Genomic DNA, 72,089 nt, shown 5'->3' on the forward strand with positions numbered 1-72,089 from the left:
TGGAGCAAAAGCACATTTTTTACCTGTGTATTAAAAAAGGAGGAAATTTTATTTTATTTTATTTTTTTGGTGGAGAAGATTGATACTGTTACTTCCAACTATATTCATGTAACTGGCATAATTAAATGCGTTTATTTTGCTTTAAAGTAGAGATGGGATAAGTTTTATTATAGGTAAGATTTGTTTCCGGCTGAAGCCTGTGATGCATGGGGGCAGAAAGTAGTCACTAGTCATTACAACTCACACCTAAATTCATCACACACAGCTGCTGAATTGAACTGATATTTGTCATTTTTCTCACCTTTGTTTTGCGAATGATTGACTGAGATGTCTATTATGATTGCAAAAATACTTGTGTTGTTTACACTGTGAACTTGTGAAAGGTCTACAACAACAAATATTCCTCTGCTTCTGCTTGTAAGTTGTTTCGTAAAATAGAGTTTTTCTTTTAGACACTGGATACGATGGCTGCCATAGGTACACATGATCAAACCCAATTTCCTTTTTTACTTTGTAGATTATTCCATTCTTTGATGCAGCTTGCATCTTAAAACTAGCTCTTTGTAGTGGGTGTGCTTTAACAAGAGAGTACTCATGTTGTGAGTGCTCACAGTCAAATTGTCTCATATAGTGCCCTTCTAGACAAAATGTATCAATCCTTGCTTCCTGAAATGTCGAAATAAATCACTCAATACAACCCCTCAAATTTGACGAACGCCAATGCTTATAACTTTGGGAAGTTATAAGCATGAGCTCTTAAGATGTCTAAAAAAGATATCATAGAGATGACCGACATAAATTCTTCTCTATGTTGCTGCAGGAGAGGAAGACCATTGCCCCTCTCTCACCCACTGTTTCCTGACCTTGATAACATTCCTGGAACAAACGAAACTCTTAGGCTAACCTGTAGATACCTAACCACACAGCTCTTTTTTCCTTCTTCCATACACCAAAATCAAGACCCTTCCTCTTTTCCGTTAAAACCCTAAATCCACCACGTGACCAAAGGTGATTGAATAAGGATTATACAGGATTAACATAATATTTTATCATACAAATGCAGACCAAATTTAAAGGAAAATATAGAGATAAGAAAGATTTATGGTCTAGCACACAGTATTTTTATCAGGTGCACTCATGCACAAAGGCCTTGTGGAGGCTAGGGCTTCTAGGCACAAAACACAAGCACATGCATGATGAAAATAAAGTGCACATTTTGCATGTGTCATTCTTTGGGTCTACTAGGTGAGCACGCTATTCTGTTTTAAATGGCATGTCCCTTTTGTTCTGGTAAACATTTTTTCATTTTTTGCCACCCAAAAAAAACAAAAAAAAAGGCCAACAAAATTTTAAAAGCCAATGAGCTTCCAAATCCCATAATAATATAATGGACGGTGAGATCATGGGATCAAGTCCCACTAATCTTGTGTAACTTACTAATAAAAAAAATTATAAGCAGCTCCCTTCACCACCCCCCAACCCCAACAACCCCCAAAAAAAAGGTCCCATGAACTTTTGGTGTCTTCTTCTCAACTGAATCCCAGAGTTTTAGATACATAAATGTAAACATAATTGTGTTCGGTATATTAGACAGTAAGAAAAGAATTGGTATAACTAATCAACAGTATATTATAATTAGTTTTAGATCCGGCCATAATTTTCAATTAAATTACATAATTTCTTAATTAAAAAATATATATTAGCTCTAAATGCTAGGCAAAAAAAGGTGTGCATGTTTAGGTGCACTTAATTTCATATTTAAGAGTAAGAAGTGTTTTTTCTTCTAATGCTTTGCATTTTGTATTCACATAGGCGCTTCTAAACTAGCAAGTTAGCACTGACCATAACTGTTACAGAATATGTGAATATAATAGACTTAAAACCAACCATTTTTCTTTATCCTCAAGCATCGGAGCTGGCTCACTGGATATCATGAATAAAACCTATCAACAGAAAACAAATAAGTCAATATATATTTCCTCATCACTGCATAAGACAGAATAGATGCCACAGGTTCACTTATTATCCAACGTGCATCAGCAAGCAAGTTAGAAATAACGTTATTCTTAAACTGTAAATAAGACCAGTTACTGACAGTAGGTTATTAAAGGAGCCGTGTAAGGTGGAAAACACACAGAATCTGGTTTCAGCGATCTAAAGTAACAAACCCTAACATTATTCATGAACCAATTGTACCACCAATTCTATCTTTTCAAGAAATTGCTAAAACTGAGTATTCAAGTACATAATAAAGAAGAGATAGAAACTTATGCAGCCATGTGAAAAAGGATCCAGTTGCTTATTTCCATTTTTGACTATTTGTTTCCTTTCTTTGAGAAGTGAAGATAACTTCACGAAAAGAGGGAAAAAAATATCAAACACACAGAGTGTATCAAACCAAATCTTTAAGAAAGACTCCAGTCTTGACAAGAAGTATGTTTTCTGCTTGGTGACAATGACAATTAGAAGTGTGTAGAGCCAACATTCAACATCTGATGGAGACAAGCCTAACATAATTTTGGAGATCCAGTTACAAGGGCCAACATACATAGTAGTGTGGTGGAACTTATAGCTAGTTGGTCACAGAAGTTTCACAGACCCAAAACTAAGGTGCTTTGGAGTATGATCCCCATTGTCTTATATGAGTCATATGGAGGGAAGGGAATACACATATTTTGAAGGGGATGAAAGGTGGATTCATGAGTTGAAGCTCTTTTTCATTCAGACTTTGTTTGAATGGGCAAATACTTCGGATGTGGTTAATTTCATTTCTTTTCCTGATATGATGGATTTTTGTACTTTCATTCCCTTTTAGTTTTTTTTTTTTTTTTTTTTTTTTTGACTTTTAGTACACTGCCTGTGTGCCTTGTTTTTTATTTTCTCTATTATTAATTTTCAATGAATTTTATTACTTATAAATAAATAAAAAGGGCCAACATACAAAATTTGGTGGAGACAAAGCTTACCTAATTTTGAAAATCCAGTTTCAAGGAGTCAAGCATTAAATCAGTTTTTAACGTGAGTCTTCCGTATGATAGTTATAAGACTTCTTTTGTGCATTAGCAGAACTGTAAGTATCTGCCAAGTCCACGGTTTTCTTATCGGTATATGTCAGCATATCCAACCTTGATTTGGTCTCTCTTTTATTTTAGGCTCTTCTTTTGTGTAGTTCCCATGTACTAGGGGATGCACCCTTTTTGCTCTTTTTTAAAGAAATTACTTATTAAAAAAGTATATTTCACAGTCTCACTCCCTTTAATCTAGGTGTAGGGTTTTGAAGAAGCTCTCAAGAGTCTTATTGGAGTTTCATTGAGTTCATTAGATAGTATCTAAAAAGTATAACACTTAGTCCTATGTAAATCATAGAATAAGAGTGGGTAGATGAAGTATAAAAGTGCATCAGGAATGTTGTGTGGTCATAAAATACCTATTAACTAAATGCAACTAAAATGAGAATGTTAAGATTGATAAGTAGAAATGAACGAAAAGACAGGGTTGAAAACAATGGATAAGTAGAAGACTCTGTTCAAACACAATACATTGACAGTTGTTTTAGAGCAATTGTACAGTGGGGTCAGGTTTGCAGGATTTGGCAGAATTAAGCATTTAACTAGGATTGACTTAAAATCTCAGGAATATATTTTGTCCCTTTAAAAATTACAAAAATAATGGTTTTTTATTCTATTTGAATAGTTCATGATTTTAGTTGTCTTAAATGCAGCTAAATTGGATGATTATGATAAAAGATGGGTTTGAATAAGCTTGGGCAATTGAGAACTTAATACAATGATCACCTGCCTAGACCTTTGTATAGTAGAAAGCCATTTCCCAATATTGATTTCCCTCCAGTTTGTGTGAAATGGACTAGTAGTTTATTTTATCTTGGTTGCACTTGCAGAAATGGACTAGTAGTTGGCTCCACTTGGATATTTAAATAAGCATGCAATAGTGCTTCTATGTAGTGAGAAATCTTATTCGTGGATCAGCTTTTTTGCTAGTTGGACATGTTTTTAGTACATTCCCACTGAAGATGTTTGCCTTATAACTCATGGCTGCACCCTTTCTTTGTTTTCAAACTTGCAGCCTCTGAACTAACAATTTTTTTCCCTCTGTTTTGATGTAAATTATTTTTTCTTATGCCAACCTGCTGCCCAATTTTTTCTATTATAGGAATTTATACAATCTGCTCACTCTTGCCTTTAAATGTAAAAGATCTTTGCCTTGGAAGGTTGAAGACTTGAGTTTATTTACTTATTTATTTATTTATTTTATAAAGCTCTAAGGGACAGGGACAATTTTTTTTGGCTTGGTCCAATCAAAGAAACAAAAAATTAGATGGAGCAAGTAATAATAATGGTTTTGAGAGCAACACTTACAAGTCAGTAGATGTTGAGGTGGTTTTGTGTGAATGGGGAAAAAAAAAATTGAGCATATTAAAGATAAGGACTTGGTTACTTAGGTCATTGCCTTACATAGATGGAGGATAGCAAGCATTTTCAACATTAAAGCTTCTTTATCATACCTTATTTTTTTATTTCTTTATCATACATTTTCAACGTTAAAGCTTCTTGTTGGGCTCATAATATGTCTTACTGTATCCATGCTTTTATTTTATATTAATTGTGGTTTACTTGTCATAGAGTGAATCCTTAATAATTGCTAACAATCTATTTGCTGCCATGGCAGATATATAGGCACTAAATAGAGTGGAGCTTGGACCCGCTGATGGTACCCAGTTGACTCGACAGTCGGATCATTGGTCAACTCCGCTTTGGAGGCGCGCCACCAACGAGGTATGTAGTTGTATTATTAATACATCTCCATTTTATAATTACCTCGTGTGCACTACCTAACACAATGCTCGTCCATGTGCAGGAGGTGCCTGGTATTGTAAAGGTTCGACGCTGTAAATGTTTACTGTCGTAGGGTAGGCTAGACCCACATATCATGCAATACATAAATGCGGTAGATTTGACTGGGTTATTCAAGGTTCCTGATATAGAGGTCGACTATGCCTTAATCACAGCCTTGGTCGAGCGGTGGTATCCGAAGACGCACACATTCCACTTACCCCATGGAGAAATGGGTATCACCTTGCAAGACATAGAGGTGATGTTGGGGATTCCGGTGGATGGGTTACCTGTCACTGGGAAGACAAACCTGCAATGGAACGTGGTGTGCCGAGATTTGTTGGGCCATGAACCTCCGCCCATGATACTGGACTCAAACAAGTCTATCCTTGCTGGGGTGAGGATAAGATACAAGTGGCTTGACGCACGGTTTACTACTCCCCCAGTTGCGGACACCGGTGACAAAGTCGTGCAGCAACATGCCCGCTAACACCTACTTGTTTGGATGGGGGCCCTATTGTTCATGGACAAGTCAGTGGACCAGGTCTCACTCTTGCCTCTGCAGTTTCTCAACCCAATCAACAACGCTAGCCGGTATAGCTAGGGTAGTGCAGCATTGGCTTGGCTTTATAGGCACCTTTGTAGTGCATCAAAGAAGGATGCGATGCAAATTGGAGGTGCATTGTTGTTGGTGCAACTGTGGGCCTATTCAAGGTTCCCACGAATATGCCCAATTGTGAGGCCGCCTTTACTGCCAATGCACTCAAGGCCCCTTGCCATTAGGTACATTCATTGAGTTCTTGTTATTCAAGCCAAGTGTCTGTCAGGAATAATTATTTATGTGTACCGTTATTATATTTTATTTTTGTCTTTGATATAATGAAAAATATGCCAAACTAACAAACAAAAAAAACTTATCAATGCTTAGATACTGAAGTATATGGATGTGAAGTATACTTATATCTTTTGATTCTTTTCCATTAAAGTTAGAATATAGTTCTAAACAAAACCTTGGTTTTTTAATTGTTGTGATTTTTGATTGTATGCTATTATATATTCATAAGTAATATTAATATATTATTAATAATCTTGTACATGGTCCTCGATCAGGTTTCATTTTTATGCGTATGACATGAGCAGGCAAGTGGAGGTGCACCACTATTGTGCACACCAAAATGAAGAGGTGCGGCCAGCAGTGCCTCATATACGATAGTCCTGATGCCAATGCGAGGCTTATTGGGGTGGAGTATATCGTATCAGAGAACCTGTTCTTGACATTGCCGGACGAGGAGAAGTACCTCTAGCATTCTCGTGAGTATGAGGTTAAGAGTGGCGTATTGTTCATGCCGGGACATGGAAAAGGTTGTTAAGGCCTATGGTAAGGTTTTCCACTTCAAGCAGGTTGACAAGGGTGACAATTTGCCTCTTGGCCTGCCCTAACTCATGATGGCTTTCACTTCAAATGGCCAGCTCTATGAACAACTTATTAAAGGTATTTTCGACCGTCATCTCTCCCTGCACAAACAAAATCATTAATATATAACAACACGCTTAAATTTGATTGAGATTGTTGAGTTGTGTTTAATTTTACTTAATATATTGGTGTAATACTTATTTTGCAGTAGTCATATACAATAATTAATGTCACTCATCATCATCATTATCATCAGATGTTGAGAGCCGTTATGGGATATCTGTTAAGAAAGAGAAGGAGAACCAAGGGTACATGTCGGGACCAACACATGGAATACACCCACTGGCAAATGGAGGCAAAAAGGGCCTTAAAACAAAACTGAGGGAGACAGACTGCAAACCCACAGATTCGGTGCCCAAAGTTTTTGTTTGAGACTATAAATACTAATTTGTACTACTCGCTGCTAATCGCTATTAATAACACTCAATGCTGCACGTATTAATTGTATCACATGGTAATGGTAGTACTGCTTTTGGACTTGCTAACAAGCTCATGTATCAAGTTTTCAAGAGGGAGCTTCACACACATATACACATAGATTAGGTTAGAGTAGAATTTCTATCTTGTATATATGAGACTGGTTTTTCCTTAATTGTTTATAAATGTTAATGCTTTATATGCTCTACTTACTACAAAAAAAGAGGGCTATAGTTGCATTTGAAAAACGCAGCTATAGGCTATAGCCATGTTTCCAAATGCAGCCTATCCTGTGCGACTATAGCCCCCTATAGGACCTAGAGCTGCGTTTCTAAAAACGCGACTACAGATCGCCCTATAGCTGCGTTTTCTACACCCTATAGCTACATTTTTACACACCCATAGCTTCGGCACCTATAGCTGCGTTTTGTAGAAAACGTGGCTATAGACCCGATTTGGGCTGCATTTAAAACATGGGTATAGGCTAAGGACCAATAGCTGCATTTTGTAGAAAACGCGGCTATAGGTCCAACTTATAACCGCGTTTTAAACGTAGCCCAAATTGGGCCTATAGCCGTGTTTTTTACAAAACGTAGATATAGATCCCGAAGCTATGGGTGTGGAAAAACGTAGCTATACAACGATCTGTAGCCGCGTTTTGCAAAACGCAGCTATAGGTCTTGGACTATGCCCACATTTTAAATGCAGCCCAAATCGGGCCTATAGCCGCGTTTTGAACAAAACGTAGCTATAGGTCTCGCATCTGTGAGTGTGTAAAAATGCGGCTATAGGGGGTTGAAAACACAGCTATAGAGCTGCGTTTTTAAAAACGTGGCTAGAGAAAGATAGTAGAAGGAAAAGAGAAACAGAGAGGAAGAAACAATAATGAAGATGATAGGGGAATGATCAAATATTTGAAGGATTTATAAGTAAAATAATGTTATGAAAAAGAGGATGTTGATCAATATACAAAATGTGAATTGACCTACTCCTAAAGGACTAAAATCCCAAGCTCAGAAGACCTAAAATGTCACAAAAAGAAGATGAAAGGATGCTGCCTAAAATAGTCAACCACTCATATCAAGACTGGAAAAAAATTACTTAATTACACAAATAGGCCTTTCAACACCATCAAAATTTCTACCATTCGTCTCTCGCGAAACGGTCCACAACACACAAAAGGGAGTAGCATTCCAAACCCAAAAATCCACAATAAGCAAAATCAAAACTAAGAACGAGTAGAAGATATACCCCATCTTTCTCTTCACTTTGGTTTGTTCTGTTCTGGGTTTGTTTGTTTTTTATCAAAACATAAAGGTGTTTCCTTTATTGGGTTTGATTCAGTTTCAGTTCAAAGGGTGGTGTTTTTTTGTTTTTGTTTTTGTTTTGAGTTTGGATTCTTAAAGAGATGGGTTTTTCAAAGAAGCCACAAGTGGAAGGAGGGCTAGTAGGCCTCCAACAGCTAAAGCAACAAGAATACCAGAGATATTGCCTTACCCACCAGCACCAGGGAAGCGTAGAACTACACCAAGATGTCATTTTAATGATGTAAGGGTGTTCTTTACTCTTCCTGATTTGGACACAGTTTTCAGAAGCCATGTTGAGAAAGCTAATTGAGCTTTCAGAAAGAGAAAAATTAGAGTTGAGAGTAGTAGTTGGCCAAAAAATTAGAGTTAAGGTTTAGGGGTTTTGTTGTGCTTTTTCTTTTTTCTTTTTTACTTTTCTCTATTTGGGTTTTTATTTATTTTTAATATTAATCTCTATTCTCTGTTGATGGTTGGTGGAGACTGGAGAGAAGTGGGTATTAGTTTATCGTTTTTCAAGTTTATTGCTTTCTAGTGGATACTTTTGGTTGCTAAAGTTGTTTTTAGTTCTGCTTTGTGCTTGTGTTTGAATGGAATGAGTTTAATTACATTGTTTTTTACTTATATGTCACTGTTCATAAGAGAAATAATACTCAAGCACTTACAAATAGGATGCTAACCTAGGACTGGACCATGCATTTACCTTAGCAAAATCCTTAAAGCAATATAGCAGTGTATTGAGTGAAGCTTGGGAATGTATTTCTTATGCAGATAATATTCTCAACTTGGCTAATAAGGTTTTACTAGTTATTAAGCTTCTTGTAAGTGATGATGATGTAGAGGCTTAGGCAATTTGCAAAGAACTCAAGTGGCTTGCTAGCGACTAACCTAGCTAAACAACTAGAAAGAACATAAAATAAAATAGGATTTGGCTTGTAAGTATGTAACATAAGGATATTTAATAAGATCATTACCATTGATTGAGGAGATGTAACTTTCAATTTCCTTAGAAGAGCTGCAAATTGCACTAGGTTCAGTTTCGTTATAGTCATCACAGTTTCTCCATAAATTGTCAAATTCATCATGGGAACCATCACAACCCTCAAAAGTTATGGATTAATGCTGCATATTGTTTGGGTGAACATTTCCACCTCTTGCTTATATACCAAACTGAGCCCACATTTCCACACATACAAGCCTGGCCTAGTGCTCTCAAATACAACCTCAATCTGATTGAATTCACCACTCCAAGTAGTAGCAAACCAATCATCACAGGGCAAATACAATAGCCAAATGTGCCTCGCAACAAGTTTTGTGCTACAAAAAATTTTACTTTGAGAAGTCTATTGTGGCAGAAGACAATTCCCCAGGGTTTCCTGGGGGCTCATTCTATCTTAAACAAGTTGTGGGTCTTTAGCCCACTAAAATAATATTCAATTTTATTTAGTCATTAAGTATTAGGCTTCCCTTGCTACATCAGCTTGGAACCTGTTATTTTTGCATAATTTCCTTTAAGAGTATGACACCTATTATGGCCTTCCCCTTTTAGTTAATGTCTGAGGGGAACGTGTTCTCTAAATACTATGTTGTCATTCTTCTAAGATTTAAATGTGTCTATGTTTGTGATGTAGTTAAAATAAATAAATAAATCTTGACAATTAAGAGCTGGATATACCAATAAGAATTAAACACAAAAAAAAAAAAAAGAAGAAAAAGCATGATACCCATTTACAAATATATCAACTCTATTAAACCCAAAGCCACCACCAACGCCAAAATTTGACACGCACACACAATCGGGCATCATACCCATCCTCAATGGACAAAATTTCACATGGGTTTCGATCGGGATGAATAAACTTTGGGGGAAAATCGAAGTGTGCCTGAAATGGGTTTTGATTGGAGCCGTTGGAAAGCCCTTTTTCCTTGCGTCGGTGAATTCGACGAATGAACTCACCTCTTTACTGAAAATGGCATGAATAGAAAAACGATTCCTACAAATAGAGAGAGGATCAATGAGAGAGAAAGGATCTATGAGAGAGAAAGAGAGAGAGATAGAGAGAGCTTACCGATTGATGAGGGAGGCTAAAAGGCGTGAGGTTTGTGGGTATTGGGTTGAGAGCACAGTGGCGAAAGGTTGAGAGCACGGCAGTGAGATTAGGGATTGGGAGCTAGGTTGAGAGTGAGCTGAGAGTGTTTTTCAAAGGTTATTTTCAATTGTGTTGAAATTTAGGGTTTTTTTTTTCAATTTATAGCAAACCTAGAGCGTTTAATCAAATGTAGCTCTATAAATGTTTAAACTGCGTTTATTAAAAGTAGCTCCAGACATGTTTAAGCTGCGTTTAATGAAACACAACTCTATATCAGTTTAAGCTGCGTTTATTAAACACAACTTTGGGATATATTGAAGAAAAAAAATCCCCGGATAGGTCTTTAACCGCGTTTTTTAAAATGCGGCTTGAGTCCTATCCAGCTAAACGCAACCTCAACATCATAAAACGCGGCTTTAGAGCTGGTCTATAGCCGCGTTTTATAAACACAGCTATACGTCCAAGGGTGGAGCCGCGTTTTGCATGAACGCGGCTCAAATTACCCCCTGTAGTTGCGTTTTTTATAGTGTTATACGCTATAGCTAGCTCTTCCTTTTGATCAAAAAATTGTATTCAACACAAGGGCGTAGCTATGTGTAATCCCCCCCAAAATTTTGAAATTTTTTTAAATATATATATAATTATTTTAATGTTTTCAAAATTTAGTCTAAAAAATAAGAGTTGGCCCCCCCAAATATTTGATTTAATCCAATGATGCTCTTAAAAAAAAAAAACTGGTCTAACAATTATAGAGACATAACATTATTTTTCACAATTCTATTTTTTATTGTAAAATATGCTCTTATATCTGTTAAATATTTGATAAATTTTGGCACCAAACATATTTGAATTTATATCTTTTTCAACCAGTTATATGGAAATTAACAAGTCATTGACTCATTAAAACTAGAATTGTGAAAAATATACATGAAATGTCTCTTTAGTTACTACATAATGAGTTAGAGCAAGATAATTTCAAATATGTTTGAAGTCTAACTTATTCCTCCAAGTTTTGGATCATTCATGTTTTTGAAAATTTCATTAGTTCAATTGAAAGATTTTTTACTTAATTTAGTATAAAATTTGATAATTTGTATCGAAAATGAAATTTTTTAAGAATTTCACTATTAAAATAGTAAAAATGAATTTTATTTTATGTAAGGTCGCCACCAAACATAATTTTGATTGAAATTACTAAGCTCTTTTTTTTGTTGTTTGATGTGTGTATATATATAACTTATCAAATAAAAAAGCGTATGTATATGTGTATGTGGGGTTGTCTTTATAAATATATTAGAGTTGCAACTTAGCCCCCCTAAACAAAAATTCCTGGCTCCACCACACACGAGTGTTTCAAAGCTTACGTTTTGTTGGAAAATTGTACCTGTGAAGTGCTTATAATCAATTAATCATAGTAACAAAATTCTCTCTTTATCTCTCCAAAAGGGATTTTTGGAATACATTCATATATATATATATATATATATGAGATGATTCTTTTGGATTTTGAAAAAAAAAAATTTTTGTTATTATTTAGAAAAAAAGGAATTTAATTTTTGGATTTTGTGATATTTTAGAAAATGGAATATTTTCTTAGATATTTTGGAAAATATAATTTTGAAAATTTCTTAGAAAGGATATTTTTAGAAAGTGTATTTTTTTTTCATGAGTGTGTGGTGGAAATGATATTTTAAAGAGAAAATAGAAAAATTTAGAGGATTGGAATGCAGTTTAATTTCAAGGAAAATCCATGTCTATTAGAAAGTTATTTTCAATTCTTGGGAAAAACATTTTTCTAGAAAAGTTCCATGAACATAGAATGCATTTTGGTAAAGAAAATATCCCATAGTTTTATTTGGAGAATGATTTTTCAATACATAATCCATAATTTTGATTAGAGATAAGATAAGAAACATCATCTAAGATAAATGATTCCTTAATATGGAATCTATAATTTCAATGAGAGATAAGAAATATCATCTTAAGATAAATTTAATGGGAAATTTCGATTAGAAATGAGAAATATCATCTTCAGATAAATTTAATTTTAATGGGAATTGATCATTCATTTTAGTAAGGATTTACTAAAATTTATATTCAATGCAATTAGATTCTAGAAGAATATAAGAATAATCAAGATATTATAATGGAGACTTAAGGATTTAAAATATAGAGTAATAAAGTGATAGTAATTTTATTAAATGTAATTTAAGTAGTTAAAGAATGCTTAGTAAACAAAAAGTAGTTTTTTTTTTTTTTTTTGATGAAAAAACAAAAAGTAGTTAAAGAATATCATGTGTAAAAAACAATTTACAGTGCAAATATAATAAAATAAAATTAATGGTGACTTTAGGCTTTTTAGAAGATAAAAAGGAGTCAAAGACTTATTGGAGCTAGGCTTTTATTTTTCCCTTTGGTTTAACTTTCAAGTTTTATATATCAATTATGTAGAGCATTTTGCATTAGATAATGCAAAAAAAAAAAAAAAAAAAAAAAAAAAAGGCTCAATTTTATATATTCAAGCTCCAAAATCACCCACACTAGTCAAGCTCAGAGCATTTGCATCAGTTAGTGCAATAATTTTTGTCTAGCATAACAACTATTTTTTCTATTTTACATACTCACTTTTCAAAACACCTCACACCAGATTATTTATTTTATATTACATTTCATTAAAATATCAATTTTTCTTGATTCTTTTAATTTTTTTTCTTCACACACAACTACCATTTACTCTCTTCCTTCATCCTCGAGATACATAAATAAATAATAAACAACTAAATACAAAATTAATAATGTCAGTGTAAATTTACACAGTTAATGTAGCAAACTTGTAAATTTACACAATTATACACAAACTGATGTGGGTTATTTTTAAGCAAAAATGTATAAATTTTACACACTTTTTCTATTATACACGGACTGATGTGAATGCTCTAAAGATGTGTAAATAGTAATAGTGTAAATTTACCCTAGCGCTATTCATTTTGTATTTATTTATTTTTATTCTTTATTTACATATCCTAAAGATGAAGGAAGGAAGTGGATAGTGATTATTGTATATGAAGAAAGAGAAAAAATAATGCTTTTTTATTTTATTTTATTTTATGGAATAGAGACTAAGTTGTTAGTTTCTGGTAGTAAATTTTGAATTCATGAGGGGTCCTTTGAATCCACAAGGTAATAGGTCTAGAGTCCACTAGAGAAAACAATAGACAAAATTCTGAATTTTATTAATAATAATCTCTGAAAAATGTTTACAAACTTGGAGACCTATTAAAGGGTTCTGTAAAACAAGACAGACAAGAAAATATATTAAAAAATAAGTCCTAATTAATACCTAATAGGAACCAAATTTGACCTAAAAAGCATTAAAAATACCTAAAAGCAAGAAAATAAATTAACTAAACCCAAAATAACGAAAATTACGTAAAAATACCAAAATTAATAAATTACAAAAATTTAATAGTAGATTATATCTTACATCAATTTTGCATTTTTTTTTTAATTCTTTCTTTACGTATCCTAATGATGAAGGAAGAAAGTGGATGGTGATTATTGTTTGTGAAGAAAGAGAAACAATTTTTTCCAAAAGAGAAATTGATATTTAAATGAAATGTAGTGTAAAATAGATAATTTGATGTGAGCACTTTTGAAAAATGAGTATGCAATAAAATAGAAAAAATAGGTTTTTATGTTAAAATAGACAAAAAAGTGCAGGGGATAGAAAATGATGATGCACGAAAATCAGTAGGCTAAATGCTCCAGCTTCAATGGCGGTTGGTTGACTAGAAAAGGAAGAAACGAACTATCAAAGGTGATTGGGGTGAACCGGCCAAGGACTCTCCAACGCTTAAGTCAGTTTTCTCTCTACCTCGGGTCTTTTAAGTGTAGAAATAGTGAAAAAACATATATTGGTTGGATGAGGCTTGGCCCTTTTATAGAAATTTTGGAGTGTGTCTACTTGTTAGGAGCCACTGACATTGTGGGAGATGTGTGGACTTAGTGGGGAGAATGGAGCGAATTTCAGAGAATTCACCCCATGTTCTGAAGTGAGGGTTAGTGGTCTAACCATTTGAGATCGTAGAAAACATTCAGAAAGTTTCTAAGTGTTTATTGGTCGTCCATACTCTAGCATGGTATGGACAACCACGTTCTCTATGGATGACCAGACATTAGTTGGACGACTGATTTCCTGCTTGTGAATCTTTATTGTATGTTTGTGGTGCATACTCCTTTTACCTTTTTTAGGGCTATTTTGGATGTTGTTGATATTGGACAACCACTATGGATGAAGAATACTTGTTGTTGACCATCATCAGATGCCCCCTTGTGCATAAGTCATCCATGCCTTCATCATATTTGTTTCCTTTTGCTCTTTTTTTTTTTTTTTTTTTTTTTGAATTATACACACGGCGTCAATGATTTGGAGAAATCAACTAGTTTAGCTGCTGCCACGTGGCTTGATCACAGCGATCAGAAGGTCGCGTCGCTTCATTCCTTGAAAAAATGGCCATATGGCGTTTTCTGGTTGGCTCATGTCATTTTAGTGACCCACTTGGTCCCCTATAAATAGTTCAATCCCTCTCTTACCCTCTCACTTTCTCATATTTTCTTCTCTAACATCAGTCGTCCTTCGTGCCTCGTATAGAAGTTCTCTTCTGTCCTTAGTCCTCTCTGTCTAGAATCAGGTATCATCTTCTCTTTGTTTGTAGGCTTTCTTCTATAGAATTCTTTACAAATGGCTGAGATTGTAGTGTCCTCATCTAGTGATAGGCATGAGAGAGAGATAGATGAGTACTATGACGAAAGTAACAGTAGTGGTAGTAGCAGTGAAAGTAGTAGTGGTGAGAGTAATTCCATGGACGAGCAATACTCGTCTTGAGTCCCTCTAGAGGTCCCCTAAGAGGAGATAAGGAGGAGGGCAACTTCTGGGTCGTCTGCTGGCCCGTCCATTCCTTCTCCTAGTGTAGAGGTGGACATCATATATAGTTATGTTGTGAACATTCCATCTAGAGTAGATGAAAAGAGACTTTACATGCTTAGTAGTAGTAGTTAGAGTAATTCCATGGACGAGCAATACTCGTCTTGAGTCCCTCTAGAGGTCCCTTAAGAGGAGATAAGGAGGAGGGCAACTTATGGGTCGTCTGCTGGCCCGTCCACAAGTGTTCAACCGTCCATTCCTTCTCCTAGTGCAGAGGTGGACATCATATATAGTTATGCTGTGAACATTCCATCTAGAGTAGATGAAAAGAGACTTTACATGCTTAGAGATAAATACCAAATTCTTGACGAGGTCAATCCTCGTCTTGCTGCCTCTAGTGAATGGTGTTGTACCCCAAATTTTCCTGGGGTTGGTATATATGAGGCTTAGCTATTAGGGGGCCTTAGGTTGCCTTTGAATGTCTTTACTAGAGAACTCCTTCATAGGTTAGGTATAGAACCAAACCAACTTAACCCCAATGGGTGGAGGACCATAATGGCTATGCAAGTACTATAGAGAGAGGCTTTCGATGGGAATCATCCTCTTACTGTGGACGAGTTCCTGTATTGTTATAAGCCCCTTGAGATAAGCCAATCCCTTGGTTTCTACCAATTCTCAACTTGGGGTTCTAACTATAGGTTAATTAGGTCCCTTCTCATGTCTGATAAGAGGTGGAAGACGGAGTTCTTCTTCGTCTTTGGGTATTGGGCTAGAAACCCTGTTAAGGTAGGCAGGGAGTGAGATGGGTCATCTATATGCTTAGGGTATGCTGCTTACTTTTGTCTCATCTTGAATATTTTGTTATCTTCATCTAACTCTTATTACTTTCTCTTTTTAGTGGTAGCTCATCCCTCATTGAGTAAATTTTATTTGAACCGCGTCCAATAAGCACCCTCTTTTATTGACAAAACCTTCCATTCTTTAGTGACATTCCACCGTCTATCAACTTAGGGTCTTGGACCTCTTCCTACAGAGGTAGCATTAGCTCACGAACTCACTACTCGTCGACATAAGTTATTTATGTTTTTTGCACTTTTGCTTGTTCATTCTTATTTAATTTGTCTAGACTCTAGCAATCTTCTCTCTCCTTTTCTTGTATAGGAATGGCAACAACGAAGGAGAACAGGGGAAAGGCCTTGCAAGTGATGAAGCCGTCCAGATAGAGGGGGACGTCCTTACTCAGTCTCATCCAACAACTTTGGAGAAAAGGAAGACTATATCCAAGACGCTTGATACTGGAAGTATTCCCAGCCGTCAGGGCAATAAGAAGCCTAAACTTGGTTCTTTCACCCTATCCAAATCTCTTGTCATTGACGTTGACCCCTCTATTCCTCCTCCTGCTTCCACTCAGCTGTCTACGACTTCTCAGGTTACTACTACTCCTGACGCAAATCTGTCCTTAAACCCATTATGGACACAACAGGTTTTGGAGGCACCCAAAACCGCCCAACCCTAAGGTTAGCTTCCTATCATTGTGTCTTATGTTTTAACCCTATTAAAGGCATACTTAATAGTTGTATCTGACACACACACACACACACACACACACACACAAACATGCATCTAAACACACAACATGGCATCAATCATCTCTAACCATACATCTATCATGGCATACCCTAGCATTTATCTAGCATACATGTCATGACATCAAGGCATTTCATCACACCACAAACCCTAATCATACATCTAATCATGCCTCATCACATCGCAAACCCTAATCATACATCTAATCATGGGATCACATCATATTACATCATCTAAGGCAACAACATGGGTATTAAGATATTCAAACAAGCATGTGATAAAGCACAACCCATCAAATAAGCATATTCACATCTATCATTAAACAAAACCCTACTCAAAGATGCATGTTCATGTGAATGCATGTCTTACCTTTTCTTACCTTGCAGCAACTCAGCACTTTTGGTAATATGGATGAATATGTGAATGCGTGTTCATAGTATTGAGATAAAGACTACATAAAACAAACCCTAATCTAAGCATGTGAAGTCAAACATCTAATTTATCATGTGAACTAGAAGCTTAAAAAGCACAAAAGCATGGAAATGAGTCTAAATAGAAGTATACATACGAAAGCAGAAGCAAAAACAGAAGAAAACAAAACTAGGGTTTCTGGATGGATTCATGCGTACGCATGAACAACCCTACGTGCGCATAATCAAGCATATGTATGTAGCCTTGATCATGCGCACGTGGGTTTCAAAACACAAATTCTAACAACCTAACATGCTTAAAATATAAATAAAACATAAACCTAGTCTAAGCAAACATGTTATAAGCATAAACAAGGCAAAGAAATGAATTAAAACATAAACTAAAAGCATAAATGAAAAAAGTTTAAAAAGAGAATACCTCAAAGCAAAAGCTCCTAGGCTTGATTTTTGACCGTTCCCCTTAGTCAAATCTATCACAAACCAATAAGAAAGTGATTAGTAATCTTAAAATTCAAAGATCAAGGCCAAAAAATGCCCCAATAAAATAAAATTGACTTTAAGATGTTTTGTGAAAACCTCCCTCTTTGATTCACTATTTCTAGTGAATCTTAGTGTTTTCCTGTGGGATTTCTGTGTTTTTTTGAAAGGTACCATGTATGGCTATTTATATTGTAAAAATGAGGGTTTGGAACGGCTCCCAAACGATGTGGGATTCGTTCCAAACCTCAATCTTTAATGCAAAAAACTTGCCTTTTTAGTGCTTCTAAAACCCTACCTACGTGCGTAGACTTTTACCTGTGTATGTAGGCTTTTATGCTGCGTGCACAAGTTCATGCTTGCGTACACAGGTTTAGGGTTTTTTTTTTTGCCTTTATTTTCAAAAAATAGATTTTTATCTCATTAAAAAGTTATATTTTCCATTTAACATCTCTCAAGTCAATTTGTAATCTGATTGGGCCCTAAACCAACCTTGGATCTTAGAATTTCAAGATCGTTCCCTTTAGCCATTTTTGCTACAACGGGATTCTATACTCATCGTGGCATTTCGACAAACAATTCATATGCATATCATAATCGGTTACATGCCAACATGAAAATTGCAAATTAAACTCACATAATTCAAATACAAAGATAGGCAGGAAGAGAAACATACAAAATTACACGAAAGAGAGAGAAACCCACAGCTTAATTTCATAGAAAACACAAAAACCACACACAAAAGTTGAACACAATTGATCCTTAAATGTAGAACACAACTTACAAATAAATGCAAAACACCAACACATTAGAAAGTATGGGAAGTTAGACACAACTTATAGATAAATGCAGCGTCTCTCGCCCATAGTGACAGTAACAACGTCCCAAGCGGAGAGAAGGTGGGCTCAAGCGAAGGAAGAATAGAGGGGATCGGGTTTTGTTGTTCCGCTTAATGGTATTACCATGTTTCCTTTGTTTTGATGGTTTATTAGTTGGTGGGTAGGTGCAATTCATTGAAGAGGAAGACGATGAAGCATTAAAGCACATTGAAGACATCTCTGGCACAGCAGTTGAGAGAAAGAAGAACACCATTCTGAGAAATTAGCCATTGGCGTAGATGAGAATCCAACGCACCATTTTGTGAGAAATCTCCTCTGTATTTGTTGTTTCGTGGGTCATGAACAGTGCACGTGGAATATCCCAGGTTTTAAAAACAAAATGCACCGTTCAGAACCATTGTAGCAATGTCTTTTCAAAAAGAGTTGTGGGTCATGAACAGTACATGCATGCCCAATTTTATTAGAACGGTGCGTTCAGCCAATTTTTTCTGCGTTTTTTCTGAAGTTGGCTGCATTTATCTTGGAGAGCACTGTAACTGTGGGTCCCACTATGTAAAACGCCAAACGCAGACATGGGCAGGAAATGTGTTTTCCAAACGCACACTTATTATATTTTCCCCCTTATATTGAGGGGTTTTACAATGGAGTCACCATTTATTTTAATTCAAGGAAAAATAAGAAACCATATGAAAAATACAACATTTTTATTAATATATTTGAATGTACATCATTTCAAAAATAACTAAAGCAATACATGGTGTTGATTCTAGATAAAATCTAAGAATACATTGTTTTGATTGTAGTTACAATCTAGAAATTGAAAGTACAAGGAAATATTTTAATCTTTGAATTTTTTATCTAAGTTCGGAAGCTGTGTTACAAGATGGAAAAGTGTTAGGCACCTATCTTGTCTAGTAAAATCAATCTTCTATACTTTGATGGTCAATGGTTATATTATATCATCCAAATAGCAAGTCATATCATCCAAAAACACATTATCCAAGATTGAAACAAGCATTCAAATAAGCATGGTGAAAAACCATAATTAAAACATACAATCACATTTAAATAATTTGGAAACATGGTGATTATGTGTGTTGTAGGTGAAAACCCTAATTGAAACATGTAATTCAATTATTTTAAATCAAAAGGCATGGAAACATGTTTATAGTTAGGTGTAAAAACTTAATTCTAAACATGTGATCACATTATTTGAATTAAAAGCCTAGAAACATGTTTAATATCAAAACTAACAAAGTTCTAAAATCTAGCACGCTTGCATACAAGAACATATGAAGAACATTATGAGTCCGTTTGGATAAGCGTTTTCAAGGACAAAACGCATGGCTAAATCTCAGTTTGGAATTTTAGAATCATTTAGCATTGCGTTTTTAACTAGATTGCATTTATAAAATTGCAAAAATTTGCGTTTTAAAAAAGCGACTTGACGTGCTTTTCTCAAATTGCGCAATTTTAACCAAAAGCCATGACCGCCCAACACTTTAGACATTGACAATACCTAAACTGCCCTTTAGCTATTGCTTAATTCTCAAACAATTAAGCAAATAGAACTTCAAACATCTTCCCCAGAATGTTTGCTTCAGCAAACTTCTTGGTTAAGGACCACCAAAATATAAAACACTTCCCTCCACACTTAAATACCACGAGTTGAGAGCTTAAGTCCCATTGAAGGAATGAAAACTAGCAATTGTAATCGTGCAAGTTTCAATGGTTGGTGTCATTTGCAAGAAATGTTGTTGTATCCTAGTCCTCACACATGTCTCTTAGTAGTTAGTTCTATTCTAATATTCACACATGTATTCCACTTTGTGTCTTGTACACAAAATGGACTATGATATACTGTTAATTATGTTCTCTTTTGCACAAGCTAATAAAAATTTCTATAATCACCGTAAAAAGAAATATAGTTAAGTCCTTTTTGGTAATTTGCACCTAATACAATAACTTTAGAACAGTTTTTCACAAGTTTTACCAAACACTTGTTAGTGGTTTTAAAAGCTATGTTCTTAAAATGCATGTTTTTAAAACGCAGTTTTTTAAAAACGTACGTTTTAAAACAGCTTATCCAAACTGACTTTATGAAAACATCCAAGAACATAAATATAAGCATTAAACAATATTCAAAATAAAAGCATGTTTTTATAGAAACAAATAAAAAGAGTTTTAGATATCATATCTACATGCATTAGCACTCCAAGGGAAGCAATGAGTTCCTCTTACAGGTACTTAAGGAGTGAGACAACATATGTGAAGGTTTGAAAACTCAAAATCGAGAGGATTTGATGTTTATCCCAAAAGGGCACCTTACTTTGTTACTTCCTCTAGAGTGCATAATTAAGGTGTCAATGTCAAGTCTTAATTTTGTGTCTAATTTACCGTTTTTGCGTTGATAGGCCAAAAACGAATTTACCCCTTGTAATAAATTAACCAATTAATTTAGCCAAGTGAATCAATTAAGTTAATTAACATGCAAACGCGTGGTAGCACAAACAAATCACTAATAAACTAAGTATGCAGCAGAAAATAAATTTGACACAGTAATTTGTTTACGAATGGGGAAAACCAACACGGCAAAAACCTCACCGGGTGATTTTAAGGTCACCACTCCCGAAATTCCACTATTATCACAGCAAGCGGTTACAAGTAAAGGAATCCCAGTATTTTATACCAATCTACAGTTAAACCTTTACTCCAATACCCAATTGGACTTGTTCTGTAGTGACAATTTCTCCTTTTTATGCACGGCTCCCAGTGAGTGACTAACCAATTACGCAGATCCCAGTACGCAACTTCAATCACCAACTAGAGAAAGTTGTTGGCTGCAAAGTTCTTCAGTTCAACGATGAAGATCAAGAAGATGCTTGGTCACAAAACCCTACGGTGCACAAACACAGCAACTTCTTCACAAGAATGATGAACTAGGGCAAATTCTGTCTCCGGTCACAATTTTCTTGAACAAACTTCGTTCAACACTTGTGTAACTTGTGAACACTTTGACGGCTCTTAAAATAATCATTTTATATGTCTAGGGTTGTGAGAAAAGAAAGCCCAAACACATAAATACGGATTGGAGTTAAAACAGAACTGAAATTTTGTTTTTCATAAATCTCAACAGATACCCTCTCTGTCGAGCTGCTGTCGAGCCACCGGTTTCAACAACTCTATAGGTCTCGATAGATAGCTAGCTGTCGAGCTTTAATGAACAGCATTTCTTCAGCTTGTTTCTTGGACAAACTTGCATGACTTTAACACTTGATTTTGAAACATAGTTTCTTGAAGTATTAAACACATCCTAGATCTACCCAATTACAAGTAAAGTGTGTTTTGTGAAAGGATTAGTCAATTACATAAAATAGTGACATATGTTCCTAACAAGTGAATCACATATGTCCTAACATGTGTAATAGGAGTAAAATATTTTTTTCCTAATTTTTAAGCCTATTATTTGGATCTTGATACACTCAATGTGCATTGTATTTTTATTTATTTATTTATATTTGATATACAATTCTCATCATTGATAAATATGTTAGCCACTCTAATTAAATAATATAATGGATGGAAGCAATTAACGATTAAAATATATATGAAGAAATTAAAAAAAAAAAAACTTAATTATTTATCATCAATAGTTTTTATTCCAAATTTTTGTTGTTCTTGTTATTGTGGGCGCAAGCGCCCGCGATGTGGTGTCATCCCCCCATCATGTTTTAGGGAGTACGCCTTGGCCTAGGGTGGACCATGGCAGAGGGTGGACCATGGTAGAGGGCGTAAAATGATGTTGCCACCTAGTTTAGGTCCAAGAACCATAAAGATAGCACCCTTTGTGGAATGACTGATTTTTACCAGAGCACATGTCTAAAGTTTAGGTATAGGGATAAGAATGCATTAGGCACCCAACCCAATCTCACACGACTCATGGGTTGGCTTCCACTCATTGTGTTCCAAATCTTAATTTCATTAAAGGCATATTTGACATGTTATTATAACTCACACACACACTAGCATTCATATAAAGCAATCAACATGGCATAATCATCCCCAAACCTAACATTCATCTATCATGACATGTAAGCATATTTCTCTAAAAGCAGAAACATCACAAGCAAGTCAAGACAAGCATGTTAAAACATCAAGAGCATGAAATTCAATCAAGCATAGCATGTTTATCATCCCTATCATATTCATCAAACAAATGCATGTTCATGTGATAATGCATGACTTCCCTTATTGCATTACAGCACCCACGCATTAATGCATGATGCATGATCATGTTCAAATGCATGTTCATGGTATCCAAGCAATCTAAAACCCTAATAGGCATCAAAGAGATAAAACAACAACGAAATGAAATAAAACAAAGAGACAAAGACTTAAGGACAAATAAAACAGGTTCAATAGAAGGTAAAACATGTGAATAAGACAAAAGAAAAACAAACATAAACAAAATCAGGATTTCTGGGTAGGAGTATGCATGCGCATACATAGGGTATGTGTACACAGACTAACTGTATGCGTAAGCATACTACGTGGATGAGTTCACATGTAGATAGCATGCGTGCGCATCCACACCCAAGAACACTCACTAGAAACTATAGAACAAAAACATTGAAAATAGAAATCTATTAACCTAATATGCTTTAAACACAAACACAAGGTAAACCTAGGCTAAACAAACATGTTATAAACATATAAACACATATAGAAACATAAAGAAACCTAGGAAAACAAAGAAAAGTGAAGAGTCAAAGTTAGAAACTTTACCTCAACACTAGGACTATTTAGAGCTTGATTTTGACTGTTCCCTTTAGTCAATCTAGTCACAACCAAATCAAAATAAGTTAGTAAACTTTAGAACTCAAAGATCAAGACCAGAAAATGTCTCAATCAAGCAAAATTTGACTCGAGGATGTTTTGTGAAAAACTCCCTCTTTGATTCACTATTTTCTAGCAAAACTTATATGTTTTTCCCATTGGAATTTCTCCTCTTGAAAAAGTACCATTTTATGGCTTTATATAGTCGAAAAATAGGGGTTTGGGGCGACTCCCAGACAACGTGGGATTCATTCCAAACCTAGTTTAAATGCAAAAAATTTGTTTTACATAGTTTCTAGAACCCTAGCATGTGCACACATGCAAGTGTATGCACATGCATGCATGAAGCATGCATACGCAAAGCTTAAGCATGTGTGCATATACACGCACGCATGTTCTAGGGTTTCCATGGTCTTTCTTTTCCAAAAATAGTTTATTTGGTCCAAAAATAAGTTATATTTTTCATAAACACTTTCCTCAAGTCAATTTCCATTTGATTGGGCCCTGAACTAACCTTGAGCTTTAGAATTTAGAGAACGGGGGCCTGAGTCATAAGGAGTATAAAATGCGGTGTCTACAGTTATGTTATGCACTTAACCCTCCAAATTTCATCACTATTGACTCCTCTTCCAGACCCAACACTACTAAACTATTCTCTTCCTAACACAAACCCACTAGGATTGCTACTCCAAGCCCATCACCACCAAACTCTACTTGTCCATGTCCAAAGCCCATTGAAGAATATTGTTCCAAGCTTGTCATTATCAAACATTATACCTCCAAAACCATCACCACCACCAATGAGTGCTCTAACTCCAAAGTTGCCAAAACCATTTACTCAAGTGCCAACAAGTTCTAAGACTCCATTTCAACATCTTAAATAATAATAACATAAAGAATGACACAAATAACAAGATAATAAATGATTTGAAAATGCATTGAGCCATACGCGAGAGAGAGAGAGAGAGAGAGAGAGAGAGAGAGAGAGAGAGAGAGAGAGAGAGAGAGAGAGAGAGAGAGAGAGAGGCCTTTGGTTGACAATATGATATAAAGAAGAAGAGAGACAATTGATGAGAGAGAAGAATCGGTTTCAGCCCTGTTTTTCAGCAGCAATTAATCTCTAGCACCGTTGCTCACTAAAGCATCATTGTTGTTTTTTGGATGTAAATTTAGTATTGGCTTGGTCTATATTTATTGGTCAAGAACCAAAATTTTCACCTATATGGTTGAAATGACTTGATATGGGGCTAGTATTTGGAGCGATACAAAACAACTGCATTTATATACCAATCTAGGTATTGATAAGGAAAATACGGTGCGAAAATTGTCTCACTTGGTAGACAACCCATGTTGCAATCTACATTTAACCTCAACTAGGGGGAAAATGGTTATTTAACATTCAAAGGGTAAAATAATAATTTTGACAATAAGATATGCAATTACTTCACATAAAATTTTTTTTAAGTCTTAAGGATCGAAACGATATGCCATGGGCTTTAATCGGACCGTGTAATTAAAATATATTACAAAATCAAATTTCAATGGCTGATATGCATTCACATGATTTGGGCTTAATCACATAGGAATATGAATAATTGATTTTAATTGGTTCATTAAAATAACAAATTTAAAATTAATGATATGTCACAATCTTATTGAATGAGGTTTACAAGAATTATGTGAGTGTCTGTTTAGATAAATTAGAATATTTGATATTAATAAATTAAGATAATTGTTAGAATTATCTTGTGTAAATGGGTAATTAAATCAATAACTTGGATTTAGTAATATCAAAATAACAATTTTATAACTAGAAATTAGCCACATCATGCATTTCACAACGGCTAGTTTCAAGCTCAAAGTAGCTGTTGGAAGCTCAAAATTCAAAAAATATCGAAAAATGTACCAGTACAAGGTACAAGTCAGCACTTGGACCATACCTCCATTTTTCGATCAGCACTTGGATCAATCCTCCATATTAAAATTCTAACGCTAAGCACAATTTTGTCAAAAAAAAAAAAGATAAAAAGAAATTCATGTTTTAGAATGCATTTTACGAGTTAAATTTAAAATGGATTGAATAAAAGATTTTATAATGCGCCCACCGTGGGGCTCGAACCCACGACCACAAGGTTAAGAGCCTTGCGCTCTACCAACTGAGCTAGACGGGCCCGTTTGGTTGTCCAATCTATACAGTTTTTATAAAACAAAATAAGGGCAAACTTTCGCCTCTTCTATTATGTTGTTACATTTTTCTCCTTCTTCATTTTGTTTTTAGATGCGTTAAAACTGAAAAACCCTGAGAAGTTAAGAACCCCAACGTCCCTCATCTCAGACTTGTGGATTTCATAAGGAGGAAACGGCTGCCTCCTCTCCCTACTCGTCTAAGGTATTGTATCAGTATGATAAATCACCATTTACATTTGTTGCTTGGACGCTTAGAAAATGCGATATCTTTTAAGGTAAAAAAGATATGTTGAGTGAGAAACTCCACTCGACTTTCGTGAACGACTGCATTTTGCAATTAAAATGAATTGGGTTGGATAAACGAGTTGCTCGCAAGGTGTTTGATGAAATGCCATGCCAGAGTTTTTTTTTTTTTTTTTATTAGATAATCCAAAAATGACTATTGTAGTACTCTCTCTGTTTAACATTTTCTCAACATGTAGTCATGTACTCACCCAATTGTTGTTGTTTGTCTCCTTCTCCTCCTCCTCCTCCTCCTCCTTCAAGTTTTGAGAGTTCAACTGGAACCATGAAACCTCAACAACTTTTTCTTTCCTCAACTTTGAAACTGTTCAAACGAAGGCCAAACAATTCTCGCCAAGGACTGCACTGGAGCACTAGTAAGTCAAAAATAATTGTATTCTTTCTCAACTCCCTTTTTTTCATAAATTTTGAATTACATTCTGATTTAATTTTTTTAAAATTTGGCAGAGTCACCAAGTGTTAGTCAATTAATTTACGTGATCCTTTTTTTTCTCTCTCTCTTCTTGTGCAAAGATTTTTGATACGTTTCTTTAATCCAAGTCCCAAGAAGTAGAGGGAAAGTTGAGTCTAGCGTTGCTGGCCTGCTTTAATTCTAACAGAGTATAATATTTATTAATAGGCCTTTCTCAAACCTCGGATAGATTGATTGATTTTGAGAGATAGTTCATCATGTCCCAGCTCTCAGCTACTTACTTGTTGCGTTGCTATATCTCATTGCCTGCTCTTTGTTCTAGGAGCTTTGTGCTTCTGATGATCATATCATAAAACTTGACTGCTCTTTTCCTTCCTGTCTTGCTTGATCATTGTAATCTGGTTTCTTGATGTTGTTGCCCCTATAGTACATTTCCTATGTACTTGGGCTGTGTTATTTTTTAATAAAATTTTTATGTTACTTATAAAAAAAAAAAAGTATTTTGCTCTCCTCTGAACTCATTCACTACGACCACAAGCACAACTGGGTGATTCGCAGACCGGCAATGTAATTTGTTATGTTTCTATTTCTGTGACCTCCATCCTCCTTCATATGTTTTTGGAGAAAATGTTGTTTAATGGACGGCAGAGGTGGACTGATTTGTTTGGGATTTTTGTCAAGGGTAATGTTGTAATTTTACCGTGTAAGGGTAAAATGAGAAATTTACTTTTCTTTTAAGGTGACTTGCATGTGACCGTTAGTTTTAAACTCAATCTGACTTCAGGGTGCAATTTCAAGCTTTTTTAAAATTGGGACGGTGATTGTAAGTTTTAAAAGTTTGGGGTGTAAGTGCAAAGACCCCTATAATTTAGGTTGCATTTGGTCTCATGCGTAGGGATTTACTTTTGCAAAATCCATTCCACTGTTTTTAGATTCACTTTCTTCTTGTACATAAGTTTTTTTGTTTTCCTTTGTTGCTTGTACATATTTCCTTTGTTTACTTCATCTCTTTGATGGAGTAATTTCTTTTTAATACAAAATTTTCTTACCTATCAAAAAAAAAGTTGCATTTTTGCAATTTAACCTCAATTTGTTCTCCCTCTTCTTTCATTTGTTTTTTCTTTTTAGCCTGTGATTATTCTTGTTATCCCATTTCATTAGGTTTTCAAACTTGATTTGGTAGAAGGTCTAAGCCTTCTATTGTGTGAAAATTTAGAAGACATCAGTGTTATATACATTCTAACATGTGTCAGTCATGAGTAAGAACCAGGTGTTGTTTCTGTAGAAACAATTTTGCATTTGGTTCTTTTGGTTATAGCTCTTCAATCTGTTTATATAGAAGTGAAAGATGTCAATCTAAGATTTATAGCAATTTTCCTTTTGCTAGGTGGTTATCATCAACAATCTAGAAACGCTATTAACTTTTCGGCGTTGTTTGCAATCCCTCTACCTCATTTTTCGAAAAGAATCAACAGAAAGATAATAGAGAGTGATTGTCAAGCCAAGCGGTAATTAAATCTTGATTTCTTTACAGTATTCTGTATCTTTTGTTTTACTTTATATACAATTTCACTATCTGTCATGGACATCTTCAATAATTTTGTGGATCATTTTTATATTTGTGAATTATTAGTGTTTTATATTTATTTTTGGTGTGTCTGTGGAAGTGTAGCTTTAATGACTTTCCTAACTTATGATTTACAGTCTTCTTTCAGGTTCTCAAATGATAACAGAAGTATCACATGAGTGTCCCCCTGAAAGTGATCTTTTTTCCTTCATTAACTTCACGTTAAATGAGCTTGAAGGTATTGAATTTATCTCCTTCTTCCGAATTTGCTTGGGTAATGTGCTGATTGCTGTTTCTTGTAAAGACTAAATAGTATATCTTCTCAAGAGTTACTAATTTTTCCACTTATCAAAAAATATATTTGAGGTAAAAGGACATTTTTTTTAAAAAAAATTTCTATGGGAAAAGAGATACACCAATGGATTGTTAATTTTATAAATTCTCTCCCTTTCTTCATATCTGGTATGGTAGAGCTATTCTTGTGCATATCAACAGATCAGCGTTAAATCTTTTGATCAGCTTTGGCTTAGCTTAATTTTGACTGCTATTTAGTGAATTTAATCACTCTTTCATGTGGTTAGATTTCTAGTACTTTTTATATGTAATTTACCTTTTTGCTTTCTCATTGGTCTTTCTTGCTCATTACCATTAAAATCTACTACTAAAGATATGCAATTCTATAAGCATGTTAATTAACTGTCAAACAATGATAGCTTATAACAAATGTTGTCAATTCTTGTGCTTGGATTCCATTTTTCAACTATCACAATTTGTAAAGAATTTTTTATTTTTATTTTTTGGATAAGTAATAGAAAGATATATATATAAAAAAAAAAAGGAGTCACCTAAGTATATAGGAAATATACTGGGGTGAAACAATCAGTTACAAAAATTGCATACATCTAATAAATCAACAATAGAAAAGAATAACTTTAGATCAGGCATAGAATGCTTTGTATCCTCAAAACTTCTGCCATTCCTTTCCCTCCAAATGCACCACATCAAACAATGTGGGCAATCTTCCAAATGTGACAATTTCAATGACGACAAAGTGACCTTGCTAGCAAGCTAGAAGATCAACTATAGATTTTGGCATCACCCAGAAAACTCACAAACCAAAAAAAATGGGGCAATGTATTAAAAGGTGGTCAATAGATTCACTATTATATTTGCACATATAACAACAAGTTATGATCTTTACCTTTCTCTTCCTTAAGTTGTCAATGGTCAAAATATTACCCAAATCTGTAGTCCATACAAAGAAAGTTACTCTCAAAGGGACTTTGGATCTCCAAATGATTTTCCATGGGAAAAGATGAATAGTAGTAGCAGTATCAATATCAGAGTCCAAAAGTCGGTAATAAACACCTACCTTGAAGCCCTTTTTCTTATTCGGCTTCCCGCACGTCTTATTCTCTCCAATCTGCCTAATTTCCGAACCATAAATGGTAGTTATGAAAGTCATCAAGGACTCCAATTCCCAATCTTGTATTGCCTGCATAGATTGGAGACCTCAATGAAGAACCCCATTGGTGAAATGCATAAAATCTACCACACTGGCATCCTCATTGCGGCCAAGTCTAAATAACTCGGGGTAACAAACAACAAGAGAAGTCTGCCCACAAGTTATTTCCAAGTAATTTTCATCTGCAAGTTATTCCTTTTATTGAATAATATATAAATATATATAATTAATATACATATCCGTGCCATACTCATGTCCTACTTTTTCAAAAATTGCCGTGTTGCCGTACCACACTTGTGCAAGTGCTTCCTAGAGATAAACAAAAGAAAAATCCATTGCCTCCACTTCTCTGAAAAACCACAACGCTCTCACAAAAGAATGAGAAAACTCCAGTTCACATTAAATGGCTTCTCTACCTCCAATATACAAAGTACTCCTCGTTGGCCAAATTTTAATCTACTATCCAGACATTTTTTTGGCAATCAAGACAGAATCAAGAATTTGCCTCTCCAACACGAAAGCGTTCTGAGATGATGAAATGATATCTCCCAAAACTACACTCAACCGAATAGCCAGAACTTTAGCAATGATATTGTATACCCCAATTAAACTAATAGAGCGAAAATCCCTCTCTTCCACCGCATCAATATTTTTTGGGGAGAGTGTGATGAAGGTAGCATTTAGACTTTTCTCAAATTGGCTCTTGTCATAAAAATACTGAAACACAGCCAGAAGATCAGATTCGAGGATATCCCAGCAAGATAGGAAAAAAACCACTGGGAAACAGTCAGGTCCAGGAGATTTATCTCCATTGAAGCCCCTTATAACCTCATGCATTTCTGCTTCTTCAAAAGGCTTTTCCAACCATAATGCTTGTTCCCTGGAAAGTCTAGGGAATTCCAACACATCTGAGAAAGTCTAGTGACTTGCAGTTCCGAGTATAAACTTCTATAAAACTGAGTGATACTGTCAATAATTCAATCCTGATTAGATGCCAAAGCCCCATGAACCAGAAGACTTGAACTACTGTTATATCTTCGATTAGAGTTGGCCATGCAATGGAAAAACTTTGTATTACAGTCACCTTCCTTCAAATGCAATACCCTAGACTTCTGTCTCTTACTAATTTCTTCTAACAGTGTAATCTTTTTAATATCTGTGCAGAGTCTTTCCATCTCTAATTTCTCCTCACCCAATTAAGGAAATCTTTCTGCTTTAGCATCCAAGTCAGTCAACTTCCTCCATAAATTCTGTTTCCCTGTTGTGAAATTGCCAAACTTCGTTTCATTCCATTGCTTTAAATCCAATATCAGTGCTTTTAACTTCATGGCCAAAATATATCTAGGAGTCCCCTGAAAACAATAAGCTTACCGCCAAGACTTCACCTTGTCCACAAAGCCCTCTGCCTTTAACTACATGTTTTCGAAACGAAAAGGTCTATACACCCATTTTGTTGATTCCCTCCCTCTTAACTGAATAGGAAAGTGATCCTATAAAACTCTAGGTAAGCTTCTTTGAGAGATACAAGTACTCATCCCAATGGTGGGAGAAAAGAAAACGATCAATTCTAGAACCTGAGGAAGAATTAGACCAAGTGAAAAGACGTTATGTGTAGTTCTAGTTGAAGTCGTATTTAAAATGTGCAAGTGACAAAAGTGCAGCTATAATTTTATAGCTTGATATTTGATCATTGTCCTATTATGTTGGATTATGGGGTTTTGAAGAAAGGGAGTCCTTCAACTTTGAGAATATGTGGTGCATGCAGGTGGCTTTGCTGAACAGGTGAAAGTTTGGTCAAGTAGCTATAATTTCATGGCTTATCTGGTTTTTGTACTGCTAAGAATTTTAAAGCTTTCAAATATTATTTTCAGGAAATGCCGAAATGGATTAAGGAACTGTTTGGAAATGGAAGGGCTTAGAAGGGGGGGACTATTAACCATCTTCTCCTACATTGTGTTTGGTCGATAGTTTAAGCTTTATTTGGTGTCTCATGATGGAAAATGTAAGGGGTTAGAAAGGCAAGACTATTAACCGTCTTCTCCTACATTGTGTTTGGCCATAGTTTAAGCTTTATTTGGTGTCTCTTGGGTCATGCCTTACTTGGAGAAAGATCTTCTAGCTTGTTGGAGTAGTGGTTTAATTGCCATCAAAGCAGACTTATTGTACACTGTTACTTTATGTCTGTGGTGCATTTGGGAGAAGCCTAATTCTAGGTCTTTGAAGGTATTGAATCCATGTTGAAGTTCTTTTTCTTAGACCTCACATTTTGATTGGTTAAAAAATATTGGGGATCTTAGTTGTTCTTCTTTTTTGGAGTTCCTCAATCTTAGTAATTATAGGCTTTAATTTTGTTGTGTAGTTCTTGTATACTTCCTGTGTACTTGGACTTTTGCCCTTTTCTCTTTCAATAAAATTTTATTAATTATAAAATAAAATAATCCTTTTTGGTTTCTTGAAGGCACACCACATCACATCTCCATTCTTTTATCATGTTCTTCACCACCACTCTTTTATTGGGGTCATGCAAGCCGCTCACATTCCAGGACATTAAAAATAGCTTCTTGGGAATATATCAACAGTGCTTGTGATGTTGGGAAGTTTTGGAGGTTGATGTGTTACAGAAAGTTTGAGGTGGCCTCTTTACTGCTTTGAGAGTAAATAGTGATGTCATTTTCTTTGGAGGAGAGAGCATAAGGCAATGTAGGGGTAGGTTGTGGCTGGTGGGTTAAGAGAATTTTGGAATTAAGGTTTAAAACTTAGCAAGAAAGGAAACGTTCAAAAATGGCTAGGGTTTTGGTAGAGAAAAGGGAAGTTTTTATTTAGGATTGCAAAAAAGGGGAGAAAAGGTGAGAAAAACTAAGATTGAATTTGTCTATTGAGTTGCAGAAATTATAGTTAGATTATATCTTACTTCACTGTCCTATTGCCACGGATTTGCGGTCTGTGGTGTTGGGTTTATTTGGAGTTTGTTGGGTGATGCTGGGTGACTTGTTAGCTTGTTGGCTGGTTGTTTTCAGCATCTTCAACATGTTCAATTGTGGATGGCTGCCCTGCATATGCTTGATCTCAAATTATTTATCTTTAGGACTTTATTGGATTGGATGTCAGTTTTGCATAGTTAGTATTTATGATGTGTTATTGTTTTGATTGATTCATGTAATTTGTGTGATTGATTGTATGGTCCCTAGTTGCATACTATGTGTATACTCTATTTTTTGATAGCAATAAAAATTTCATTACTCATTAATTTTTATTTTTTATTTTTTTGTTGCAGAAATTGTAGTTCTATTCTATCCCCTGATTAGAAAACTAAAATTAATTTATACAATAAGAACTTCAATGAAATATTTTTTATAAATACTTGTAATTAGAGCTTGTTAGAATGAGCATTTTGGGCAAAAGGGTATTAATATTTGGAATGAAATACACTGTCTTATGGGGAATATTTGGAGAATGACTCATTAATGGCCTTTTGCATTCTACTGTGTTAAGCTTTCTTTTTGAGAGCATGTATATCTACTGTAGGTATTTCTCCTCTTTTTTTTCCCTGATTTTATTGATAGTATATATTTTAGAGTGTAATTGTTGAAAGATACTCATGTAAATTTCTTGTGTACCTTATTTATCTTATTTTGCTGAAGTGACAAATAGATATGATAGATATCAATAAATTGTTTTTCTCGTCTAGAATGATTGGGTTTGTAAATTTAATTGGACTCTGGTATACTCCTTTTCCTGCTTCCCTATATTTGATTTCTTGACATACAAGTGCACAGGTCCCTATCATTGTTGGTTGAATTTTGGTGAAAGCAAGGATTCCTTCAAGAGAGTTGGAACCTTCTTGGTTGTTGCTGGACAGTTTCTTGACAATTCAATAATTGACTCAAACTCTCTCTCTATGCTTTTAAAAGTAAAGTCACTCCAGCAAAGGTAGAATAAGTTCACATAGTTATTTCTTTCCAGTTAAGTTGGGTGAATTTATTATCCTAAAGTTTTTTCTGACTCCTTCTCCCTCTTTCCCTGTTCTAGGTTCCCTCAGCTTCATATTATGGGTCTTCAGTGTGGCAGTTCAGTTTGCTCTCCTATTGATCAAAGTCACCTAGTCCAACTGATAATGAAGGAATACATCACATTTCCAATTTTATTGTCTAACAAGACATTTCCTGAGGTGAGGTATAAATTCTTTGTTCAGATTTTCAGTCTATATTAAGACCTTCTGAGTGCAAAAAGTGTCGCATTCATCATGTTGTATTAGGCTGGCTAACTTGTTCTGGTTGAACTTTATTTACTGGCCTAGTTGTTGGGTAAAATGGCATTAGTAAAGACCTCCAATCATGCATGCAATGTTCGTTTTATAAGTTGGAGAGTATAAGGAACCAGAGAAGAGAGATGTTCAAGATTTTAAGGTACATAGTAGTGGTTGGAGTCTTGGGATGAGTTGTAGACCTAGATATTCTAGGTTCGATCCCCATGAGGAGTTCCCCTGGATAACTTGATAGTTGATACATGATTATGGCGGGTGGGGTCATGTATCCATGGTGAGGTTCCATATCATATAAAAAAAAAAATTTTAAATCTAAGTAGATGATAATTATTTAAAATATAGATATATAGAGTACCAAATATACAAGAAGATCACCTTAGTTTTTTTTTGTTGATAAGTAAAGAAAATTTTATTCAAAGTCATAAAAAGGAGCCACCCAAGTATAGAGGAAATATATAGCAGGGAACCAAAAAAATCAAATACACAAATTACAAGCATCCTTCAAATCCATCAAATCATGAACCAAAAAAATAGAAAGACTTCCTATGATAGACATCCAATCCGATAGTGTTTTAAAAAGAAAAGTTTCAAGTCGGCTGTTGAACCCTTTCAGAATGTTCCCGTTTCTCTCCCACCAAATGCACCACATCAAACAATGAGGGACAACCATCTAGATAACATTATTACGATGATGACCAAATTTTTTTTGATATAATGAGGCCGTTTGGATTCAGCGTTTTCCGCTGAATCCAAGCTGCGTTTTCTTAAATTTTTTTTTTTTTTTTTTATACTTTAGCCGCATATTTTGACTAAATCAACTGTGAACAGTGCATTTATGCACTGTTCATGGACCCATAAATTCCACTTTTCAGCAATTTTTTCATTAAAAATGGGTCCCACGATACTATTCACATATTTAAAAATTATTTTGCTACAGTGTTTTCAGTTTCAGTTTTCAGTTTCAGCAAAAATAAGCTCAATCCAAACGGACCCAATAAGTTTTATTAATATAAAAAAGGAACAATCAAGTACAAAAATTACAAGAATCAAGAAAATCACGGAAAGAGGCAAAATATTGGTTTCGCAAAGCAACCAACCAATCAAATAAAGTTCTACAAAAAAATAACTTGAGCCCTAGTATGGATCTCTCATTATCTTCAAAACACCTACTATTTCTTTCCCTCCAAAGACACCACATTAAACAATGGGGGACAATTAACCATATATGGCCATTTCAATGACGACCAAGCCTACCTTGCCAGCAAGCTAGGAGCCCTACAACAGACTGCGGCATAACCTAGCTTACTCCAAATAAACCAAAAACCATAGACCACAAATCCATAGTAGCCGAACAATGAAGAAAGAGATGGTCAATTGATTCACCATTACTCTTGCACATATAACACAAATCTAATATCCAGATCTTTCATTTTCATAAATTGTCAATTGTCAAGCATTTCCCTAAACAAAGAAAGCCACTTGAGAAGGGATCTTCTGCTTTCAAATACTTTTCCATGGAAAACAACTATCATTAGAGCCCACTAGAAAACTATAATAATCATTAACCATGAATCCCTTATTTCTATCTAGTTTCCAACACATCTTATCCTCACCAAAACCCCTTACTGAAGAGCCATAAATGGTATCCATGAAGCTCGACACAACCTCCAATTCCCAAGCATGAACACCCCTAAAGAAACTTACATCCCAAAAAATTACCCCATTAGCGGACTTTATAAGCTTAGCCACACTTGCCTCCTTATCTTGGAAAAATCGAAACAATTTAGGATAGCTGGCTGCAAGAGATGTCTCCCCACACTAACGATCATGCCAAAACTTCACCCTTGATCCATCAATAATATCATACAGAATGTAATGTGAAAAAGAAGGCCATACCTGACTAATATTTTCCCACAAACCAACACCATAAGGACCCAAAACAGATCTGGTACACCAGCCACCCCATACACATCCATATTTCATCTCTATCACTTGCCTCCAAAGTAGACCAGCCACTACTAATAGTCTTCCATAAACTCACCCCCTAGGAGCCTGGAACATAATTAGAGCACCAACCTCCCTCCTCACTTCCATATTTAACCCTTATAACCCTTCTCCATAATGCTTCTCTCTCATACCCAAATCTCCACAACAATTTTCCCAATAGCGCTTCATTAAAATATCTTAAATTTCAAATTGCTAGACCCCTAGACTGGATAGGAGAGCATACCTTAAACCAATTCACCAAGTGACGTTTTGAATCATCTCCCAAACCACTCCAAAGAAAATTTCGTTGAAGTTGTTCTATACGATTCACTATATCCGCCGGAATCAGGAAAAAAGGGAAAGGAGATAAATAGGTAAATTGGATAAAGTACTTTTTATGAGAGCAAGTCTACCCCATTTGGAGAGATACAACCTTCTCCATTTGCTAACCTCCTTTCCACCTCTTATTTATCCTAGTAATATCATATTTTATTGAATTAGAATGAAGTCACAATTTCATTTCAAATCATCCTATGACCCCATTTTACCCAAATGATCCAAATCGCACGAGGATCTGGGCAGTATTAGTTGGATTGTGTAGGATCCTGTTCCCTGTTATCCAAGCCTTTGTGGGCTTATTTAGATTTATTTTTATTTTTACTTTAGGCCAAATAAATCTTGGATTGGGTTGATTAAGTCTTAAATATTTAAGTGGTTTACAAAAAATAGCTTATCAGACATTGCTTTAACTAAAAAAAGCCCTATAGTAAATCATCTTTAGCCACCAATTGAGTTATATAGTTGGTATCGACCAAAAACCAAAAATTTAGACATTGCTTAAACACAAAAGAGCCCTATAGTAAAATCATCTTTCACCGCCAATGAGTTATATACTCAACTAGCGCTTTCTTCAGGCATAATAAATAGTTGGATGGTGGGGTTGTGGGGTTCAAGGCAGAGGATGGTTGTTTGCGAATGGGGAGAGGAATTCGCAAACTAGAGGCATATTAACTGAAAAGTAGTAGCTTCCTATCAATGATTATACATTGAAGATGGAGATCAACGTCCCTTGCTGGGTGGTTTGCCTTTCTCTTCCATTGAGGAAGAGGAGGCCAATTGGCTGGATAGAGGCTTCACAAATGAGGAAGTTTTTGATGCAGTAAAAAACATGAGTGGTGACAAAGCTCTAGTAACAAATGATTTCTCAATGGTGTTCTTCTAGTCTTGTTGGAGCATTAGCAGGGCATCATGAAGGTTTTTCACTATTATTTTCATGAACATGCTGTGTTTGAGAAAAGCATCAATGCCACTTTCATTGCTCTTATTCCCAAAAAAAAAAAAAAAAAAAAATCAGGGGCTTTAGAGATTAAGGATTTTTGGCCTTAATCATTGGGGTCTACAAAATCATGGCCAAAGTATTATCTAATAGGTTGAAGATGGTGTTGGAGAAAGTGGTGTCTAACTCATTTTTGTTAGAGGGAAACAGATCTTGGATTCAGTTTTTATTGCCAATGCATGTTTAAATAGTAGGTTGAAATCTGGTGTGCCATGGCTGTTGTGTATGTTAGACTTGGAGAAATCCTACGATCATGTGCATTGGAATTTTTGTATTTATCTCCAAAAAAAAATTGGGGGTAAGGCTATCTATTAGGACCTCTCCTAGACCCCACAAAAGTGGGAGATTTGTGCACTAGGTACAATCTTTTTATATATTGCGAAGATTTGGGTTTAGTCCTCGGTGGAGGAGGTGGACTTATGTATGGATCTCCATAGTTCGGTTTTAAATTTTGGTAAATGAGAGTTTGAGTGGTTTTTTTTTTTTTTTTTTCCCAAAGTTCTTGGGGGTTGAGACAAGGGGATCCGTTATCTCCATTATAGAGGCTTTGAGTTGGTTGTTGGAGAGGGCAGTGGGAGGGCATTACTTGTTGGGATTCACTGTGGGATGCCTATCTTATAATGTGATCACGATTTCCTATCTTCTTTTTGCTGATAATATGTCTATTTTTTGAGGTTAACTATGAACAAATGTGGGATTTGAACAGTGTGTGTGTGTGTTTACAAGCAGTCTCTGGTCTAAAGATAAAATTGGGGAAATTCAAGCTGGATTCAGTAGGTGATGGGTCGAATGTTGAAGCATTAGTTGGTATTTTAGGTTGCAAGGCTTCTAAGTTATTGATGAGAAATTTGGGTCTTCCTCTAGGATTTGCCTTAAAAGAAAAGGCTGTGTGGAATTCCAATGCTTCATAAGATGGAATGATGATTGGCTGGTTGGAAAAGAATATGTCTCTCTAGGGGAGGCCTAGTGACGCTAATAAAGAGCACCTTATCCAACCTCTCAACCTATTACTTAACTATTCCCTATTTCTATAGGGTTGCTCGTTGGGTAGAGAAGCTCTAAAGAGATTTCTTGTGGGGTGGATTTGGTAAGGAGTTCAAGTATCATCCGGTTAGTTGGAGATGTGTGTGTGAGCCCCTTCAAAGTAGTGTTTTGGCTATCAGGAATTTAGTTTTGTTCAATCCGGCATTGTTAAGGAAGTGGCTATGGAGGTACACAACTGAGAGAGGCTTTGTGGAGGATAGTGGTGGAGCACAAATATGAAAGCATGTGGGGAAGACGGTGCTCAAACAAAACTCAAGGTCCATACAGGTAGTCTTTGCAAATTCATAAGGAAGGGTTGGGGAAGGCTTTTACCAGTCTACTAGTTTCAAGGTAGGCAATGACTTTTTTTTTTAAGTTTTGGCATATCTCCTAGTATGACGGACAACCATTACAAGAGAGGTTCTCAAATCTATTAAGTATTGCAAGAGACAAGGATGTTGCAGTGGCAGTCTTTTAAGGTATGATTGGGACTCTTACCCACTGGGATATTACTTTGTTAGATATGTTCATGATTGGGAACTGTAGTCAGTGGCCTCTTTTATGGATTTCCTTTATTCAGGGAAGATAAGGCAGGGTGGGGTGGATACTCTGCGTTGGAATCCTTCTTCACAGAATCTCTTTGAGGTTAAGATGTTATGAGATATTACTTTTTACACCCCATTCGCCTTTTCCTTGAAGGAGTCTATGGAAGCCTAAAGTTCCTCCTAAGGTCAATTTTTCATTTGGACAACAGCTTTGGGGAGAATTCTAACTATTGACAACCTCAAGAAGTGTCAAATAATTGTTATTGATTGGTGCTGTATGTATAAGGGGGATGTGGAGACTACCGATAATATACTCCATTGCCCTGTTGCTCACAAACTTTAGTGTGACGATTTGGAGAGCGATCTCACATTGTCTCATGTGGGGCATTTGGCAAGAGCAGAATGCTGCAAGAAAATTGCTTTGTTGCTTTCTTTCTATGTTTTATTCTTTTGGGTAAATTGCAAAGTACACCCCTGAAGTTTGAGGTTGCTTGGATTTTACACCCTAAAGTTTGGTTTCTTAGCAAAACTTCACCCTTTGTTAGTTTAGACTGTTAAGTGACACGTTGGTGTGTTGATGTGTTTATAGCCAAATCAGCCCTAAAACGACATTGCTTCTCTTAAAACAAAAAGAAGAGATGGCACAGAGACATTTCACCCAAACTAGAGGAAAAAAAAAAAAAAAAACTGGTGCCAGTATGACACTGTTTCAGAGTAGACCCACGAAGCCAAATTAAAACCCATCTAGTGTTGTCGTAAAGCTCAAAGAAATTTGCAAAAGAGGACAGTTAGGTGAAAATTTTCCTCCGTTTTCTATTTTCCTTTTAACTTGAAGAATGGAAAAAGACCCCAACCAAAAGAAAGAAAAGAGACAGAGAAGAGAATTGAAGCAAATTGCAATTGACAAAGCTCCACTTAGCTTAGCATAAGCATAGCCACGTTGACATTACCCTCAATTCAATCATTCGCAGGGTAATGTGCACCCCGTTGATCAATCTCTATTCACACATCACCTGTCCTTTCTCTTCCAATCCGATCATCAAAGCCCTAGCTAGCAAAAACACACATGCAAAACCCATCAAATTCCAATTCTTTTAGAGAAATAAATTTTAATAAATGTTCATCATCATCAACTTATAGTATAGTTAAATTGAGAGAGAGAGAGAGAGAGAGATCAAAGGACTTAGAGATTATTAAATTAGTTGGATGGGTTATGATATGGTTTTTGGGGTTTATGGGGTTTGGATTTGGGAATAGGTTGAGTTACTAAAACGATGTCATACTGGCACTAGAGTTTTGTGTTTTTAGTTTGGGTGAAACGACTTTGTGCCAACTCTTCTTCTTCTTTTTAAGTGAAACAGTGGCAAAAAAATAAACATATCAACACACCAATGTGTCACTTAACAATCTAATCTAACAAAGGGTGGAGTTTTGCCAACGGAACCAAACTTCAGGGTGTAAAATCCAATTTCTTAAACTTTAGGGTGTAAAATCCAAGAAACTCTAAACTTTAGGGGTGTACTTTGCAATTTGCCTTATTCTTTTTTAAACTGTAGATGATTTAGTGCTGTTGATTGTTGATTACATTTACATCATTATTTTTGGTTAATGTATGTAGGTGGCAAATGCTGCATGTTATATTCTATTTAAAGATTCTAGGAGTAAAGTCATTTACCATGAGAAGGGCCTAGATCTTGGAATTCTTAACAAAGGTATGCATGTTTGCTGTTATCTTCCACGCCGTAGCACTTTGTACTTCTTGTATTAAAAAATTTAAGCAGAAACATCCTCCAATTAATGTGAAATTATAAAGTATATTATAAATTGGTTTGTTACGTAATACCTCCTTTGAATTTGATGTACTTCTTCTCTGGTGGAGTTGCCCTTGCTTACGTTCTCTATACCTGGTTGCACCCCCTTGGGCTGCTTCCAATGAGTTTTCATGTTTCAACAAACTAAAAGAATTCAAAAACCAGGGTCATTAATGCATTACCCTTTCTTTTTTGTCTTTTGTTTTTCTTGGTTAATTGTTATATATACTATTATTGTTTACTTGATATGACAACTTTATGTTTTTGAAATGCATGGGAGATCTACATGAACGCATTTTCAATATGTGTGCTTGTTTGCAGCTGTTGAGGAGTTTGGTGTGCAACCTGATGAGTCTAGGTTTGTCCACAACTTGAAAAGCACTTGGTTTAAGAAAGCTGAGATCACTAAGGAACCGTATTTATGTTCTTTGCGGAATTTGCTTCTGTACTTCCCAGGTAAAATGTTCCAAATCATGATTTGTTGTTTGAATTTCCATTTGGTTTCATTTGCCTTTTGGCATATTATGAATATGGTTGAATATCTTCATGATATTCATCATATGTACTAGGGTTCTTCTGCTTTCTTTTTAATTATTTTTTTTGGTATTATTATCCTAGTACATGTGGAGTATACAAATGAATAGCGAAAAGAGATTTCTGAATTAAGCATACCAGGGCATTATTTCCCTTATAAAAATTAAAGGGAAGCCTGGCTCCTAAGATGCTGCTTGCAAAAGATATCATTCTTGATCACTGCTTTAATTTCCACTTACATCTGAATTTGGATATTCTTATAGACTACCTTTTTGATGGAGATCCCTGAGTATTTATTGGTTATTCACATTGATAAAAACTAAGACCAACCAATTCATAGGATATTTTTATTTTGTCCTACCTTTAATGACCATCTCATCCTCTTATTGTGGCATGATTGGAAGATTGTTATTGTTATATCGTATGTAGAAGACTTGGTCTTTTATATACATATTTACATACATTCAAGAGTTGTATGTATTTATGTACCATGACCTAGCGCATAAGTGCCACTAGGAGGCTTGAAGGAATTTTGACAATTATGTTGATAACCAGACATGGTAGCTATCATAGTACTTTGGGCTTTCTGTTTTAGGAAACGGAAGTTGTGGTTCTGTAACTTTGCGTGTTCAAGATACCTTTTATACTAATTGCCTTTTCTTTTTGTTTGAAAAAGTGGCATGCACAATATGTTATTGAACTAGGTGTATATTTTTGTGTGGGGAGGCTTGAAAGAATTTTGACAATTTTGTGTGTGTGTGTGTGTTTGTACTCACATGTGTGACTTGCTTTTGTGTTCATAAAAAAGGCAGAATTTTGTCCTATTCTAATGGTAACCATCAAACGCCATTTTGTATGCATTTGACATCAGCTTATTTAGTTTTTTGCTAAAAGTGTGCTAAAGTATTCTTGTACTTCAAAAAAGTAAGGTTTTAAAAAGTTGTATATAAAAGCTAAAAGCTAAAGTTGTATATAAAAGCTAAAAGCTGATAAAAAAAGCTGTTGCCATGCCAAACACACTTTATCTTAGTGATGATTTTCCTGTTGACTTTTTAAATTTATTGTCTTCTTGTCCACCAAGAAATAGAAAAATTGAAATCACTTAAATCTAGGATTATTAGTCAGGGCTTGGATTAACTAATAAGAACAAGGTGATATCATTTATTTCAAGCTGCTGTTCAACATATTTCAGGATCAACTTGATACCTGTTATTTGAACAGTTTGACATGACTTTTCACCGTCATTGAGATTTTAATGAACCTAAATTAGGTTTTGAATCAAGATCACGTCAAGGCAAAATCTTGAGATAATATGTAAATAATGAAAATTGGTCCAGTTGATTTAATTTTTCTTGTTTAGATCAGAAGTTGTGATGTAATCTTTACTAGTTCTTCATGCTGCAATAAAATACTTATCTAATTTTCTCAAAATCTGCCATTGTTTATTACAGACTGCATCTCTGCAGATGAAAGCAGCAATCGTCTCTTCCTTTCAGACAGCAATCATCATCGAATAATCATAATAAATGGCAACGGAAAGATTTTGGATTGTGTATGTATGAAAACCTTTAAATGGGTTCATGTCAAAATGCAATTCAGTTTTAAGTCTTTCATTTACTGGTGGCTTTATTGTTTGGTTTTTTGTAACAAAATAAAATGGATATCCCAAATAACAGACATATGCCCATGCACGCATACAGACAGACTTGCACTCTCACAGGACAGGACCCTCACATGCATGCATGCACAAACAGATTTTACACGCGTAACTTAATGATAAAAACAAGGGTTTGTTGCAAATATGAAATTAAAATGAGAATTATTAATTCTCGAAAATGGAGTTGTTCATTTGATTTGACAATGTTATGAAGAATTACAATTGCTGTGATCATCTCAATTACCATAAAATTAGGGAATACTCACACTTTTTTGTAGGAATGTTAATTCTCACGTATCTTGTATGGAAATTACTAATCTGATATGTAATTCAACTTTTCTCTAAAAAAGTAACCATATTGAATTAGTTTAGAAAAATAAAATTCTTATTTTCAACCAAAAATATTTTTATCAATGTTTAAGGGTTTTTTTTTTTTTTTTTTTTTTGGAGGGTGGGGGGGGTGGTAGAAAATTATCCATAAGGGTTAAATTGTTGATTTTATAGCTACTAAATGTATAAGATTATTTTAAACAATAAAAGTCTTCTATAAAATAAAAATAAAAATAATAAATAATAGAAGTCACACTTGTAAATATAATGTTGTCTAAAAATACAATATAATTCAAATTCTTTTTCATAGGCAAAATAATTCAACTTCTAAGCATATTCAAACAAATAAGTGCTTCTAAATTTCTTGGAATGTTTCCATATGTAATGTATGATTGTTCTTCTGGTTAAATTCTGTATGATATTCTTTCATGAGAACTACAATGAAAAAGGACGTGTGGGAGTCTTTAAAGAAGAGCTGCCTATCTCAAGTTTTTGTTATAATATACACAATTTAACTCTTTCTTTTAATTTCAAGACAAATACATAACGAGTTTGGTTTTTACAAAGCCACCTTTACTTTTATTCAACTATAGGCATTCAGCAACTAACCATTTGTGCAAAATTGACTGTCAAAAGACAGTAGTATAGGTTTGAAGACTGTTGTCTACTGAACTTTTGATACTGATTATTTGAGTTCTTTCAAAAACTTTGAGCCAGGAAGTTCATTTGGAGGACAAAAATACCTCCCCATGGTCACTACTCTAATTAGACCTTTTTTTTTTTTTAATTTAATTTTATATTTGATTTTAAATGGATGGCCAATACTTCAAAATGACGATAGGCAGAGTGACCAATGCAGTCCTAGCCTTCAGCTATTTTGTATGATCAACACAAATCAAGGGCCAACTATCTTGTGATTGGTGTTGTGATGCTGAATGGTGTTGATTTTCTTTGAAGCTATTATGGGCTTGAAAGTCAACGTTGGTAAGAGTGAGATTGACATAGGACAAGGGGGAACAACAAACTCTGATTTAGAACACCAAGGCAGATCTGGTATAGCTTTGGGTTTTGAAGGATTATGGTTAGGTTTTGGTGGGGAATAGGCTATAAAAACAATAGGGATTATAGGGTTTTCAAAGGGGACAAGGATTAATAGGGTTTGGGAATGAAAACAAAGGTGAAAATCAAGATTTGGGTTGATGTGAACAGCGATGTGAACAGTAATCGTGGATAGTAAAATTAAAGAAAATAGATAAATTCTAGGAATCACATCTAGACTTCCTAAGCATCACACTTAGGGGAATCTGTGGACCATCTTTTACTCCATTGTAAGTTTACTCATGCTTTATGGAGTGAAGTTTTTCAAGTGTTTGGGATCCAATGGGTGATGTCGAAGACGGTTAGTTCTCTTCTTTTTGCATGAAGGAATTGATCTGGGAAGCACCTATCAACTACCTGGGATATGGTTCCAGCATGTTTAATGTGGTTAATTTGGTAGGAACGTAATACCCGTACCTTTGAAGATAAGGAGAGACCCTTAGATCTCTTAAAATCTCTTTTATTTGGTACTATGTTTTAGTGGGCTCAGATTTGGGGTTTACGCAATGTCTTTCCGTTCCTTATTTTTTGCATTTTGTTAGCTTTAGCTCTTGAGTTCTATGTATTTGTTTCATGTTCAAAGTGGTCATCATCGTGAACACATTCATTTCATTTAACAAGTCTTATTACCTATCAAAAAAAACTATCTTGTGATTTGTTGGCCCAAAAATCCTGTATTTACTATAAATAGACTGGGGCTTTGGTAACTAAAGGACATATCTGATCATTCTCCTCTAATATGACACACTCTTTTCAAGTTATATGGTTAATGGGATTAGTTGACTAGAGGCGGATCTATTATTCTTTTAGAAGGAGAAGAATCAGAAAGATATGTGGACAACTTGAGAGCAAGCAAGACCAGTTCTTGACATGAAGGATTCTATAAAGAGAATTAGTGTGCTGGAGATTAATAAACTAAGAAAGAGACGACCAAAAGGATCACTTGAGGAACTACTTCTTAGACTATCTTAGAATAAGAGAAGCAAACTTTTGAAATTATTTGAAGCCTGAAGCTGTTCCTGCAAGGCAGGGAAGCTTCTCTGTAAAGTGGCTTGCTCCTCCCACAGAACATTGCTCCTCAGAAATGCCCTTCTCTGAGCTGGGGCAAGACACCAGTGGGTTGTTTTCTGCTGGAATCCACTCCTCTAAGACTTGACCCCCTTTGTTAGGCAGTTCTACCATTTACTGAGTCAAACTCATTTGATTTTGTATACCAAGCAATCCAAGTTCCTAGTATGTAAATTTTTGTAATTTTTATGCAGTCCTCTATTTTGTTTTAAATTTCATGATGCATTCAGATTACCCTTTTATTTTTCCTTCCCTTGGGTTCTGGTCATCCCAAATTTCATCCCTTCAAAAAAAAATATATATTAAATCTATATTCTGATATTCGATATTTATGTGTCAGATTGGTTCTTCCCCTGGGTTTGAGGATGGAGCATTTGAGTCTGCCAAGTTGGTCCGTCCAGCAGCTTCATTTTATCATGCTGTAGATGATTGCCTATATTTTGTGGATTCAGAGGTATACTTTTGGAACGTATTGAATAGCTAATTATGATATGACAGATTTTGTATCAAGACCCTTGAGTTCGATATATTCTAGGCAGATAAAACTGTGCTGATTGACAATTTCTTTAAGAACCCCGCCTTTTGAAACTTTTGTACGACTCTGCTGCACCATCTGATTATTGATGGATTCTGCTAGACTTTTGGAGGAAAAAGTAACAGATATCATCTAATCCTTCTCTACTTATTGTAAATGGACCACAATTTTTTGGTTTTTCATCTTAGATGTAAGGTAATAAAGACTACTGGTTGATCAACCAATTGCCACATGAATGAGTAAATGAGTAATGATATCAATAAGGTCATATAATCTGATATTTTTGCCTTAATTTATTAGTTCACGAGTCCTCTGATTGTGAATAATTTCTGATTGGCAACAGGTTTCTTGTGCCTTGTATTAGATGCTTTTTTCATGGCAAATTTACTCTTATTAATATTTCACTGAAATTTGTTATTGCCAGTGATAAATTCTGTATTTTTCCTCGTTAAGTACTAGAAAATGTATACTTGCATTATCTGTAGATTACAAACTATAGATTACATAGCAAACCAAGAGTAATAATTGAGGCATAGTAATTTTAAATTCTTCTCAACTAGAATTCACAAATTCTTTTAGGTTTGCTCAGCAAATTGCTTTTCACTATTAGTTCTCTATATGACTGCCCTTTTTGTTAAATGAGAGATGCTGTCTTTTCTCACTAGACATTTTATTTAGGTTTTTTTTACTAATAATTTTATTTGCATTTGTCTGTCTACTAAGAACCATGCCATCAGGAGAGCTGATATGGGAAAGAGAATTTTAGAGACTCTCTATCCAACAAGCAACATTGATAAAAAGAGTAATGGTTTATGGACCTGGATCATGAACAAGCTGGGACTAGAAAGAAGTGACGATACAAAATCTGAAGATTTGGATTCTGAATCTTTGATGTTCCCTTGGCATCTGATGAAATCAAAGGATGATACTTTATTAATCATAAACCGCAGGTAAAGGACACTATTTTGTAACTATAACTTCTACAGTAAATTGTAGTTACTTGTTTCTTTTCTCCAAATGCTGCAACCTTGGAAGACTAATTTGTTGCTACTTCAAAATTTTGTCAATTCAAGAATTATTTTATTTAGATCAATATGTAAGTCCAATTGAAGAAAAAGTCGTAAGGTTTTAAAAGTCTAGTTATAAGTATTCTTAGGTTGGCACAGTTTTTTAATTCGAGTTTTTATTTTATTAGTGTGGTGAAGGGCAAGGATTTAGTTCTTTTATTTTCTGAATTTAGCAGCTGTTTATGTATTCATTTTTGGAGACTAGAATCTGAAGTATTGTCTGTACTGTACTGCTGCAGTCCCAGGGGCCTCTACATCTAGGCTCAAAAGTGAAAAAAGATTTTCAACATAGGTGAATTGGGGGGTGGGGGGGGGGGGTTTGTGAGGGGCCTATGAAGAGAGATTATTTTCTGCTTTATTCTCAGAATTAGTAGTAGTGATGAGGAAAATAGTATTTGTACTAATTTGTTTTTGAGGTCAGACTTTATGGCAAGTGCCTTTTGTTTAAATAATGTCTTGTGGGTTTGTGTCCAGGAATTAGTCTCTCTAAAATTGGAGATAAGGCTGCCTAACTAACTACCTTTTACAAAGCCGCATAAAATTGGGAGCTATGTATATGAGTATAGCCTTTCTTTTTTGGATCTACTAGTTGCAGCAGTAGAAAACATGTTAGAAATTTCTTACTGACACTGTTATGACGTATACACAAATATTCATAACCTTTTAGATATCTCAACAATTGTATCAAGGGAAAGGATAAAAGCATAGATATTCATTTTCATGAGTGAAAACATATCAATAATTCAATTAGCCAATGTTGGTCCAGCTAAGGCAGTGCAAAGATACTGCCCAAAAAAGTATGTTGTCCTGTGTGAAGTTTGCAAATAGAACATAATTTTGAGCATGCTGATTATGCTCAGTGTCCATGTGTCTCCACTAAAATAAGATATAAATGTCTTAAATATATTCAGTTACTGGCCTACATATTTGTTGTCGACCATACATTTATGTAATTCTAAAAGGGTGGGTATCATAAATTGGTTTTATTTGCAGCTTTGAAACTCTTTGGATCATGGATATGACTTCAGGAGATATAGAAGTTGTAAAAGGTTTGGAATTAGTTTCTTGCCTCCTGGTTTCTTGTTTAATTGTGTCAACTTATAGGTCTAATATTAGTTCATGAAAATTCTTACGAAGGATTTCCAAAGATTTTGGAAACCTGTGGACAGTGGATCATGGAGAAAGTATCCCTCTTGAAACAGATTCCATGTGATTGGTTGCAACCACAGTTTGAAGCTTCCTGTTCACAAGAGAAGCTTTCATATGCTCGTCTCATGTCTTCATTAACAACCTTGCAGAATCACACATTCATTTGTGACACAGGTATCAGTTTTTACTGGATTATGACTATCTACCTTTCTTATGAACTTATTCGATGGGTTGTGTACTGTTCTTATTTCATCTCATGTGTTTCTCTAGTTGGACAGAGGATTCTGAAAGTTGATGGAGATTCAGGTGTCTTTTCAAACCTCCAATTTTCAAATTTTGGGATCCTTGGTTTACCTTATTGGTTGTCTTCCCCTTTAGAGAGAGTTTATGCTGTGTAAGTATATGTTTACTTATGTTGAAAATGTTGAGGCTTTTTCATTATAAATATTTGGCCATGTTTGTTTTACAAATGCAAATATAAAGCAGATATGGTTCCCACTAAACTCACTATTTTTTCAATCCAATATCTGTCTAATGTGATGGCAGTGTGCTGAGTTTCTTTATTCTGAACCCCACTTATATTCCCCCCCCCCCCCCAACTTTCTGGCTGCTTTGACAGTAATTATGGACTCTGTGGAGCACAGATTGATCAGCTTCAATGTTTCAGATTGCTGCCAGGTATTATGTTTGAATTATAGTTGTCAAAACACTTAGCAAAGGCTAGGTGATGGGCCTACCAATTGCCTAGGCAGTTGCCAAGTGACATAACATTTAAGGATTTTGCCTTTGGACTTTGATTTGAACAACTAACACCCTGGTATGTGGTGTGCACGTAGTAATAATGGCATTTCAAAATTATTGATGATGTGCTAGAAACAACGTGCAGATAACATGATTAAATCACCTTTGATGAAAAAAATAAATACTAGCAAAGAGTTTGATATGTTACAAACCTAATGTCCAAGGGGTTGATTGTTCAAATCAAAAGTCTCAGCACCAAATTGACACTCACGTCAAATTCCCAGGGTTGTATTTGTAAAAGGCTCTAATAGTCATATATACTAACAAAAGGGTGCACACATTGATATTGATCCTACCATCTCCACGGTTATTCATCATACAAAATAACTGCTAAGTTTCCATTCTATCCATCAGGAAATAGTTTCGAAGATTGAGGGGTAAAAGGGAATTACAGTAATTGTTGGATTGAGAGAGAGAGTGGAAGAATTTCTGAAGTGGGGTGTGAGTTATTCAATGGATGTGATGTTATGTTAGCTAGTTTCTTAATTAAAGTTTTTAATTTAAATGTAGAAAATTGCTACATAGCAAATAGAGAGGACTATTCTAAATTTCTGTCACAGATCTGGTGGTTCCATCCCACCTCAGGGTTCACTCTAGTAATACTAGAGTTTGTATGGCATGCATTATTATATTAGTGTACTACAAGTTTCCACCTATTAAAAAAAAAAAAAAAAAGTGTAATACAAGTTACCAATTATGTGATTCTAGGCAACTTGATAGATAAGAAAAATATAGTACAGAAAATATTTGTTGGAAGTGTTCTGTCTTTACTGGGTAAAACCATAAATTGGAGAAAATATTAGTCTTTGTTTTGAATTATGCATAAGGTCTTTGAACATGTGTGTGTGTGCGTGCACGCGCATGCATGTGAAGGGTTGAGTTCAAGTTAAAGGGCATTGGGTTTATTGAAAACCCAATTAGGTACTACTGAGGTTCGTGGGAGATATATATATATAAAGGAAGCACAAAAACAGTAAAGAAAAATAAACTAAAAGCAGTTAGATAAAACTCAAAAGTCCATAAATTCTGAGATCCCCTTGATAGAAAAGGACAGTGAAGTCGAACTCCACTCTGCTCCTGTCTCTCAAAGCACTGCATATTCTGTTATCTCCAAAGACACCACACGAGACTGTTTGGCTGCAGGGGGAAGGGGGGTGGGGGTGTGGTTAGATGGGTTGGATCACACTTTCTATGGAAAAATATTTGGAAAACTGAAAACTCCTGTCCCATGAAGGGAAAACTATGGCATGTAGCTCTAAAGAGGATTTTGACAAAGGATAATCTATGGCAGAGGGGTATAATCATTTTGGAATGGTGCTTTATGTGTAAAAGATTGGGGGGGGGTTGGTGTTTCTTGAGATGGCCCAAAATATGGCACTCTTTTAAAAGTTAATGAACACAATATTGATAACTTTCCTAATTTACCCTTTCCTTTATTTAAAAAATCAATTCTTCCAATAGAGTTTCAATTAAGGAGAGAGTAGTTTGGAAACTTGTGCCTTTTTATTTGAAAGACACTGAATTAAATGATGTTCTTTCTAAGTTGGATTTTCTAATCAAGATCAACAATATGGGACAAAGGGAGTATTGACTTTGCATGAAAACATCCTTGAAATTTTGGAAGTTCAACCTTGATGTTGTTTTCCCACTTGTGCTCATACCTCAATGAATCTTTTCCTTAGAGGAAGTCCAAAGGGACTCTCTCAATGGGTTCATCGCTCCTTACACTGGGAGGATGCAAGTGTTGCACCATCTTGGTCAAGACAATATATTCCTTCTCAACTGCTCAATCTCATTTTCTTGAGGCTGATGTTGTTGATCCTCATTTTGTTCCACGTGAGGAGTAAAAAGTACCACAGTTGGGGTCTTCTCCATTCCTTCATCCCCTACTCTGTCAAGCTCTTACTCCCCATTATTAATTAATAAGTAGTGCTTAGTTTCTCAAGTAAGGATTTCTAGAACAACTGAAATCAGAGTGAAAATCAAATCGGAAGATCTTGTATTCAGCCAAGACAAAATAAATCTGATCGGAATTCTCAAGTAGATTCAGATATGCTTGGCCAAACAGAGTTCTTCAAGGAGGTAACTTGATCAAAACAAAAGGAAATCAAATCAGAATCCCCAGCTAGCTGAATTCTGAAGGCTCTTATCAGATTTTGCAACATTCAAGGAAGGAAAATCAAAGCCTAAGTTCTAATACCAGAAATAATGCAACAAAATTTGAGGCTTCAAAGAAAGAGAGAGAGTGATGAAAAATGATAGAGAAACTCTTATCTCAATGTTGATTTCAAAGTAAAATTCTCATGCAATGACTAAAGTTGCTATTTATACACTAAGGAGTTGGTTATGCTAAGACATCATCCTTAATAACCACCTCTTAACAAACTATATAGCTAGCACATGTAAAAACAATTAATCTCACATGCTAAAATCATAACAAACGATAATTAATCACATGTTTAAAATATAACAGACTTTAACCATAAAATAATTAGTCACATATTTTTAAAAGAAGGTTCATTGCCTTCTAGATTATTCAGCAATGTCCTCATCACATGAGGAATAGTCGGCAACCTCATGATGCCCATGTAGATTATCTGGTTATGATCCATGCCATATGGGAACAGTCAGCCCTCTACAGCAAGGTTGAATCTCAAAACAAAAATACAAAGTGAGTGTCCATAATTTTTGAGGTGCTTTAATTGGAGGCCAAAACATGAAAAAAAAAATGTATATATATACACACACACATGTTCAAAAATAAGAATTATACTAAATTTCAAAACTAAATTTCTTTGTGAAAATAGAACTAACACCTATTCATTTTTTTCAAAAAATAAACAAAAGAAAAGATATAAAAAGATTGTTTCTTGATACATTTCTATTCAATCATTTGAATCTATCATAAGGCAACTTGTCTTCTAAAAAAAAAAAATTACAAAAATCATCAATGATTGCTTTCGTACTAAAAATCATGGTAATTCCCCCTTCGATGTACAAAGAAGTCTGGATTTCTAAGTTGGTTACTATTGCATCAGACGATGGTAGTAGGAGTTGGAATATTCAATTCCACTGTGCTCCTGATGATTTCCTGTGGAGAGAGTGTATGTTTTTTACGAGCATATTTATTCCAAAATGCCAAGGGGTGAGGGGGTTGATAGATTAGTTGGAAGTTAACCTCGAATGGTGTTTTTGATGTGCGCTCTTTCTATAATTCCTTATCCAACCCTCCTACCTTTCCTTTCCCTTGGAAGTGTATTTGGAGTGTTAAGGTACCTAGAAGAGTGTCTTTCTTTTTATGGACAGCAGGTCAAGATATTATTCTCACTATTGATAACCTTGTAAAAAGGAACCTGCCTTTGGTTAAATGGTGTTGCTTGTGCCGTTGTGATTGAGAAACAGTGGATCATCTCTTGCTTCATTGTAAATTTGCTCATGCCTTATGGAGTGAAATCTTTCTTATGTTTGGAATGCAGTAGGTGATGCCAAGGACAATTGTTTCTCTTCTTTTTGCATGGGAGAATTATTTAGGGATACACTTTTCTTTGGTCTGGGATATGGTGTCAACCTGTTTAATGTGGCTAATTTGGAGGGAATGAAATACCCACACTTTTGAGGATTTTGAGAGATCTGTTGAAGTCTTTGCTAGTTGGGACTTTGTTTGTATGGTCTTGTACTTGGGGTTTTACGCAATGTATTTCCGTATTTGATTTCATTCAATCTGCTTCCGTTTCTCTTTGATTTGTTTGTATTTGTTTCAAGTACAGTTTGTTCATCATCATCGCGAACAAGATGTACTTTTTTTAATGAAATTATCTATTACCTATCCAAAAAAAAAAAAAATCGTTAAAAGATCATCATAATTGAAAATGCTTGTTATCCGAATGGATCTTGTTGAGTGAATTGTTTCATTGTTGTATGTCCTACTTTAGTTAATTTTTTCTTACTTGGACCCGCAGTACTTCTTTTGACTACTCCTAAGATATAATGGAAACATTTTGTTATGGTGGAGGGAGTGAACACCAATGCAGCAGAGAACTAACACACGAATTGGATCTACTTATATAATTGCAATAAAAACTAAAAGAGGAAATAGAAGTACAACCATTCTATGATTGAAACAGCAAGAATCACGAAAGTTAAAAGTCATATTTCTTATCATTATATGTCTAATATTCTTACTAAAAAAAGCATATTAATGTAATACACCAAAAAAAAAAAAAAAACTCCAAACACACAAAAAAAGAACTCAAACAATCCTTAAGCTAAAACCATGAAGCATGGCATCGCTAAAAACCCAAGTCTCAAACTTTTAACTTTGGATCTCAAACACTGAACAAGCAAACTATATTGCCAATTACATATGCATCAAGTGACCATTTTATTTTCTAGATTCTTTGGGTCAACTTTCAATTTAGAAGCGCTAGTTATTAATTTGGGTTGTGGGGATGGCCCCCTAAAGAAATTTGTTGTTTCTTTCTTCTTCTTCCTCTGGGAGTTCAGCCAATCAAGTCAAAGTGCTTACCTTGGCTGAGCAGTATTTTTGAAATAAGCACTTGTTTTGTTCACATAAGGAGATCATGCTACTGGCTTGTCACATAAGTAATAAGCACTTGCATGTCAATGGTAAATTTACCTGTCAGAATTTTTGTGATTCTCATCTAGAATATTCTCATTGTTCGAATTATGCAGTATATTTTAATCTGATTGGTGATCATTGAATTCACCTATATGTGGCAGGTAGGATTGATATTCAGTTAAATGTGGATATCCCTGTGGATACTGAGCTTGTAGAACCATTACAAGACGGATGTATATGGCACCAGGCAAGAGGAGCTGCTACTGAAGTCTCAGCAGTAGAGGATGTTGCTGGATCATCTGAGAAGGTTCTCTCTCTCTTTACTTTGCGGTACTTTATTTTCTGAAATATTTTTTTTGGTCCTTCATAAACTTGTTAGTCATACTCTTATTATGCCTGTTGCTTAAGAGTTCAGCTTTTGAATGAATGTAGGTTGGTGTTGCCCAACAGTGGTATGACGAGTTGGATAGTCTTGCCTTCTCTACACCTGAAACAGAACTGACTGTTGAAGATGATAATATAACTAAGGATAATAAATTTCAAGATGAAAGGGTTCACATTAACTGTGCTGTTAATACAAGTCCAGGAACAAGTGAGGTATGCTTGTTCAATTGTTTGTATTTATATCTGTTTGTTTAATTGTTTGAAAGCAACAGAATCAAAGAGCAATGAGAAATTTTCTTTGTTTTCCTGCCAACTGTGCTCGACGCTGGAATTTGGAGCAAAAGAACCATCTATCCCATAAATTGTGAATCCGGAAATAACCATATTTAACATAGAAACAACCTAATCAGCTGAGTTGGTTGACAAGTAAAACCAGTTTGTTGTCTGCTTCAAATTTGATTGTAAAATGAATTACTGACTAGTGAATGTTTCAATTCAATTAAACGATGTTGGATGCAGTGAACTGTCAAATGAATTAGTTGTTACTTCTATATTGGCTCAATTATTACTTGTGAATAAAACAGAGCTCAAATGATTATATCGTTTTTCCCCTTTGTTGGGTCTATCTGATGAATAATAAAAATGGTGAAAAGAATATGGTGTGAGAAAAATTATTTGTACTCCAAAACCTATTTTGTTTTTTAGATTATGACTTCCCTGGTCTTCCTCTCTTGGACGATCTTCTCAAAAAGGTCAAAAATAGAACAGAGGTTCAATTAACATCTTGTAATACAATTATATAATACTATAAATATGGCTTGTAAAACGTTTGTCTACCATTACAATGTAAAATTTGGATGTAACATTTTTGGGTTCATACTTTGTATTTGTTCTTTTCTGAGACTCCATTTTTGTTCACTTAGTACTGACCATCTTCTTTCCTAAAAATGCCACAGGTTATTATTTGTGCAGTGTTGTATCTAAAACTAAGAAAAAACCCAGATTTAGAAGAGGACAATCAGGAGAAATACGCAGCACGGATAGTGGATATATTGAAACCAGAGAGAACTGTAAGAACAGGAGGAGAGTCGTGCATTCACTTGTTAAAATCAAACAAGGATTTGAGAGACCTCATTTTCATGAAACCCCTGCATGTGAGGATAAAATTTGATAGTCCTGATCACCCAAAAGCTGATAATTCAAAAGATATAATATTAACGGACTCCTCCGTTGAGGTCAATGTGTCACTTTACTCATAATGCTTAGGTTGATGAGTACAAATTTTTTCAGTCATTTAGTTCAATTTTATTGTAATGTTCTGTAATCTATCATTAGGATTAACGGTTTTGCTGTTCTTAAGGAAAATGACTACTCTGATACAGGGAGTGAGTAAAGTCATGTGTTTTGGAATTTCAATGTGTTCGGATGATCGTAGACTTGGATTATTGAAGGGTAAGAATGATGAACTGTATTCTCAATGTTCCAGAAATATCCTTGAATTTATGATGTTAGAGAGAGAGAGAAAGAGAGAGAGAGAGAGAGACAGAGACAGAGAGCAATGTTTACTAGCTTCATTTTATATAAAAATATGAGGTTGTTACCCTTTAATATATTTTTGTGGCAACTGCTAATTTTTTCATTTTTGATAGGTAGATGGCAGGGGAAGAGGAAGCGAAGTTCAAATTACAGACATGGGCACCACAAATGATGTTATTATCATTAATGGATTATCTTTTGAATCCCATTGTAATGATTGATAAACGTTCATCTAGCAAAGAATTTTGCCAAATTATCAGCATTTAGAAAGTTAGAAAAATGGAATAACTAAACTTGGTAGGAAGAACTAAACTTTTTGTCAATGATGCAACATAGACAGCGCACGGGAAAAATTATTGTTTAGTTTTAATTTTTGAACTATATAGCCAAATAGTCCTCTTTTTAAACTATGTAATAAGATACTCTTATTTTGGATTTTTTTTTTTTGAGAAACAAACACACACACAAACACAAGGGAGAGGGAAAGGGGTTCTAACACAAAAGCACACCACAACTCCACTCAAAAGTCATGGTAGATGTCAAGTTTTGACTGAAACTTAACATCAGTAATGTGCATATTTTTAGTAGAACTCGATATTTCTAATGTCAAGATTTGCTCAAAATTTCAAAAAAAAAAAAAGTGGTAAATACCAATGTTTTAAAAACCAGTACTGTGAAAAAATTGAAAAAGAACTAATTACCGGTTTTTTGGTCAGATCGGGGTCCGAACCGATGGTCGAATTGATGACGTCATAAATAATTTAATTATTATTTATTTAAATTATATAAATAATTAATAATTTTTTAATATACTAAAACTAACAAACCAATAGTAATAAATATGTTTCCTTAAAAAAAATACAATATATAACATCTTTTTAAAGAATTTAATATAATAACATTACAAAACAATCATCCTCAACATAATAAACTTAAATATTATGTTTTTAGGTTAGTTTTTAGGTTATTGTCCAAAACGACGTAGTTTTAGGTTGGGAAAAAGTCAAAAAACGGTGTAGTTTTAAGTTTTCAACCCAACCGGTCATAACTGGTTCGACCACACCAGTTCTCGATTTTTCGGTTGAACCGGCTGGTTTTTGAATTTTATCAGTTTTTAAGTCATTTCCAGTTTTTGCCCAGTACTTGTTGTAGGGTTTGGCTTACCTCCATTATTTTTTTTAAAAGAATATTTTTTTGTTTTAATGAGAGACTGTCATATCACTAACTAACTAAATAAAATGTGAAGATTAAAACACACTATTATTTATCATTGTATATGATAAACTCTTCTATACACAAAGGGTAAGGGATGAATATAGGTAAGTAAAATAAAAAATCACCAAAACACAACTCACATCAAACAACTAACATCAAAGAATTGACAATTGCAAGGCATAAGGTACGTAGGGTTTAGAATTTGGAAATGTACTAGCCAATAACTAGGTGTTGATTTAGATCCCCCCATCTTAATTACCAATTAATTTTAGGCTAAACCCAATTAAATTTATGTAATTAGCCAATTAATTAGCTGAACTACCAATCTGATGAACATAATTGAACAAAGCAATTAAGTAAAGGGCAATAAGTAAAAGATTGCAAACCAAAGATAACAGTGGATGTGTTATCGAAGATGAGAACTCGATGTAAAAATCTCTCTATGGCCTGACAATCTGAATTGACACTCTAAGAGAATAAGTTGAGTACATTGACACTCGACGATCTATGGCCATAATCTCTCTATGGCCGCTCGTCGGACGATCGCACCGACCTCACCTCTGCTCGATGTCGCCTTCACCGCGCGATCTCACCTTCTCCTCCGCCACGCGATCTCAATTTGACCGGATTTTATGAATTTTTTTGCTGGGTTTTGTTTCTTTTGTGAATGAGTGTGGAATTGATTAATTTTCTTTTGCTGGGTTTTGTTTCTTTTGCCGGATTTGATGCATTTTCTATAAAAATGTTTGAATGAACCAAACACCGAAATTAATTTTCCGTAAAACGAATTTTGTGACAGCCAAACACATGAAAACGTTTTCCTTTCCGGAAAATAGCATTTCTGGAAAATAGAATATTTTCAGGAAATGCTTTTACGCGAACCAAACACAGCCTAAGTAGTAATTTGTTGGCTCAAATTCACTAACTCTCCAATGGTATTTCTAGGGTTTTTTTTTTTTTTTTTTTTTTCTTCAGAAACTCTCCTTACAATTTAGTGAGAAATGAGGGTATGTATAGTGTTGAAAAAAAGGAGGAAGGTTGCATCAAAGAAATGGGCTATTTGTGCAACGAATGGGTAACTCATAGGTAGGCCCACTCATGAGTCACATGGGAGTCATCATAGCTGTAACTAAGTTTTGAAATTCTTCACGTGCTCCTCACATGTCCACTATCAGGAGCTTCAGTCCCAAGCTACTTATGAGTCATCCCAAGTTCCATTGAATGTACAATTCTTCACCAACTCTAGACCTAACCCCATATACATTAAAACCCACAAAAATACAAGGAAATAAAATAATGGAATTACAATAAAATTGGTATGGAATAAAGCCAACAAAACACTAAGAAAAAAATCACAACTTAACACATTTTCCAAAAAAAATATTGATTCTTTATTAGATATATACAAACTTTAAATTCAATATAACTATTTAAATTTTTTTTAATAACCTACATGTAATTCCTTTGCTTTTTTACTAGCGGAAGTAACATTGTCCTTTTTCAAATGTATCGACCTGAAACATTCGATTGAACTTGATTCACTACCAGTCTTCTCCTCGTATTACCATTTTAAAGGAAAATCATAAGAGAAATCAATTCAAGATTCAAACTAATGTTATAGATATTTAACAAGCCAATTTTATCACACCAATTATTTTCTAAGCTTAACCATTGGTACAGATCCTGTAGTCACAATGATGGTTGCGTGTCCTTTTTTCTTTTCCAATCACTTTTAACTTGGTTATACGTGAAGCAAATTGAAAAGTACATATTTTTATTTATGAATTGAAATTGTACATCTCTTGAAAATAATTGGAAAATTACATGGTTTTGGTTCTAGATATAATCTAAGAAAAGTACATGGTTTTGATTCTTAATCACAATCTAGAAATTGAAAATTACAAGAAAAATAATAATCTACTAACCCTTAATGATGAGAATCAACAAGCACCATTAAAGGATCCATTGCATGTTCCAGTTGGGCCTATTACTAGAGCAAAATCCAAGAAGATCAAATAAGCACTTAATGAGCTGATTCAAGAGATTTGGGCTGATACTAAAACGGGGCATTCCAAGCTTGGCCCAAAGGAAGATGAAGACGTAATAAATTTAATCCAAGCTATTGATAGAGTTGATCTTGCTTAATTGGGCGTAATTTCCGTAGCAATGGTGTAGATTAAGGGCTGACTGACTTTCCAATTCCATACCAATTAATTGGCTGATTGACTTTCCTTCCTTAGGCGTGATTTCCTTGGCCATTTTAGTCTATTTTTAACATGGAGGAGCTGATTGACTTTCTAGTTCCCTAACAATCAATTGGCTGATTGACTTGCCTTCCATAGGCGTGATTTCCTTGCCCATTTCAGTCTATTTTTAGCATGGAAGAGGTACTAATTTCAAACCAAATCAACCTTAATTGGGCTTCTATTATTTAGTCCTTTTTTATCTACTTTCCTATTTTTAGCCATGTTTTATAAATAGCATGCACTTATTGTAATCAAGGAATTAAATTTTGAATGAAAATCAAGACAAACGTGAGGTTTGGTTCTTCTATTTATTCTTCAAAGAACTTGTGAACTTATCAAGGATTCTTCCTTGTGACGTTCAAATTTATGCGTTCAGTTTGTGATTCAATTATAATCATTTGGTCGAGGTTTGTTACTTTAACCTTTGGTTCATGTTTCATTTATAGATGTTGGGTCGGGGTTTTCTATCAAAAATATGAATTTTAGCTTCCTTGGGCAAGTATTCCAATATTGTTTGTTGGGTCTCAAAGTGTGTCGATTGAGGTTCGCATCATTTGGTTTTAGAGTCCAGGTTCTAAAATTAGGTTTACTATCCTTTTATCTTTTGTTTCTTGTTATCATCCTATCTAGTTCCGTTTGTGTTCATTATTCCTTATTCTTGTTTTGTGTTGTGCACTAAGTTAAAACCGTACACCAAGTTTTTTTTTTTTTTTTTTTTTTAAAAAGACGTCAAAAAAGAAAAAATTGTTTGTAGTTTCAATTCTCTCAAACCAAAATATTGTTTTTTTTTTTTTTTGTCCTCTTCCTTTGATTCGTTGTTTTTATAATATTTTCTTGCCGTCGGTATTGGTTTAAATACTACAAGTTGAATTTCTTGATCAAGTTTATTAGTTTAATAAAAAACTGAAAAGGGGAAGCTACGAGTGGAAAAAGGCAAGAGCGTGTTAGATTAATATTGGGAAAAAGCCAATTTAACAGTGAAATATGAGTGTAAATGACATAATTTGAGTGCAAACACATGAGGGAGTGTTGTGAGGAATTATTTCTAACATTTCTCTATAGTTTCAAAAATATGTCTTCCAGGGGCAACACATCAAACAAGGAAGGAGGGGAGGAGTCATCCTTCATGTTGCAGGCTATGCAACAACAATTTGAACGCATGAACGTAGTGTTTAATGAGATTCGGGATCAGATGGATAGGCAAGACTCTGTTATTGCTACTTTGCGTGAGGAGCGTCCCCAAAGAGTCCTTAATGCTAGAAGGCAAGAAAGGCGTTGCGCATGTGGATGATTCCGATGACGACCATGAGGATGAGTTTAAAGATGAAGATGATCAAGCTTCATTCAATAGTGAGGGCAGGTTTGTGCCAAGGGGAGAAAGGCTTGGGAGAGGTTTCTGAAGAGATCCGAGATGGCAAGATGGGACTGACAGAAATCTAGGAAAAATCAAATTGAAAATATCGTCGTTCCAAGGGAAAAACGATCCTGAAGCGTACTTGGAATGGGAGAAGAAGGTGGAATTAATTTTTGAGTGCCATAGCTACTCCGAGGAGAAAAAAGTAAAACTCGCTGTCATTGAGTTTACTGACTATGCTATTATAAGATAGGATCAACTTGTGATGAAGAGGAGGAGAAACCATGCGAGGCCTATTGAGACATGGGAGGAAATGAAGGCCAACATGAGGAGACGGTTTGTCCTTAGTCACTATTACAGGGACTTATATTAGAAATTACAAAGTCTTACTCAAGGCTATAAGAGCGTAGATGACTACTACAAGGAGATGGAGATTGTCATGATTCGGGCTAATGTAGAGGAGAATAGATAAGCTACCATGGCGAGGTTTTTGAATGGACTGAATCGGGACATTGCCAACGTGGTGAAGTTGCAACACTACGTGGAGCTGGAGGACATGGTGCACATGGCAATAAAGGTGGAATGGTAGCTTAAAAGAAAAGGAACTTGGTCATTTCAAAATCTGGGCTCCTCTACTTCATGGAGGTCGAATGGGAGGAAAGACGAAGGGGCTTTTTTTAAGTCCAAAACCAAACAACCAAAAAGGAGAGATGAAATTCCCGGTGTCAACAAAGGTAAAGCCGAATCCCAAACTCATAATTGTGATATTAAGTGTTTTCGTTGTTTGAGAGTAGGTCACATAGCTTCACAATGCCCAAATAAGAGGACCATGATCACACGTGTTGATGGAGAGGTGGAAATCGAAAGCGAGGGCGATGATGACCAAATGCCATCATTTGAGGACGCTTATGACGATGATGTGGAGTGTCTGGTGGAGGGTGAGTTGGCTAGGCGTACTTCAAGTGCCCAAGTCAAAGAGGATGACATGGAAGCGACGACGGCGACACTCTTCTTCAGATCCCAACGAGTCCACCTCCACCATCGAAGCGGCGGCGCTCTTCTTCAGATCGGTCATTCTATTTGGGTTTTGCTGGGGTTTGTCTTGTGGGTCATGTTGTTTGGGTATTGAGACCGAGAGAGTTATTCTTGTTGGGAATGAATGGGAGAACTCGGGTTCATCAATGAAAGAGTGAGAGATGATAATTTGTTTTTTTCTTTTCTTTGGTGTTCTTGTGATGGGTTTGAGTTCTTGGATGCTAGGCTTGATTTGGGAAGAACAAGTTGTTAAATGAAGAACAAGTTGAAGAACATGAAGAAATTTTTTGATCTCTGTTTCTTTTTTCTATTTTTTTTTTTTCATTTGTGTTGTTGTGATCTGGGTCTGTGTTTGTGTTTGATCTCTGTTTTTTTTTTCTTTTTTCGTTTGTGTTGTTGTAATCTGGGTTTGAGTTATTGGTTGTTGGGTTTGTGTTCTTGTAATCTGGGTTTGAGTTCTTATTACTGGGTTTGTGTTCTTGTAATCTGAGTTTGAGTTCTTGTTGCTGGGTTTGATTGGGAAGAACAAGAAGAACAAGTTGTAATAATCTTATGAAAATTAATAATGATAAGTAATATTTTTTAAAAAAATTAAATTAGATTTAAGGTTTTTTTTTTAAAAATTTTAATAATATTTTAATTGCCACATTAGCGCCACGTCAGCTAATAGGGTGTTCCATTAGCCACGTCAGCTTTTCCTGTTAGTTGAGTGACGGAAATGACCTAAATGTTAGGCGTTAATTGGTTTAGGGACTAAAAGTTGTAAAAATAAAATGTAGGGACTAAAATGAAAAAAGTACAAAATGTAAGGACTAAAAGTGCATTTACATGAGATGTCAATTTGTGAGACTTACTGAATTAATGTGTCAAAATTTTAAAAAGTTAACAAAAAGTCAAAGTTTATATACATGTGCTTTATTTTTATGATTTTTATGGGAGATTATGGGCCTGTTTGGTAAAGCATTTTAGCAACTCGTTTTTAGTTTTTAAACAATATTACACATTTTTTCACATACTTTTTCACCCACACGCATTTCAAAAAACTATAAATAATATTATTCAAACTCCCCTGCTAAACGGCAAATTATTTTTAATATCTTAGCTCATTATTATTATTATTATTATTATTATTATTATTATTATAATATTTTTTGGTGCGGAAGGTCAAATAGGTAAAGAGACAAAAGATAGCGGTGGACCCCAGCTCGGCCCAGCCCAGCCCAGCCCAGCCCACATCTCTGAAACCCTAGACACAGCTATAAAAAACGAAGCACCAAAATTAGGGTTCTAGTAGCCCCCTCTTCATTTCAGAGAGAGAACACACAAAGAGAGAAAATGCCGGCTGGTCATGGTGTTCGTTCTCGGACGCGAGATCTCTTTGCTAGGCCCTTCAGGAAGAAGGGTTACATTGCCCTCACCACCTACCTGAGGACCTTCAAGGTCGGTGACTATGTCGATGTCAAGGTTAACGGCGCCATTCACAAGGGTATGCCGCATAAGTTCTACCATGGCCGCACCGGTCGTGTCTGGAATGTCACCAAGCGCGCTATTGGAGTCGAGATCAACAAGCAGGTAACCCTCCTTTCTTTTCTCTCTTTGTTTTTTTTTTTTTTCGTATCAGTAATCTTTTTCTTTTTAGCTTTCTGGGTTTTGTAGAAGTAGTCCTTTAGATTTCTGGGTTTTGTGGTTTTGTTTGATTTGAAATATATGATTATAAAATTATGGCAAGTTTTCTTTAGAAATTGTCGTTTATATTTCTGGGTGTTGTGTTGCAGCGCTGTGTTTGATGATTTGCTTGTGTTCTCAATAGGCTTGATTGGTGCAAAATGGTTTTGTAATCTGTCCTTGACTATAGATATTTTGGGTTTTGTGGTCTTGGTTGATTTGAAGTTTATATGGCTATCTATCTGGAAGATGATGTGGGATATCATTCTGATTTTCTGCTAGTATACATGTTTGCTAGTGTAGCTGATGCCCTCGCTTGTGTTATTGATTTTAGAGCACTAGGGGTTGTGATTGGCCCAAAATGGTTCTGTTATTTGTCCTGTGATTTTTTATCGTGCTATTATGATCCGATGAAGCTGCTTTTGTTTTAATGCACTTAAATATATTGATTATAGGGAGTTATTTACTGTTGCAGCTTTAAGATTTGCTATTGGAGAACGATTTATCGTACTCCATTTGCCTATGTCAAGATGTGGCATTCTAGACAATGCAGAGTGCTCACTTAATTTAGGACCCTCAACTGTGAATCACCAACTTAAGTGGTAGTGGGATTAACTTCATTATTGTTTTCCTGCTCTTTCATTTCTCCATGGTGCAATAGATCATTACTAGTCAAATTGCATTCCGGTCACTTTGTGATGGTTTAAAATGGTTGTTGTTGATTGTAGTCTGGACCATATGTCTAGGGATGTTAGAAGAGTTTCAAATTACATTGGAATGCTTGTATGTGAATGCAGGTGGGTAACAGAATAATCAGGAAGAGGATCCATGTGCGTGTGGAGCATGTCCAGCCCTCAAGGTGCACTGAGGAATTCCGTCAAAGGAAGCTGAAGAATGATCAACTGAAGGCTGAGGCAAAGGCTAAAGGTGAGGTCATTAGCACAAAGAGACAGCCCAAGGGCCCCAAACCAGGTTTCATGGTGGAAGGTGCAACATTGGAAACTGTGACACCCATTCCGTATGATGTCGTCAATGATCTTAAGGGTGGTTATTAGGTCATTGCTACTGTTTTTTGGTCGGTTCTTTGTTAGTTTCTTAACTTTGAAAAACAGTATTTTGAATTTTTGCTTCAGCAGACTCTAGTTTATTTTCATTTGGTCTTAAATACATGGATGGTTCTGTATGCTTTATTACAATTTTGGTTGGATGCTGGAATCATATTTCAAACGGTTTTTGAAATATTCTACTTTCATGGCTTGCTATTTTGGTATTAAAGTTTGTCCCGAAGCATAGAGTTGAAAAAGGAGTATTTGCATCTTTTGCAGCTTTAGAAGAAGTGGATGAAACCACTCTCTTGGAAATCTTTTCCATGTGCCTTAAATTTCTAGTCTCTGTTACTTCAGATGATTATAATAGAGGGGAGGTAAGTAGTTTGATTTTATATTTTGCGAATGTATGGCTGGCTACTGTGAAGGTTGAAAATTTCGTAACTATTTTATTGCGTGATGATCATTGTAAAGGGGAAGTTTTGGGGTCTTTTTGGCTATTCCGTGTTGGGAAAGTTTACTAAAACGAAACTTGTTTACATCGTTACTCTACTCCTATGGCAATAGACTGGAGCATGCTACCCCATTAAGGTTTTTAATCTTTACTTGGTATTGTCAGTTGTAGCGCTTGCATTTGTTATTCTTCTGAAAAATGAGGCGAGCCGAATGGATGGGAAAGTTGTGGTACTTTCACCAGTATTCACATTTGGGGATGTAAAAAACATCTATCTTACTTCCTCAAAATTTACTTTATTCATTTTGTAATTTTATTTTTTAACTTAAACATTATAGTTTATATTTTTACATACGCATAAAAATAATATAAATTGTAGCATAAAATAGTATAAACAACTCACTTCTCTCTCTCCCCCCTTCAAATTCACACCACCAAATGACCACCAGGGAAACCAACACCACCTAAACCAACCAGCAACCATCGAAACAACCACCTTGTCCACTGAAGCCAACCCAGCCTCCACCACAGGTCAAAATAAACAACCATCAGATCAGAACCCAAAACAAATCAACCTAACCCAAATTGGTCAAACTACTCCCACTACCACCATGACCCATTGCAAACCCACAGTTCAGAGCCACTGGCCAGCCCTAAACGAACCACTGAAACCCTTGAGCTTCACAACAAATCGAACCCACTGTGACCCATCCTAAGCAAAGTCGATCCCCACCTCCTGGGTGAAGTTGGCCACTCTAGATCCACTACCTTTTGCCGAGTTGGCAACCCATGAGCTCCACCATTTAGGTCAAATTGGCCACACCGATCTCCATTGCCTGGAGATAGATAGGTAAACTCCACTACCTTTTGCCGAGTTGGCAACCCATGAGCTCCACCATTTAGGTCAAATTGGCCACACCGATCTCCATTGCTTGGAGATAGATAGGTAAACTATGAGAGAGAAGATGGATATGAGGTGAGTTTGAGGGTTTTTTTATTTTTTATTTTTTATTTTTGTGTGTGAGAAGCAAGAGAGTGAGTTGAGAGAAGAGTTAAAAAGTTAGAATAAAATATTAGTTTTTAACTTTACAAACTTGTTATAGTAAATCTTATATTTAAGTTCTCACTTTTGAGTGTAATCAATTTGAATGTTTCTGTTATAAACATGTGTTAATTTGATTTATTTAGTTAGTTTTGCTAAATATTATTACATGAGTAATGATTAAATTGGTCATTAGCTGAATATATTTTGAATATACTTCTATATATGTATATCTATAATTTTTTTATAATTTTATTAGGTGTTTTTGTATCTTATGATACATGATATAATAAAAAAAAAAAAAAAAAAAAAAATCGATTCACGACACAATTCTTGTTTTGACAATTGTGGGCGTGAGTTCCTACTTCAATTTTTAGGTGGAGGGCATAGGCTCAAGTAGGTATTCCATTGTTTAGTCGGATTACTTAGCATTTAATGTTGAGAAACTATTGGTTGGTGGGTATAATTAATGCAGAGGTGATGATTGTCCCCATTTCAAATGTTGCCTTTCCTCATCCTAACTGAATTTTTTGCTTGGGTGATCCTTAATTTTTCCTTGCTCATTAGCTTGAAGAGTGGTTTGAGAAGTCCCCCTGGCAAGACCTCATGAAACATTGTTCATTGATTGCTAAGAGCTCCTCAACTAGATTTAGGATGCTAGTTTCCTTTGTTGTTTTGTGTGGACTTCTCAAGTTGGGCCATGGCTCACTCTCCATACAAAAATGGATTTTCCTTTATCTCTCTACACATTTTTTTATTTACTGTTAATAACTTGTCACTCAAAAGTTGTGAAAAAAAAAAAATTGTGTCTATACTAATTATTTTGAGATATATGTTCAAAAGTAGTATTATCTAAAGGGAAAAAAGTTCTATTTTAGATACAAATTCAAAACAAAAAGCCCCATAACTATTGTATATTACATATTGTAGAAATCAAAATTTTATGATGTATTTTCAACGATCTAATTGACCATGATCAAATATTTATGAACAAATTAATGTTCAATTTATGATGTGTGAATAGCGGGCAACCAACAAATGAAATTATGCCACATGTTAAGTCTTTAAATTATCAAGACTCACATAAAAATGACACTTGTCACAAGTCACATAAAGCCATGTGACATCGTCAAATGAAAAAAGCCATGTGGCAACGTCATAATAAAAGACTCACATGTAAGGTTCTTATTAAATGCAAGACCACAATTAAATTCAAAATTTGTAATTAAATCTCAATTAATGTTAGAAAGAAAATTCCAAATTACAAACCATTGAGTTGCCTATAAATAGAGGCTTCTCAAATATGAGAAAAATCACAGAAACTTAGAGAGAAAATAGATTCATCTCTAAATTAAAAAGAGCATTCTTACTCTCTCAAAATCAAGGCTTATTCCTACTTCTTCAAATCAAAGTAGGGATTTTCCCTTCAAGTTTCTTTTGATTTAGTTCAAGATTAATCCAATGGCCCTCGAGATCAAATCAAATACATCCAGTCACACATCCAACTTGGAGTCATCAAAGCACAATTCAAGATCAAGCTACATAGCCCTTTGAATCATAAAACATCATAGAGATCAAATCAGAGGAGTTTATTGTATTCCTTCATTGTAAAGATCAAATCAGAGAATTGTACTCACTTTCATATAAATCAATATAAATTAGCCATTTATTACATTATTTTGTGAGTTTGTGAAAAGTCTCTTATGAAATTTGTGTGTACACATACGACAAATGAGACATATGACTTGCGATGCTTATTCCATGTCCATTTCTAAATGAGTACCCTGTCACATTTTTTAGTTCCAATAAGGGAGACACCATCTTGATTAGCATATGGAAGCGAGGCAGTCATCCCAGTAGAGGTCGAACTCACAAGCTACAGGGTGGGTAATCATGATGAAAGAAAGAAAGATGAGGCTATGCGTCTATAGCTTAATCTAATAGACGAAGTCAAGGCGATAGCTGAACAAAGACTCGCACGATACTAAGACCGCATGGCCAAACATTATAACTCTCAAGTCAGACACAGAGACTTCAAGGTTGGAGACCTCGTCTTGAGGAAGGTAATGGGCGCTGCCAGAGATCCCACCCAAGGAAAGCTCATCCTAACTGGGAAGGACCCTACAAAATCACTTCTTGGTAGAAAAAGGGCACTTACCACTTGGAGACATTGGACAGACAGAAGTTGCACCATTCGTGGAACATCAAGCACCTCAGGAAATACTAGCAATAGAAGACAGTGGGGAAAGCGACACTCCTCATTTCCAGTTTATTTCTTTTAGTTGAATTTTTGCTTACAGTACATTTTAAGCCCAAAGGGCAAGTTTTTTTTAATCCTTTTTAAGAACAATTTTCTACTTATGCATGCGTTTACCAAAAATAAGAGGAGTTATTCAGACACAAGTTGTGTATATTTGTCTCTACTGAGCTACTTTTGTTATCAAGTCTATAAGTGGACGAGTTCATCCTATAAGGATGCTTTGAAATTATCAAGTCCATAAGTGGATGAGTTCATCCTATAAGGATACCTTGAAATTATCAAGTCCACAGGTGGACGAGTTCATCCTATAAGGATGCTTTGAATGAAAAGTCAACAAGTGGACGAGTTAATTAAGTCCACAAGAGGACGGATTCATGACTAATCCATAAGTAGACGAGTTCATCCTATAAGGATACCTTGAAATTATCAAGTCCACAGGTGGACGAGTTCATCCTATAAGGATGATTTGAATGAAGTCCACAAGTGGATGAGTTAATTAAATCCGCAAGAAGACGGATTCATGGCTAGTCCATAAATGGACAAGTTTGTTAAAAAGTCCACGAGTAAACGAGTTCATTACATGTCCACAAATGGATGAGTTCATCACATAAGGAGACCTTAAAATTAACAAAGTCCACAAAGGTCAAGTTTATTAGTCCACAAAGTGAACGAATTCATTATAAAGTTTACTAGCCCACAAGTGGACGAGTTCGAAATGGATGAATCAAAATCATCAAGTCAAAAAGTAGACGAGTCCATGAGAACAAGAAATGAACATACACATACCAACAAGCAACACATGTATTGAAAGTGACGGATATAAAATACCATAAATAAGATAAGGTCTTTACAAAAAGGCCTAGAAACACGGGCAATTAATATTGTTTGAAAATTAGATTAAATATACAATAAAATTGTCATTCAAAAAAAAAAAAAAAAAAGCTAAGGTAAAGAGGCAGGGGCGTCCTGATTGTTCTCGTCATTTTTGTCTTGTACGTCCTAAGAATGAGGATCCTCAACATTTAAAGGCTTAGTGGATGGGACGAAAGGGATGACAGGAAGGTCCGCAGCAGGTTGAGCGAGGACGACACTATCATCCTTTGGGTCGGGCTCCGATTCTGTGGAGTTGTCGGTTTCATCAAAGGTAGTGTCGTTGGCAGGAGTTGGCGGCATGGGATCGTCCATGGTGACCTTGGATAAATCTAAGTTAGGGTAGATGGACTTGACTTGTTTAAGGCAGTCCTCAAACCCATCACCATAGTAGACAGTGCAGGATTCAATAAATGGCTGTGAAGCCTTGAATTCTTTCACAGCGTCAGCCCTGACCGTCTCCACCTACTCAAGAAGGGTCATCAGTTCTTTCTTTATCATCACTTTGGCCTCTTGCTCCTTCTTCTTCTGATGACCCTCCTTCTCCAACTTTCCCTTTGGCTCCTTCCCTTCCTGATTGAGAGTACGAAGGGCACCCTTGTACTGCTCTTGCTCGTTAGTCAAGATCTTGATATGGTTGTGTAAAAGAGCAATCACCCCTTCCTTGGCGACGCCCCTGTCCTGTAAAGCCTTTATGCGGACCAATGCCTACAAGACAAAACAACTGTCAGCTTATTGAGCATAAAAGAATAAAGAAAGAAAGAAAGGAAAACGCATACCCGTGCAAGGTCGGAGAGGCCCGATGCCCCCAACTCCTCCGTCACTTGCTTAGCACAGGGATCCACGTCCTTGTCCTTGATGATTGATTCAATCACCTCCACAGCGTAGTCCTTGTGAGTGAGCAGACGGCGATCAGGTCTGCTTGAGGGGCGACAACTTCTTAGGGAGCTTGTCCTTAGGGGTGACAGATGGCTTCTTGGTTGGACGGTTGTCCTTCCCATCAGCCTTCCTTTTAAGAGCCCCCTTCTCGGTGGCCTTAAGGGCTGACGAGGACGCTGCCTCCCCTTTTGCCTTCTTTTCTTCGGGCAACAGCTGTCCTCACTTGCACCCTCTGCCTAGCTGCCTCCATTTCTGCCAGGGACAAGTGACGGACGTTAAACCAAGTGACGACAAAAAAGAAAAACGACGGGAGAAATCCCTACACAGTATGCGTGTAATGTGTAGTGTGTCAAAGGTGATTAAATCCCTACACTTCCGCTGCTCAAACGGGATTTCAAGGACCCGATGAATGAAGGCATCGTGCTCGTCAGTTATGGTAGGACGAATGCTAGTTGAAAAAGGAAAAATAACGACATTAGAGCACTTAACAAGTAAATTACAAAAAGCCAAAGCAAAAAACTGACAGCACTAAATCTAAATCCTTGACAATGCCCCAAGTATTGTCAAAACCATGGGGCATTGTATCCTACTTCTCTGGATGGCATATCCAATCCGTCCCCTGAACTTCCTGAACTTCCAACTTCAGTGGTTCTCTCATCAGCATTACCCTCGTCCCTGTCACCTTCTCCCTCTTCTCCTCCCTCATCACTTTCATCCTCACCCTCATCTACCTCCTCTTCTTCACCTTTCCCCACATCATAACTTTCCACCTCCTCATTAGGAGAGTGGGCCGAAGCTTCCCTCTCTGACGACCAGGAAAGGCCCTCCTCGGGCTCGTGACCTGACTGGAAGACCTCGTCGTAGCCTGCTCCCTTACAGACTAACAACTGCTCACTCATCGTTTCTCTAAACATCTATTTACCTACAAGCGACGAAGGTATTCTAAGAACCTAAGTTGATGGCCTTTCTAATAAGTTAAACAATCAACTAGGAGAGACAAAAATAAATGAGAGGAGGAAATGATGAAAAATGTGACTTACCCAGTAAAGCAGACGGTTTCTTGAAAAGTGACAGTCTCAGCAAAAGGTCGATAACAAAGGCATGATGACGTGAGCAAAGTTCTCGAAGTGACGAGTTTTCTCTGATGATCAGTAATGATGAAACAGAAGAAAATGAGGAAGGAAGTGAGGTATATATAGGATAAAAAACGCACGGAAGACAAAGTGACACCCACGTCCAGAAATGAGGCCAATTGGCTTGAGCCACGTGTTCTGACATTTATTATTGGTTGCTCGAGGAATTAGTCAATAAATGCCCATTTTTACTAAAATAATAATAATAATAATAATAATAATAATAATAATAAAAGAACTACAAATCAAACTCCACAACCTGTCAGCTAGAACTGACAGGGTTGTGGAGTAGGGGGCAATTGATAAGTAGAATTCTTTAAGTAAAGCTGACAAACCTGTAATAGCTGACGACTTTGTTTACAGTCCCGCAAACGGCTCCAAAAGACTGACAATCCATCTCGAGACTGACGGGTACGCCTGAAGGTCGTCAATGTATGGAATAGAGACGACCAGAAGGCATTGATGGAAGGATAAGTTAATGAGATGAAGCTGACGGGTTCAACATGATTTTACTTGATCTACACGTATAAGGAAATATCTTGCACACCACGCTTAACCCTAATCAAGAAGACTCCTACAAGGAAAAGATTCCGCAAGATACGCGAATTAAAGAGGTTCTCTCCCACAAGGAAACATCTTCTTAGCCAAGGAACTAGAGTCAACCCTATACTACAATAATAACCCCAAAACCCTCACAAACCAAGGTACGCATAATTTTCCCCCAGTTTTAGCACTCTAGAGTTGCGAAAGTTCTCTAACTTAATCTTTGGAGGGTCATTGGCCGATACCACACTGGTACTCTCTTAGGGTTTTCTTCGTTTTTGTTTCGTAGGTATTGTCTCGAGCATGTGGGTACGGTGTGACTTACTGATGATTTTTGGCATCATCAACTCCAAATCCTCTCTACCATTTTTATCACACAAATTTTAGAGTATCATCACTAATATTTATCTCCATCTCCCTCACCGAATTTGGTGGTGGTGGGTTGAGTGTTTTTTTTTTTCTTTCCCTTCTTCGGTGGTAGTGGGTTTCAAACATAAATAATATGATTGTGATTTGTTTTGGTGGATGTGTGTGATTTTTTTTGGTGGATGTGGGTTTGAGGTTGGGATGGTGATGGTGTTTTGGTTCTTTTCCGATGGTGGTGAGTATAGAGAGAGAGGGAGGGGGGTTTTGGCTTTGAAGAAATTAAATAATTTTTTACTAGTTGTTTATATTATTTTAATGTGTTGTAATGTTAAAATAGAACATTTGATGTACAATGTATTGTAAAATGATATGGTAAAATAGATAAAGTAAGTTTTGGTGTGTCAAAAAGGCATTTGGGATAACATAGCCGATGCCAGTGCTATGGCTAGCAACTCGCGCTCTTAAACACATATTAAAATTCCATAAATTTAACTGATACACAAACCCATCTCTGTTGCTAGCCAACCGCTCAGACTTGCTTTCAAATCCAACCCACATAAACAACATCCAAAACCATCACTTATAAATATGAAAATCTCAATCAAGCCATGAACCCCCGGACGAACCTATGCTCACTCACACTAGATGATATGCCTCTGCTAGGTTCACTTCACTCACCATCTAAAACCACCATACAAACATTCAAATGCTTATTTACAGGATGATTGAAGAGGGAAACCTAAAATATAGCTCCCATATATGTGCTATTTTAGCCACCATCGGTAGTACTCTCTTAAACATCATGTGTCGCTCAACTCTCCTCACCGAATGCTTCACCAATCCAACAACCAAAACCCCAAAAATCGGTCATCAAACACCCTTAGATTAAATGTTCTGCTTGAGGAGGATATCCATTCGCCACCATCCAAGCCACGTGCCGGTCAGAACTCCAGTCATGCATTGCCACGCACCCCACACACTACTACAAATTTGGTGACAACAACCATGATTTCATCATGATATGTGTCACCTTTCGATTTTGCTATGCTATTACTAGCACCAAGTAGTTATCAGCCACCTTTGTAGGTCTTGTCTTTAGTCTAACCCAAAATGGT

General features: G+C 35.6%; 2 protein-coding genes, 1 non-coding gene and 1 pseudogene across 11 annotated transcripts; 3 read left to right on the forward strand and 1 right to left on the reverse strand.

Moving 5' to 3' along the window:
• Positions 1-5,373: 5,373 nt before the first annotated feature.
• On the forward strand, positions 5,374-6,696 carry LOC126690040 (oil body-associated protein 1A-like; annotated as a pseudogene).
• An 18,631-nt stretch (positions 6,697-25,327) lies between these two features.
• On the reverse strand, positions 25,328-25,400 carry TRNAK-CUU (transfer RNA lysine (anticodon CUU)). Its single transcript has one exon. It is a non-coding gene; the product is annotated as a tRNA-Lys (tRNA).
• Positions 25,401-25,465: 65 nt separating this feature from the next.
• LOC126733375 (uncharacterized) lies at positions 25,466-55,301 on the forward strand. 9 transcript variants are annotated; one of them, XR_007659683.1, is made up of 20 exons: positions 25,466-25,618; positions 25,962-26,075; positions 27,519-27,639; positions 27,836-27,936; positions 32,940-33,093; positions 33,193-33,331; positions 39,936-40,029; positions 40,450-40,584; positions 42,114-42,214; positions 45,156-45,269; positions 46,074-46,300; positions 47,411-47,466; positions 47,555-47,740; positions 47,837-47,960; positions 48,186-48,244; positions 53,108-53,253; positions 53,379-53,543; positions 54,287-54,596; positions 54,713-54,782; positions 54,980-54,998. XR_007659683.1 is itself a non-coding variant. In XM_050436648.1 (19 exons), the coding sequence occupies exons 2-19, from the start codon at positions 25,985-25,987 to the stop codon at positions 55,036-55,038; spliced, it is 2,142 nt and encodes a 713-aa protein (XP_050292605.1). In that variant the 5' UTR covers positions 25,466-25,618; positions 25,962-25,984; the 3' UTR covers positions 55,039-55,301. The 9 variants fall into 9 exon arrangements, 4 of the variants coding, with proteins under 4 accessions (XP_050292605.1, XP_050292603.1, XP_050292602.1 ...); XR_007659682.1 differs by having other exon boundaries at positions 54,287-54,782; positions 54,980-55,301; XM_050436648.1 differs by lacking the exon at positions 54,287-54,596 and having other exon boundaries at positions 54,980-55,301.
• Positions 55,302-61,994: 6,693 nt separating this feature from the next.
• On the forward strand, positions 61,995-63,620 carry LOC126733377 (60S ribosomal protein L21-1). Its single transcript, XM_050436650.1, has 2 exons — positions 61,995-62,288; positions 63,179-63,620. The coding sequence occupies exons 1-2, from the start codon at positions 62,052-62,054 to the stop codon at positions 63,434-63,436; spliced, it is 495 nt and encodes a 164-aa protein (XP_050292607.1). The 5' UTR covers positions 61,995-62,051; the 3' UTR covers positions 63,437-63,620.
• Positions 63,621-72,089: the final 8,469 nt, after the last annotated feature.

Source organism: Quercus robur, chromosome 6 (assembly GCF_932294415.1).
Source record: "Quercus robur chromosome 6, dhQueRobu3.1, whole genome shotgun sequence".
Classification (NCBI taxonomy): domain Eukaryota; kingdom Viridiplantae; phylum Streptophyta; class Magnoliopsida; order Fagales; family Fagaceae; genus Quercus; species Quercus robur.

What these genes read in the sequence shown, in the direction of transcription:
- LOC126733375 (XM_050436645.1), top strand. Translation starts at nt 25,985, where the DNA reads ATGAAACCTCAACAACTTTTTCTTTCCTCAACTTTGAAACTGTTCAAA. An exon ending in CACGTTAAATGAGCTTGAAG is followed by an intron (nt 27,937 to 32,939) that starts GTATTGAATTTA and finishes ACAAGTGCACAG; the next exon opens with GTCCCTATCATTGTTGGTTG. An exon ending in TTTGCTTCTGTACTTCCCAG is followed by an intron (nt 40,585 to 42,113) that starts GTAAAATGTTCC and finishes TGTTTATTACAG; the next exon opens with ACTGCATCTCTGCAGATGAA.
- LOC126733377 (XM_050436650.1), top strand. Translation starts at nt 62,052, where the DNA reads ATGCCGGCTGGTCATGGTGTTCGTTCTCGGACGCGAGATCTCTTTGCT. An exon ending in GAGTCGAGATCAACAAGCAG is followed by an intron (nt 62,289 to 63,178) that starts GTAACCCTCCTT and finishes ATGTGAATGCAG; the next exon opens with GTGGGTAACAGAATAATCAG.